General features: G+C 43.3%; 2 protein-coding genes across 4 annotated transcripts; one reads left to right on the top strand and one right to left on the bottom strand.

Annotated features, from left to right (window-relative positions):
• Window positions 1-14838: 14838 nt before the first annotated feature.
• On the top strand, window positions 14839-17264 carry tmem70 (transmembrane protein 70). 3 transcript variants are annotated; one of them, XM_084182680.1, is made up of 4 exons: window positions 14839-15124; window positions 15539-15650; window positions 15772-16200; window positions 16494-17089. In XM_084182680.1, the coding sequence occupies exons 1-4, from the start codon at window positions 14942-14944 to the stop codon at window positions 16496-16498; spliced, it is 729 nt and encodes a 242-aa protein (XP_084038806.1). In that variant the 5' UTR covers window positions 14839-14941; the 3' UTR covers window positions 16499-17089. The 3 variants fall into 3 exon arrangements, 2 of the variants coding, with proteins under 2 accessions (XP_084038806.1, XP_084038805.1); XR_014614657.1 differs by adding an exon at window positions 17176-17264 and having other exon boundaries at window positions 14864-15124; window positions 15772-17042; XM_084182679.1 differs by having other exon boundaries at window positions 14864-15124; window positions 15772-17089.
• A 12045-nt stretch (window positions 17265-29309) lies between these two features.
• LOC311146181 (junctophilin-1-like) lies at window positions 29310-51205 on the bottom strand (the record flags this gene model as incomplete). The annotated part of the gene is made up of 5 exons (XM_084182674.1): window positions 29310-29390; window positions 29577-30271; window positions 40672-40790; window positions 44632-45394; window positions 50827-51205. 5 exons carry the CDS (start codon window positions 51203-51205, stop codon window positions 29310-29312), a joined length of 2037 nt encoding a protein of 678 aa, XP_084038800.1.
• Between the last annotated feature and the right edge of the window lie 6426 nt (window positions 51206-57631).

The following is a 57631-nucleotide window of genomic DNA, read 5'->3' as shown; positions in this document are numbered from 1 at the left end:
TCCAGTATATCCTGGGCCAGCCCTACGCATTGTGTCGCCAGTGCGCGTTCACAGCCCAGTGCGTTCTGTGCCAGCGCCCTGCACGTGCCGTGCGAAAGTGGGCATCCAGCCAGGACGGGTTGTGCCAGCTCTAAGCTCCAGACCTCCAGTGCGGAACGAGCCTGCTCCCCGCACCAAACCAGTGGTGCGTGTCGCCAGCCCGGTAAGCCCCGTACCTGCTCCACGCACCAAACCAGTGGTGCATGTATCCAGTCCAGTAAGGCCTGTACCTCCTCCCCGCACCAAACCAGTGGTGCGTGTCGCCAGCCTGGTAAGCCCTGTACCTGCTCCTCGCACCAAACCAGTGGTGCGTGTATCCAGTCTTGTAAGGCCCGTACCTGCTCCCTGCACCAAACCATTGGTGCGTGTCCACAGTCCGGCCCGTTCCTGCTCCTCGCATCAAACCAGTGGTGCGTGTTTCCAGTCCGGCCCGTTCCTGCTCCTCGCACCAGACCAGTGGTGCGTGTCCCCAGTCCGGCCCGGCCCGTTCCTGCTCCTCGCACCAGACCTGTGGTGCGTGTCCCCAGTCCGGCCCGGCCCGTTCCTGCTCCTCGCACCAGACCTGTGGTGCGTGTTTCCAGTCCGGCCCGGCCCGTTCCTTTTCCTCACACCAGACCTGTAGTGCGTGTCTCCAGTCCGGCCCGGCCCGTTCCTGCTCCTCGCAGCAGTCCGCTCCATCGGGGTCCAGTTCAGCTCCGGTCAGCTTTTCCACTCCGGAGTCAGAGCATTCCGCTCCACCGGGGTCCAGTCCAGCTCCGGTCAGCTGCTCCACGCCGGAGCCAGAGCAGTCCGCTCCACCGGGGTCCAGTCCAGCTCCGGTCAGCTGCTCCACTCCGGAGCCAGAGCATTCCGCTCCACCGGGGTCCAATCCAGCTCCGGTCAGCTGCTCCACTCCGGAGCCAGAGCAGTCCGCCCTACCGGTGCCCAGTCCAGCTCCGGTCAGCGGCTCCATTCCGGAGCCAGAGCAGTCCGCTCCACCGGTGCCTAGTCCAGCTCTGGTCAGCGGTTCCGCTCCGGAGCCAGAGCTGTCCGCTCCACCGGTGCCCAGTCCGGCTCCGCTCCGGAGCCAGAGTAGTCCGCTCCACCGGTGCGAGTCCAGTTCCCTTCCACCGGGGGCCAGTTCAGCTCCGGTCAGCGGCTCCACTTCAGACCCAGAAGTCAGCCCCTCTCCAGGGTTGGGGCCTCCCACACCAGGGTCCAGACAGGGCTCGGTGCATTGCGGGAGGATTGCCGATCCAGGCCCAGACGTCAGCCCCTCTCCAGGTTCGGGGTCTCCCACACCAGGGTCCAGACAGGGCTTTGTGCATCGTGGGAGGAAGGAGAGGGGAAGCATCGCGCCGAGGTCCAGACCAGACCAGGGGTGCAACGGGGCGGCAGAGAGGAAGAGGTCGTCACGCCCGGAGCCGGATCCGCCTCCGAGGCTGAAAGCCCACCCGGACCCTCCCCTGTCATGTCAAGTTTGTGCGGCCGGAGTCCGCACCTTTGGGAGGGGGGGGTACTGTCACGCCCTGACCTATAGAACTCTAGTTTGTTGAGTCAGGGTGTGGAAATCTATGTTAGAAATTCTATGTTGATGTTCTATTTTTCTATTTCTATGTCTGGCCGGGTATGATTCCCAATCCGAGGCAGCTGTCGCTCGTTGTCTCTGATTGGGGATCATACTTAGGTAGCCTATTGCCTACTGTGTATTGTGGGATCTTGTTCCTGTTAGGCTGGTATGTGTATAGCCCTTTGGACTTCACTTCACGTTACGTTGTTTCTTGTTTTGTTTAATGTTTATTTAGTTAATAAACATGTACGCTTTTCACGCTGCACCTTGGTTCGACCCGTCTCTCAACGATCGTGACAGTGCAGCAACGCTCCCCATACAACCTGACAGAACTTGAGAGGATCTGCAGAGAATAATGGGAGAAACTCCCCAAATACAGGTGTGCCAAGCTTGTAGTGTCATACCCAAGAAGAATCAATGCTTTAATCGCTGCCAAAGGTGCTTCAACAAAGTACTGGTCTCAATACTACAATATTTCCAGATTTTTTTATTTCTAAAATTGTGTGTAGATTGATGACGGGAAAAAAACTATTTAATCAATTTTAGAATAAGGCTGTAACGTAACAAAATGTGGAAAAAGTCAAATGGTCTGAATACTTTCCGAAGGCAATGTACAGTGAGGGAAAAAAGTATTTGATCCCCTGCTGATTTTGTACGTTTGCCCACTGACAAATAAATGATCAGTCTATAATTTTAATGGTAGGTTTATTTGAACAGTGAGAGACAGAAATAACAACAAAAAAATCCAGAAAAACGCATGTCAAAAATGTTATAAATTGATTTGCATTTTAATGAGGGAAATAAGTATTTGACCCCCTCTCAATGAGAAAGATTTCTGGCTCCCAGGTGTCTTTTATACAGGCAACGAGCTGAGATTAGGAGCACACTCTTAAAGGGAGTGCTCCTAATCTCAGCTTGTTACCTGTATAAAAGACACCTGTCCACAGAGGCAATCAATCAATCAGATTCCAAACTCTCCACCATGGCCAAGACCAAAGAGCTCTCCAAGGATGTCAGGGACAAGATTGTAGACCTACACAAGGCTGGAATGGGCTACAAGACCATCGCCAAGCAGCTTGGTGAGAAGGTGACAACAGTTGGTGCGATTATTCGCAAATGGAAGAAACACAAAAGAACTGTCAATCTCCCTCGGCCTGGGGCTCCATGCAAGTTCTCACCTCGTGGAGTTGCAATGATCATGAGAATGGTGAGGAATCAGCCCAGAACTACACAGGAGGATCTTGTCAATGATCTCAAGGCAGCTGGGACCATAGTCACCAAGAAAACAATTGGTAACACACTACGCCGTGAAGGACTGAAATCCTGCAGCGCCCGCAAGGTCCCCCTGCTCAAGAAAGCACATATACAGGGCCGTCTGAAGTTTGCCAATGAACATCTGAATGATTCAGAGGAGAACTGGGTGAAAGTGTTGTGGTCAGATGAGACCAAAATCAAGCTCTTTGGCATCAACTCAACTCGCCATGTTTGGAGGAGGAGGAATGCTGCCTATGACCCCAAGAACACCATCCCCACCGTCAAACATGGAGGTGGAAACATTATGCTTTGGGTGTGTTTTTCTGCTAAGGGGCAGGACAACTTCACCGCATCAAAGGGACGATGGACGGGGCCATGTACCGTCAAATCTTGGGTGAGAACCTCCTTCCCTCAGCCAGGGCATTGAAAATGGGTCGTGGATGGGTATTCCAGCATGACAATGACCCAAAACACACGGCCAAGGCAACAAAGGAGTGGCTCAAGAAGAAGCACATTAAGGTCCTGGAGTGGCCTAGCCAGTCTCCAGACCTTAATCCCATAGAAAATCTGTGGAGGGAGCTGAAGGTTCGAGTTGCCAAACGTCAGCCTCGAAACCTTAATGACTTGGAGAAGATCTGCAAAGAGGAGTGGGACAAAATCCCTCCTGAGATGTGTGCAAACCTGGTGGCCAACTACAAGAAACGTCTGACCTCTGTGATTGCCAACAAGGGTTTTGTCACCAAGTACTAAGTCATGTTTTGCAGAGGGGTCAAATACTTATTTTCCTCATTAAAATGCAAATCAATTTATAACATTTTTGACATGTGTTTTTCTGGATTGTTTTGTTGTTATTCTGTCTCTCACTGTTCAAATAAACCTACCATTACAATTATAGACTGATCATGTCTTTGTCAGTGGGCAAACATACAAATCAGCAGGGGATCAAATACTTTTTTCCCTCACTGTATATACATAATTGGTCCAAAATAGCATCCGAGCTATTAGACAGCACTGCTCTGTCTTACTATATGTAGGCCATGTATCTGATGCGGTTGACCCAAGTTAAACAATTTAAAGGCAATGCTACCAAATACTAATTGAGTGTATGTAAACTTCTGACCCACGGAATGTGATGAAAGAAATAAAAGCTGAAATAAATCATTCTCTCTACAATTGTTCTGACATTTTACATTCTTAAAATAAAGTGGTGATCCTAACTGACCTAAAACAGGGAATGTTTACTAGGATTAAATGTCAGGAATTATGAAAAACTGAGTTTAAATGTATTTGGCTAAGGTGTATTTAAACCTCTGACTTCAACTGTACTTACACACCAGTCTCATTACCTTGCGTGAATGATAATCTCTCAACTTTAAACAATGCCAAATTAGAAATTCTCTTCTGTCACTGCATGAAATAGCAAACATAACGTGAATTAAGCGATGACATTTATTTACCTCATCTTTGAACTCATCATGAGGGGCCGCAGTTGCTCGCGGGTCTGCGTACCCACATTCATACCCCCCCCCCCCCCACACACACACCAGAGCAAAACATTTTAGTGGCCCTCCTCTTGACAACAAAGTTTTAGAGTACATTTTGTGTAAATATACACATTTTGCCCTGGGGTGTAGAGAAAATGTTGCAGTTTTAAAGCAAGTTTACTGCAATTCTACACATTTTGCCATAGGATGGAGAGAAATGTTTGCAGTTTTTAATATAATATCTGAGTGAGACTAACTAAGAAAATCAATGGGGCCCCCCGGCCGGTAATTCGACCATGATAACAAGTTTAGATAGCTATAAACGAATTTAGCAATCCATATTTTTTTGCTGACATTGGCTAATTGACTGACTATCAGTGACTGACATAACAACAGAAAACTGCTGATGCACAACCAAATGTCTAAATTGCACCTTGTGTATTCTACTATTATAACTCGCAACAGGGGGGGGTGGGGGTGGGGGGGGGAATTGATCCGAGAACCTTCAAAAGGGGGTGGCGCCAGTTGCCCATCCCTGCGGTAGTAAATGCCAACCTGTTGCCTAGTCTATGGCTTAGCAGTGTGTTGAATAGATTCCACGATCTGTATTTGAGCAAGTGCTAGGCTCGTTCTCGACCTCACTGTGCTAGGCTCGTTCTCAACCTCACTGTGCTAGGCTCGTTCTCGACCTCACTGTGCTAGGCTCGTTCTCGACCTCACTGTGCTAGGCTCGTTCTCCACCTCACTGTGCTAGGCTCGTTCTCGACCTCACTGTGCTAGGCTCGTTCTCGACCTCACTGTGCTAGGCTCGTTCTCAACCTCACTGTGCTAGGCTCGTTCTCAACCTCACTGTGCTAGGCTCGTTCTCGACCTCACTGTGCTAGGCTCGTTCTCAACCTCACTGTGCTAGGCTCGTTCTCGACCTCACTGTGCTAGGCTCGTTCTCAACCTCACTGTGCTAGGCTCGTTCTCGACCTCACTGTGCTAGGCTCGTTCTCGACCTCACTGTGCTAGGCTCGTTCTCGACCTCACTGTGCTAGGCTCGTTCTCGACCTCACTGTGCTAGGCTCGTTCTCGACCTCACTGTGCTAGGCTCGTTCTCGACCTCACTGTGCTAGGCTCGTTCTCGACCTCACTGTGCTAGGCTCGTTCTCGACCTCACTGTGCTAGGCTCGTTCTCGACCTCACTGTGCTAGGCTCGTTCTCGACCTCACTGTGCTAGGCTCGTTCTCGACCTCATTAGATGTGCGCCTAAATCTACGCCCACCGTGATGTATAGAACCGCTCACCGGGGGAAATGGTGTGAAAAGAGTGTGTCAGAGATGGAAAGAGGCCTAATCATTGTATGCGTGCCATTATGGCGTCTGTGACAGCATGGGCAGCGCCATCTTCTTCTTCTTCTATGGTATATTAGCGATCGCACAATTTAATGTGCATCCCGCCACCTACTGTGCGGGATGGAAACAGGATTCCCCCAAAATTTAACAAACTACAAAAAAATACCAAAAAATAAATAAATAAACAGAACTAAATAAAACAACATTTTTGTTAAACAATAAAACAGGACCAGGAGCCTGCAAGCTGACAAAACAAAGGAGATGATCGTGGACTTCAGGAAACAGCAGAGGGTGCACCCCCCTATCCACATCGACGGGACCGCAGTGAAGAAGGTGGAAAGCTTCAAGTTCCTTGGTGTACACATCACCGACAAACTGAAATGGTCCACCCACGCAGACAGTGTGGTGAAGAAGGCGCAACAGAGCCAATTCGGCTTGGCACCTAAAACCCTCACAAACTTTTACAGATGCACAATTGAGAGCATCCTGTCGGGCTGTATCACCACCTGGTATGGAAACTGCACTGCCCGCAATCGCAGGGCTCTCCAGAGGGTGGTGCGGTCTGCCGAACGCATTATCAGGGGCAAACTACCTGCCCTCCAAGACACATACAGCACCCGATGTCATAGGAAGGCCAAAAAGATCATCAAGGACATCAACCACCCAAGCCACTGCCTATTCACCCCGCAATCATCCAGAAGGCGAGGTCAGTACAGGTGCATCAAACCTGGGACCGAGAGAATGAAAAACAGCTTCTATCTCAAGGCCATCAGACTGTTAAATAGCCATCACTAGCACATTAGTGGCTGCTGCTGCCTATTGAAATCACTGGCCACTTTAAGAAATGGAACACTAGTCACTTTAATAATGTTTACATATCTTGCACTACTCATCTCATATATATACTGCATTCTATTCTATAATATTCTATTGTATCTTAGTCCATGCCGCTCTGTCATTGCTTGTCCATATATGTATATTTTCTTAAATTCCATTCCTTACTAGTTTTGTGTGTATTAGGTATATGTTGTGAAATTGTTAGATATTACTTGTTAGATATTACTGCACTGTCGGAGCTAGAAGCACAAGCATTTCGCTACACCTGCTATAACATCTGCTAAACACGTGTACGTGACAAATACAATTTGACTTGATTTGAGTTGGACTGTGTTTCCTCCGACACATTGGTGCGGCTGGCTTCCAGGTTAAGCGAGCGGTGTGTCAAGAAGCAGTGCGGCTTGGCAGGTCATGTTTCGAGGGATGCATGGCTCTCGACCTTCGCCTCTCCCGAGTCCGTTGGGGAGTTGCAGCGATGAGACAAGATTGTAACTACCAATTGGAAATCACAAAATTGCGGAGAAAAAGGGGGTAAAATATATTTTAACAAAATATATATAATAATTCATAATTATAATAATAATAATAATAATAATAATAAAATAAAACAGATCTGATCCCTACACAGGCTCAAGGGGAACCTGGGAGGGCGGGTCTTCCAGCGCCAGTACCCCTTGCAAGTCTTCAGATGTAAAATCCACAATAATGTCCAGTTTCTTAGACTTCTTTGAGACTTGTGCCATACAGTTTATAACTGTGGCAATGAACACCACCAAATCTACCTTTTTAACACACAGGGTATATTTTGACTGGCAGTAAACATTTACTACAGGCTGTGGTGCATCCACTACCATATCTTCAATAGCATCACTTGTTTTATCAATTATTTTAATCGCCTCCGCATACGAGATTCAATTGACCGCTCTAACTTTTGCCATCTCAATCTCCTTCACCCTTACAGGGCACTCCAGGAATTCGGGATCATGATCCCCACTGCAATTGCAACACCGTCGTCCTTCTACACACCGTTCTTCAGTATACTCTGTCCGTCTGCACACACTTGAAACGTGGCCAAATCTTTTACAATTCTTACACTGCAATGGTTTGAGGACAGCGTATCTTACAGCGTATCTTACATAACCAAGCTTCAAATGCATAGGTATTAGCTCATTTTCTTTATTCAACCAGCGGGTCAGATGCCGGGCACCAACCACACCAGATCCACACCAGGAATTCTCTTCAGGTATTCAACCTGAACATCCGTCATCACCCCTGAGATGACTCCTTTGACGGGTGCTCTACTCCGAAGTTCAAAACACAAAACTTCTGTTGTCCGGATTCTTTTGAGGCTCACTGCAATCTTCCTATGTTCTTCAGAAATACAATTAATCAAAATAAGAACACTCCTGGTCACTCTGACAAACACACCGCCCGGGCAACGAAGGAGTGGCTTCGTAAGAAGCATTTCAAGGTCCTGGAGTGGCCTAGCCAGTCTCCAGATCTCAACCCCATAGAAAATCTTTGGAGGGAGTTGAAAGTCCGTGTTGCCCAGCGACAGCCCCAAAACATCACTGCTTACAGAAAGACTTACAGAAAACGTTTGACCTGTGTCATTGCCAACAAAGGGTATATAACAAAGTATTGAGAAACTTTTGTTATTGACCAAATACTTATTTTCCACCATCATTTGCAAATAAATTCATTAAAAATCCTACAATGTGATTTTCTGGATTTTTTTTCTCATTTTGTCTGTCATAGTTGACGTGTACCTATGATGACAATTACAGGCCTCTCTCATCTTTTTAAGTGGGAGAAATTGCACAATTGGTGGCTGACTAAATACTTTTTTCCCCCACTGTACAGGGGGTACCGGTACAGAGTCATTGTGCGGGGGCACAGGTTAGTCGAGGTAATTGAGGTAATATGTACATGTGGGTAGAGTTAAAGTGACTATGCATATTGATCCAAGATGGCGTAGCAGTGCGGTCGTGAATTCTGTTGTGTCCTCGTGTAAATATTCGTGTTTTTTGTCTTTTTTTCGTATATATTTCTCTATCTCACTTTCCATCCTTTAACTAAATATACTTTCCTGCAACCCGCCTCAACCAATGTGGAACGGATTCTATTATTTCTTTATACCTTTTATCAAGAACCTATGGCTGAAACTAGCCAGCTAACTAGCTACTTGCTATTAGCCACCGTTAGCGGTCTTCACCACTGTCCGTGGCCTGCACTACCTACCAGCCAGCTCTAGCCTGGACAATTATCGGCCAGTCTGCACAGCGTGCTATCGACCCAGAGCATATCGGATTTTCTGCTGGAATCACTGAATCACTGGACCTTAACACCTGATCATCGCAACTAGCTAGCTGCAACCGAATGGCTGTTGTTGGCTAATCACCACTGTCCAGACACACCAGTTAGCCTTGAGCTAGCCTCGAGCCATGCCCATCTCCCGGCTATCTACCTCTCTGTCAACCGGACGGGACTCCTAGTGTCGACACGGAGCCCCGCCGATCCATCACGACTGGTCTGCCGACATAATCGTCTGATGTGGTTTCAACAGACTTCCCATTGTGATGACCACGAAGATCCATCTGCTAGCCCCGGCCCGCTAGTACGCGCAATCAACAGCCGTGCCTCCTGCTCGCCTGTGCTGTAGCAGCCTACGAACTGCTCCCGGACTTACCTATTGCTGTTCACTGGACCCTATGATCACTCAGCTACACAGCTGATGCCTGCTGGACTGTTCCTTTACACGGTACCCCATACTGTTTATCTGTTTAGCCTCAGCCCAAACTTTCGGCGCCATTACCAGTTGTTGTCTTAGCCCTCTCGAATAACACCTGTGATTGTGTTATGCCTCTCTCCCATGTCAATATGCCTTGCCTATTGCTGTTTGGGTTAGTTCTTATTGTACTATTTCACTGTAGAGCCCCCAGTCCCGCTCAACCTGCCTCAGATAGCTCCTTTGCCCCACCCCCCATACAAGTGGAGACCGGCTCAATCGGTACCTCCAGTGATGCTATTGCTTTCATCGTTACCCAATGCTTAGGTGTACCTCCACTGTACTCATATCCTTCCATATCCTTGTCTGTACATAATGCCCTGAATCTATTCTACAACGCCCGGAAATCTGCCCCTTTTATTCTCTGTACCCAACGCACTGGAAGACCAGTTCTTAAAGCCTTTAGCCGTATACTTAAACTATTCCTCCTCTTTTCCTCTGGTGATGTAGAGGTTAACCCAGGCCCTGTAGCCCCTAGTATCACTCCTACTCCCCAGGCGCTATCATTTGTTGACTTCTGTAACCGTAAAAGCCTTGGTTTCTTGCATGTTACCATCAGAAGCCTCCTTCCCAAGTTTGAGTTATTCACTGCGTTAACACATTCTGCCAACCCTGATGTTCTAGCAGTGTCTGAATCCTGGCTTAGGAAGGCCACCAAAAATTCAGAAATGTCCATCCCAAACTACAACATTTTCCGTCTAGATAGAACTGCCAAAGGGGGCGGAGTTGCAATCTACTGTAGAGAGAGCCTGCAGACTCTATCATACTATCCAGGTCTGTGCCCAAACAGTTTGAGCTTCTACTTCTGAAAATCCACCTTTCCAGAAATAAGTCTCTCACTGTTGCCGCTTGCTACAGACCCCCCTCAGCCCCCAGTTGTGCCCTGGACACCATATGTGAATTGCTTGCCCCCCATCTATCCTCAGAGTTCGTTCTGCTTGGTGACCTAAACTGGGATATGCTTAACACCCCGGCCGTCCTACAATCTAAACTAGATGCCCTCAATCTCACACAAATTATCAAGGAACCTACCAGGTACAACCCAAAAATGTGTATACATGGGCACCCTCATAGATATCATCCTGACTAATTGACCCTCTAAATACACCTCCACTGTCTCATTGCCTGTGTCCGTAATGGGTCTGCGGTCAAACGACCACCCCTCATCACTGTCAAACGCTCCCTAAAACACTTCAGCGAGCAGGCCTTTCTAATTGACATGGCCCGGGTATCCTGGATGGATATTGACCTCATTCCGTCAGTAGAGGATGCCTGGATGTTCTTCAAAAGTGCTTTCCTCCCCATCTTAAATAAGCATGCCCCATTCAAAAAAATTCAGAACTAAGAACAGATATAGCCCCTGGTTCACCCCAGACTTGACTGCCCTTGACCAGCACAAAAACATCCTGTGGCGTACTGCATTAGCATCGAACAGCCCCGCGATATGCAACTTTTCAGGGAAGTCAGGAACCAATATACACAATCAGTTAGGAAAGCAAAGGGTAGCTTTTTCAAACAGAAATTTGCATCCTGTAGCACTAACTCCAAAAAGTTTTGGGACACTGTAAAGTCCATGGAGAATAAGAGCACCTCCTCCCAGCTACCCACTGCACTGAGGCTAGGAAACACGAGAATCGAGTTTCAATAAGCATTTTGCTACGGCTGGCCATGCTTTCCACCTGGCTACCCCACCCCGGCCACCAGCTCTGCACCCTCCGCTGCAACTTGCCCATGCCCCCCCCCGCTTCTCCTTCACCCAAATTCAGATAGCTGATGTCCTGAAAGAGCTGCAAAATCTGGACCCCTACAAATCAGCTGGGCTAGACAGTATGGACCCTTTCTTTCTAAAATTAGCCACCGAAATTGTCGCAACCCCTATTACTAGCCTGTTCAACCTCTCTTTCGTATCGTCTGAGATCCCCAGAGATTGGAAAGCTGCCGCGGTCATCCCCCTCTTCAAAGGGGGTGACACTCTAGATCCAAACTGTTACAGACCTATATCCATCCTGCCCTGCCTTTCGAAAGTTTTTAAAAGCCAAGTTAACAAACAGATCACCGACCATTTCGAATCCCACCGTACCTTCTCCGCTATGCAATCTGGTTTCCGAACTGGTCATGGGTGCACCTCAGCCACGCTCAAGGTCCTAAACAATATAATAACAGCGATCGATAAAAGACAGTACTGTGCAGCCGTCTTCATCGACCTGGCCAAGGCTTTTTACTCTATCAATCAACGCATTCTTATTGGCAGACTAAATAGCCTGGGTTTCTCAAACGACCGCCTCGCCTGGTTCACCAACTACTTCTCAGATAGAGTTCAATGTGTCAAATCGGAGGGCCTGTTGTCTGGACCTCTGGCAGTCTCTATGGGGGTGCCACAGGGTTCAATTCTCGGGCCGACTCTATTCTCTGTGTATATCAATGATGTCGCTCTTGCTGCTGGTGACTCTCTACGCAGACGACACCATTTTGTATACATCTGGCCCTTCATTGGACACTGTGTTAACAAACCTCCAAACGAGCTTCAATGCCATACAACACTCCTTCCGTGGCCTCCAACTGCTCTTAAACGCTAGTAAAACTAAAGGCATGCTCTTCAATCGAACGCTGCTTGCACCCGCCCGCCCGACTAGAATCACTACTCTCAGCGGGTAGTGGACAACTACAAATACCTAGGTGTCTGGCTAGACCGTAAACTCTCCTTCAGAATCACATTAAGCAGCTCCAATCCGAAGTTAAATCTAGAGTCGGCTTCCTATTTCGCAACAAAGCCTCCTTCACTCATGCTGCTAAACATGCCCTTGTAAAACTGACTATCCTACCGATCCTTGACATCGGCGAAGTCATTTACAAAATAGCTTCCAACACTCTACTCAGCAAATTGTATGTAGTCTTTCACAGTGCCATCCGTTTTGTCACCAAAGCCCCATATACTACCCACCATTGTGACCTGTACGCTCTCGTTGGCTGGCCCTCACTAAATTTTTGTCGCCAAACCCACTGGCTCCAGGTCATCTATAAATCACTTCTAGGCAAATACCTGCCTTATCTTAGCTGATTGGTCACCATAGCAACACCCACCCGTAGTATGCAGGTATTTGCGTTCCAGCAGGTATATCTCACTGGTCATCCCCAAGCCAACACCTCCTTTGGCCGCCATTCCTTCCAGTTCTCTGCTGCAAATGACTGGAACGAACTGCAAAAATCTCTGAAGCTGGAGTCACTTATCTCCCTCACTAACTTTAAGCATCAGTTGTCAGAGCAGCTTACTGATCACTGCACCTGTACATAGCCCATCTGTAATTAGCCCACCCAACTACCTCATCCCCATATTGTTATTTACATTGTTATTTATTTTGCTCATTTGCACCCCAGTATCTCTATTTGCACATCATCTTCTGCACATCTATCACTCCAGTGTTAATACTAAATTGTAATTATTTTGCACTATGGTCTATTTATTGCCTTACCTCCATAACTTACTACACTTGCACACACTGTATATAGATTTTCTACTGTGTTATTGACTGTACGTTCTGTTTATTCCATATGTAACTCTGTGTTGTTGTTGTTTTTATCGCACTGCTTTGCTTTATCTTGGCCAGGTCGCAGTTGTAAATGAGAACTTGTTCTCAACTGGCTTACCTGGTTAAATAAAGTATTAAAAAAAATAAAAAAATTGATAATAAACAGAGAGTAGCAGCAGCGTAAAAGAGGGGGTGGGGTGGGGTGGGGTGGGGGGGGACAATGCAAATAGTCCGGATAGAGCGCAACGAGTGACGGTGGATGGTGGTTGGAAGAGCGCGCTTATTTGAAATGGAAAAGCGTTGCGGTAGATATTGATAAAGAAGAACATCAAGTCGCGCTCTGTGGGATGCACTGTTGAGTGCTACATCCCGAGGGGTTCGTGCTGATTGTACGGAGATTGTGACAGCTAGTTAAATGGTGTCCCTTGAGAAGGCAAGAACAAGATGTATGTCAGGAGAAGTGCAATATTATCATAAGGAGACGTATACTTGGAATACGGTGGAGGAATGGAGGGAAAAAGAGAGGCCTAGGAGGTCTAAGAGAGAGAGGGAGGAAGAGGGTGAGATTGAGTCGGTTAAAAATGGCGGAAAAAAGGGAGATGGTTTGTTAAAGAAGAATGGTAGAAAGTATAAGCAGAGTGAGCTGAAGACAGGAGGAGAAATGGAAGTGAATGAGGGCGAAGTATCGGAGGTGGTAGGTGTGGTGAAGTTCTTGGAGCCAAAGGATTGCACCAAGGGTCAGGATAAAGATGAGTCTGTGACCGTAGGAGTGAAGTTTTTGGAAAAAGTGGAACCTTGTCTTTTGGCTGATCCATTTGTGGTTTCAGGGTGGGTGAAAACAGAGTTGGGTGCTGTGGAATCGGTGAGGGTAACCAGAAGTGGTCTTGTGATAATTGCTTGTGTTTCTGCTCATCAGAGGGAGCAGGCCCTCCGCGTTAAACGAATGGGGGCAAGAGATGTGAATTGTTTTGCGCTCAAGAAAAGGGTACCATTGAAAGGAGTGATTAACTGGGGTAGCAGTAAATGTAAAAGTTGACCAACTGAAGGGGAAGATTCCCGATGTTTGTGATGCTCGTTGTTTGGTGCGACGCAGACAGGGTGGCGCGAGTGGTGAAACAAAAGAGTCATTGTCTGTTCTTTCAAGTTTTGATGTTGAGTCTTTGCCCGACAAAGACGTGTTAGGATGTATAAGTTATCCTGTACGAGCTTTTGTGCCGAATACATTACGTTGTTATATGTTTCAGTAAGATTGGATTTTTAGCATTTATAGCAATGGTTATCAACTGTACTGCAGGGATGGAATATAAGTCTCCGAAAATGTAGGTTGTGGTGGGAGCTGCAGAGAGGTATTTGGGTGTGCGAGACTTGACATCAGAAGAGTTACAGGGTGTGTTAAGTGGTGGTGTCCCATCCTTTCAGGTTGTTGGCCTGAGGTAGGACTAAATAGATTGAAATAGTTGAGTAGGGTGGTGTTGTTATTATTTTTATTTTTTTGTGAGTGTAGTGTTAGATGGTAGGGTATTTGTCCCCCGAGTGGCGCAGTGGTCTAAGGCACTGTATTGCAGTGCTAGCTGTGCCACTAGAGATCCTGGTTTGAATCCAGGCTCTGTCGTAGCTGGCCGTGACCGGGAGACCCATGGGGCGGCGCACAATTGGCCCAGTGTCGTCCAGGATAGGGGAGGGAATGGCCGGCAGGGATGTAGCTCAGTTGGTTGAGCATGGCGTTTGCAACGGCAGGGTTGTGGGTTCAATTCCCACGGGGGGCCAGTAAAAAAAATATGTATAAAAATAATTTAAAAAAATAATGACTCACTAACTGTAAGTCGCTCTGGATAAGAGCGTCTGCTAAATGACTAAAAATGTATTTGTTTATTTATTTATTTTTTCAAGCAAAGTTTAAGGGAGTTGTACTCCAGTCTAGTAGGTGGCGGTAATGCAACATTTATTGAATGCCAACTGCCGTTAAACCTCATCGAAGAAGGTCACTAGCGGCCTCTATGGTCACGTGTCCGTATAGCCTCCCGGACAGAATAAGAAAGTGGGCGGGTTTAGTCGTCTTCTGTTGTGTATGTTAGCTTCAGTTAGCAAAGAAGCTAGCCAAGGTGGCTTAACTTTATGATTTTATAATGGTTCAACTTCACTTTGCACGTGGATTACGTACTGGTATTTCGCAAACGTTTAGTATCCAACTTGCTGCCCTCCGAATTGGGAGGCCTGCTACTTACGCGTCCAGAAGGCTGCCATTGAAGACCCAAGAGCAATTGTATCACACTGTCGAAAGGTCGTTTCTCAACAATGCGTCTAACGAGGTATTTGGCTTTATACTGTCCTCTCACACATTTATCAGCTAGATAACACTACTTCCATTCAAGGAATAGATGTCCTATTAGCGATAATGTCATGTTAGCTAGCTAGCTAGTTATTGGCTCTGCGTTCGATAGTGCTGCAATTTATAAATTATGTCTGATTTCTTGCTCTGCAGATTAGCCTGGTTGTACAGGCAAGTGCGTTAACTTTAAAAAAATGCATTAGGTATTCAATTAATCTCTACAACTCCCATGCATGATTGGATGATGCAATATTATAACCAATTCTTCAAGATCTCATTCTAAAAAGTAATTCATGAATGGAGGTTATTTTAAACGGATACATTATTTGTTATAAATTGTAGCATACATTGAATGGAAATAAATAGTTTCCCATTTGTGTCCGTCTCTGCCCAGGTACAGTTAACCTCTATACAGCGGATGGTCCGCAGCTTCTGTACATCCTCCACCTGCCACTCTGAAGAGGGGAAGCTGATCTATTCAGGGAACCTCGGCAACGCTGTTCGAGGTATTACGTTATTACCCTCATCTCATTATCACCACCATCATCAACATCGTTGATATAATTGCATAACTAAACATAAATTGCACCTTTTAATAATACTGTATTTTCTGTCTGTTTGTTGCAGGGGTGAAGATGTTCTCCTACACCAGTAGCGGGGCCAGCCTGTGCGTGATGCCATACATACTTCTGAAGACGGGCATCAGCGTTCATGGTCTGGTGCTGAAAGGTGCCTTCTGCGGTGTCATCGGTTTCTTTACATTCCTGACTCCCATCCTCCTCCACATCATCACCAAAGGCTACGTGGTCCGCCTGTACCACAACCAGGACACTGACACGTACACAGCTGTCACTTACAATGTCCTCCTGATGGAGAAAAAGACTGTGTTCCGTCAGAGTGAGGTCAAGATACCGGGTGTCAGCAAAATGTTCACCACATTCTATGCCGACAAGAAGTCGATGCTTGTGAACCCGATGCTGTTCCCACTTCCTCATGACTATAACCACCTCATGGGTTACGACCAGCCCTTTTCATTTGATACGGAAGACTTGGATGGTAATCCAAATAAAAGTTAATTGATTTGTACAGATAATGCCAATGGCAGTCAACTGCTGTATGGAATGGTTGTGCGTGTGTGTGTGTGTATATGTACGACTAACTTAAAGTGTAGTCACAATAGCATATTAAAGAGAAGACCATTGAAATGTTGGTGACTAGGAAAAGGTAATGTACAGATGTAGAGGAGTATTATGGAGAAAAAAAGGTTTTGAACAAAGCTTATGGAAAAGTACATTTCACCTCTGACATGACTGTGGTTTGAGTGGTAATGTCCCTTTCTTCTGCTGCAGAGTAACACTGCCAGTATTCTGTTGGAAAAATGACAAGATCCTACTCATTGTTTGAGGAAGTTTGGGCACTGTCGAGCAGTTTGTATATTGCATGAAAACAGGAGACCGGCAGTCAGTCAAACCATTGCTGAGTATCTATCAATTTCAGTTGCAATAAATTTACATTTTACATAATTACCATGATGTTTCAAATCCTGGGTATTGTTTTAAGTGTTTTGGCTGCTTGTGGACAGAGAAGATTACTTTGCTCTTCAGAAAGTATCGAAGCCTGGTATACTTGGCATGGTAGGACAGCCCTTTCTATTTACTTATCTAGTGTGACCAAATAGAGAAGAATGTAAAACTTTTTATACTGAATTTTATCAGAACGTTTTAGATAAAGGTAGTATATTGCTGTTACTAGATAGGAAATACCAGAACTACTAGGTGTCTGGAAATTGTGTTTGCTGTATTTAATCTGACGCTCTTTTACCAGGGGCAATGTATGATTTTTCTATGACAATGTCACCCTGCAGCAATGGAATGTAGTTACCTACTCAGTGATTTCAAGTGAGAATTTAAGTTGATTTAATTTTCAATACACATTGTAAACACTCTCTAGTCTTGTTGCATTCTTGACAGTTCAATCAGCCTTGGACCTTACCCATAGCTAACACACAATATCCTTTATTTTAACTTTCAGTGTTTCAGTTGAGCCACATTGGTTTCAAGGTATGTGTCCGGTATAACAATTGGAAGTACCTAGAATTTTCCAAGACTGATTACTTTTGCCGGGATCTGAAAATATGTAACATTCTCAAAGGAGGTATGTATCAGAAATACTAAGATTTATATTGATCATTTATTCCAGCTTTTAGAAATGGTATACTGTTTAACTTCTGGTGATTGCGTGTGAGTAACAGATACTGTAGATCTATACCTCTTTGCAGAATCCCTACATGGTACCATTCCCTTTTATCTCAGGGCCTATGATGGGTTCCCAAAAGTGAGTACAGTTCTTACTGTGGAAAACCACATTCTGTGTATTGTAAAAATATACAGTCGGGTCCAAAATGATTGGCACCCTTGATAAAAAAAAAGACTGTATAAAATAAATATGACAAATACTGAGCTACAGAGGCTTGCGAAAGTATTCGTCCCCCTTGGCATTTTTCCTATTTTGTTGCCTTACAACCTGTAATTTAAATGGATTTTTATTTGCATTTCATGTAATGGACATACACAAAATAGTCCAAATTGGTGGTGGGATGATAAAAATAACTTGTTTCAAAAAATTCTAAAAAATAAATAACATAAAACTGGTGCGTGCATATGTATTCACCCCCTTTGCTATGAAGCCCCTAAATAAGATCTGGTGCAACCAATTACCTTCAGAAGTCACATAATTAGTTAAATAAAGTCCACCAGTGTGCATTCTAAGTGTCACATGATCTCAGTATACAGGTGCAGCTCAATAAATTTGAATATTGTGGAAAAGTTAAGTAATTTCAATAATTCAGTTGACAAAGTGAAACTCATATCGTGGATTAATTACACAAAAAGTGAAATAGTTCAAGCCTGTATTTGTTTTAATCTTGATGATTATGGCTTACAGCTCATGAAAACCCCAAATTCAGTATCTCAGAAAATTAGAAAAATTTGAATATGACATAAGACCAGTGAAAAAAGGAACTTTAATACAGACATGTCAGCCTTCTGAAAAGTATGTTCTTGTACATGCAGTCAGTACTTGGTTGGGGCACCTTTTGCATGAATCACTGCATCTATGCGGCGTGGCATGGAGTCGATCAGCCTGTGGCACTGCTGAGGTGTTATGGAAGCCCAGGTTGCTTCGATAGCGGCCTTCAGCTCGTCTGCATTGTTGGGTCTCGTGTCTCATCTTCCTCTTGACAATACCCCATAAATTCTCTATGGGGTTCAGATCAGGCGAGTTTGCTGGCCAATCAAGCACAGTAATCCCATGGTCATTGAACCAGGTATTGCTACCTTTGGCAGTGTGGGCAGGTGCCAAGTCCTGCTGGAAAATGAAATCAGCATCTCCATAAAGCTTGTCAGCAGAAGGAAGCATGAAGTGCCCTAACATTTCCTGGTAGACGGCTGAGTTGATTTTGGACTTGATGAAACACAGTGGACCAACACCAGTGATGACATGGCTCCCCAAATCATCACTGACTGTGGAAACTTCACACTGGACTTCAAGCAACTTGGATTATGTGCCTCTCCACTCTTTCTCCAGACTCTGGGACCTTGATTGCCAAATTAAATGCAAAATTTACATTAATCTGAAAAGAGGACTTTGGACAACTGAGCAACAGACCAGTTATTTTTCTCCTTAGCCCAGGTAAGACGCTTCTGACGTTGTCTCTGGTTCAGGAGTGGCTTGACACGAGGAATGCGACAGTTGTAGCCCATTTCCTGGATACGTCTGTGCGTGGTGGCTCTTGATGCACTGACTCCTGCCTCGGTCCACTCCTTGTGAAGCTCCCCCACATTTTTGAATGGCCTTTGCTTGACAATCCTCTCAAGGCTCCGGTTATCCCTGTTGCTTGTGCACCTTTTCCTACCACACTTCTTCCTTCCACTCGACTTACCATGAATATGCTTGGATACAGCACTCTGTGAACAGCCAGCTTCTTTAGCAATGATCTTTTGAGGCTTTCCCTCCTTGTGGAGGGTGTTGATGACTGTCTTCTGCACAACTGTCAAGTCAGCAGTCTTCCCCATGATTGTGAAGCATACTGAACTGGACTGAGAGACCATTTAAAGGCTCAGGAAACCTTTGCAGGTGTTTTGAGTTAGTTAGCTGATTAGAGTGTGACACCTTGAGTCTACAATATTGAACCTTTTCACAATATTCTAATTTTCTGAGATACTAAATTTTGTGTTTTCATGAGCTGTAAGCCGTAATCATCAAGATTAAACAAATACAGGCTTGAACTATTTCACTTTTTGTGTAATTAATCCACGATATATATGAGTTTCATTTTGTCAATTGAATTATTGAAATTACTTAACTTTTCCACAATATTCTAATGTATTGAGCTGCACCTGTATATACACGTGTTCTTAAAGGCCCCAGAGTCTGCAACACCACTTAGCAAGGGGCACCACCAAGAAAAGCGTCACCAGGAAGACCAATGACCTCTCCAAACAGGTCAGGGACAAAGTTGTGGAGAAGTACAGATCAGGGTTGGGTTATAAAAAAATATCTGAAACTTTGAACATCCCACGGAGCATCATTAAATCCATTATTAAAAAATGGAAAGAATATGGCACCACAACAAACCTGCCAAAAGAGGGCCACCCACCAAAACTCACGAACCAGGCAACGGGGTGCATTAATCAGAGAGGCAACAAAGAGACCAAAGATAACCCTGAAGGAGCTGCAAAGCTCCACAGCAGAGATTGGAGTATCTGTCCATAGGACTACTTTAAGCCGTACACTCCACAGAGCAGGGCTTTACGGAAGAGTGGCCAGAAAAAAGCCATTGCTTAAAGAAAAAAATAAGCAAACATGTTTGGTGTTTGCCAAAAGGCATGTGGGAGACTCCCCAAACATATGGAAGAAGGTACTCTGGTCAGATGACACTAAAATGTATATTTTTGGCCATCAAGGAAAACACTATGTCTGGCGCAAACCCAACACCTCTCATCACCCTGAGAACACCATCCCCACAGTGAAGCATGGTGGTGGCAGCATCATGCTGTGGGGATGTTTTTCATCGGCAGGGACTGGGAAACGGGTCAAATTGAAGGAATGATGGATGGCGCTAAATACAGGGAAATTCTTGAGGGAAACCTGTTTCAGTCTTCCAGCGATTTGAGTCAGGGACAGAGGTTCACCTTCCAGCAGGACAATGACCCTAAGCATACTGCTAAAGCAACACTCAAGTGGTTTAACTGTCTTGGAATGGCCTAGTCAAAGCCCAGACCTCAATCCAATTGAGAATCTGTGGTATGACTTAAAGATCCATCACCATATTTTACAGTAGGTATGGGGTTCTTTTCTGAGTATGCATCTTTCTTTCGATGCAAAACCCACCACTGTTGTGTGTGGCCAAAGAGCTCTATTTTCATGTAATCTGATGATAGCACTGGTTCCAATCCAAGTGCCAAGGCCATTTAGCAAACTACAGGTGTTTACATTTGTTGGATGACATGAAAATAGAGCTCTTTGGCCATGCACACCAGTGTTGGGTTTTGCCTCAAAACAAAGATGCATATGCAGAACATAACCCCATAAAATAATAAAAGAATATAATAATTAAATAAAAATGTGCATACAATATAGCTCATTATTTGTATTATTTATTTTATAGTCTTTTTTGCTCATCTTTGTCAAGGGTGCCAATATTTTTTGACCTGACTGTACATATTTTCTCAGACACAAATAGCTTTGCCTCCATGGTTAGTTACCCTCCCACGGTACACCTCCCTGTGAAGGGTTTTGAGACATGTTATTAATAAGAATGTGAGTTATTAATATGTTGTCCCATTATCTTGTCTCATTACAGGTGAATTATGAGGTTTTCTTCGAACTGTGGAATTTAGACGACACCCAAACTGTGAAAAACTTTTGCGTCCAGCAAAGCTTTTAAAATACTACTTCATTACAATGTATGCTATTCCTGATCAGAGACAACTAAGACAAAGTAACTCAAGCTTTCAAAGTTTCTAATTTTGCAAATCCAACCTAACATGCCAACAAACGTCATATACTTGTGTCAGGATATTGAGTCAATAATATTTGTGATGACTAAATCCACTAGGGTGCACTGTAAGTCCAGTGAAAGGAGTGAAAAGAGAAACAAGCCAGTGTGGTATCCCATAGTCATGAAACAAACAACAAAATATCTTATAGGACTATTTAGCTATGGAATTAGTCATTCAGGAAATGTAATCTTGTTTCATTCAAAAATGGCCTTTTACTGTTAGGACAAATCGTGGCCATACAGTGCCTTCAGAAAGTATTCATACCCATTTACTTTTTGTTCTTTTTTTCACCCATCTACACACAATACCCCATAATGACAAAGTGAAAACATGTTTTTAGAAATTTTAGCAAATGTATTGAAAATGAAATACAGAAATATCTAATTTACATAAGTATTCACGACCCTGAGTCAATACATGTTAGAATCACCTTTGGCAGCGATTATAGCTGTGAGTCTTTCTGGGTAAGTCTCTAGGCTTTGCACACCTGGATTGTACAATATTTGCACATGATTCTTTTAAAAATTCTTCAAGCTCTGTCAAGTTGGTTGTTGATCATTGCTGAACAGACATTTTCAAGTCTTGCTATAGATTTTCAAGCCGATTTAAGTCAAAACTGTAACTAAGCCACTCAGGAACATTCAATGTTGTCTTGGTAAGCAACTCCAGTGTATAGTTGGCCTTGTGATTTAGGTTATTGTCATGCTGAAAGGTGAATTCATCTCCCAGTGTCTGGTGGAAAGCAGACTGAACCAGGTTTTCCTCTAGGATTTTGCCTGTGCTTTGCTCCATTCCGTTTCTTTTTTATCCTGAAAGACTCCCCAGTCCTTAAGGATTACAAGCATACCCATAACATAATGCAGCCACCACTATGCTTGAAAATATGGAGAGTGGTGTTCAGTTATGTGTTGTATTAGATTTGCCCCAAACATAACTGTCATGACTTCCGCCGAAGTTGGTGCCTCTCCTTGTGCGGGCGGCTATCGGCAGTCGTCGTCACCGGCTTTCTAGCTGCCACCGATCTGCGTTTCTGTTTTCCATTGGTTTTGTCTTGTTTGTACACACCTGGTTCCCATTGTATGATGATTATTTCCCTATTTAACCCTCTGGTTCCCACATGGTTTTGTGTGTGTTTGTTCGTTGTGTTGTGTCATACGCTTTTGTGAGCTGGTATGTTTTCCCTGGGTAGAAATTAGTGTTTGTTTTTCAGAGTAAAGTACGTTGTGTACTCAGTTCTGTGTCCTGCGCCTGACTCCGTCCTACCGCTGCACATTTTACACCCTGACAATAACACTTTATAAAAGTGAATTGCTTTGCCACATTTTTTGCAGTATTACTTTAGTGCCTTGTTGCAAACAGGATGTTTTGGAATATTTGTATTCTGTCCAGGCGTCCTTCTTTTCACCCTGTCAATTAGGTTAGTATTATGGAGTAACTACAATGTTGTTGATCTATCTTCAGTTTTCTTCTATCCCAGCCATTAAACTCTGTAACTGTTTGAAAGTCACCATTGGCCTCATGTTGAAATCCCTGAGCAGTTTCCTTCCTCTCCGAAAATTGAGTTAGGAAGGACACCTGTATCTTTGTAGTGCTGGGTGTGTTGATACACCATCCAAAGTGTAATTAATAACTTCACCATGCTTAAATGAATATTTTTTTTACCCATCTACCAATAGGTGCCCTTTGTGAGGCATTGGAAAACCTCCTTGGTCTTATTGGTTGAATCTGCTCGACTGAGGGACCTTACAGATAATTGTATGTGTGGGGTATAGAGATGAGGTAGCCATAAAACAATGTTAAACACTATTATTGCACACAGAGTGAGTCAATGCAACTTATTATGTGACTTGTTAAGCACATTTTTACTCCTGAACAAAGGGGTTGAATACTTATTGACTCAAGACATTTCAGCTTTTCATTTGTAATGAATTTGTAAAAAATTCTAATAACACAATTCCACTTGGACATTATGGAGTATTGTCTGTAGGCCAGTGACACAAAATCTACATTTAATCCATTTTAAATTCAGGCTGTTACACAACAAAACATGTAAAAAGTCAAGGGGTGTGAATACTTTCTGAAGGCACTGTATTTTCAGCCTGTGAGGATCAGCCAGAAAGGAAAGCCCAGAGACACTACCTACTCCTTGACTCCCCACCCAAGCCCACCAGCTGACCATTTTGGTCCTCCGCTGTAACTCACGGGGATGCACATTTTCAGCTGCTGAGTATTGTCATTCATTGAGGAACTGACCTGATACAGATCTGATTTCTGTTTGCACTGCTCTAACCAAACATGAAAGGATGGAGCAATACTCAGATATATAAAAAACTCCAGGACACACTACTGTTTTGGACCTTTTTGATATAATTGTAATGATCAGTTAAATTGGCTGTTTATATGTTACTGCAATATTTGGTATGTTGTGTGTGATTGCTAGGGAACCTTGCCACAAATGGATCATTGATTTAATTCAACAATGATTTTGAGATCTGATTTAAGGGCTAACATATCTGTGCTCTTGTGTTATGACATGATTTGAATTAAGCAGTAGCTGCAGCTCCTTCCTCTTGTTAGTAACAATGATAATGATATTCAGTGTTTATTTAATTGCAGGGCTAGAGCCCTGGCCTGGCAGGTGAAACCATATGTAACTGAATGACGTACTTGGTTGGGGCAATCCAACAAGGTGGTCTATATATAAGTGGGCCTTGGCTGTGAGAAACTTGACAGTCTAGCTGGGTTTGAAGTGGCAGCAAGCAGCCCGCAGGCAGTCGTTGGGTGGGTGCAATGTTGCGCTGCTGATGGGGAAGAGCAGCTGCCACCGGGCGGACGGGACGACCTCAGAGCGTTGACCCCCGTGGCCTATCAATTTAGCTCTAATGGGGGGGAATCTGCTGAGCAGCTCCTACATGTATTACAGGTGTAACGGCTGCCCTTTTGACCAGGGCGGAGTAGATGCAACTTTTTCCGAGCATGGAACACCAACTAATGAATACATGTGAAATGTGTGTGTTGATATTCACTTATTTCCTTTTAATATGTATATATTAACTTGAAATATGAGAGTGTGTGTATAGTTGGAGATGTTTGGGATTTGACACTGTCTCACATTCACATGCCAGCAATACGCCTGTAACCAACGCTGTTTAACCTTGGCTATTCCCACTAAAATATATCTGAAATTGCACACAGACTATACGTTTACGACTATACGTTACGAGACCTCAGTCGAGACCAAAGATCTGATGAGAGCAGTACTATAGAGTAGATTCATTAAGATATTGTTGGTTAGGAGTGCATCTGGGAAGAATATAACACCTGCATAGGATTTATTGTCTGAAACAGGTCTCCTTCCAACAAAGTGTAAATGCAATATGCAATTCTGTTTCTGGCATAAGTTAATTGATGCAATGCCAGAATCTGCTAGAATCCTACTTGTTTTTTCCAGTTTCCATGTGTAATTTCACATTCTAACATTTTCCTTATGGTTAGTGTATGGACAAATGTATTTTTAATATTACTCCTGTTGTGATATCAGTATGCTCTACCAGTCCAGGCTTATGCTTGGAGTAATGGCGTAATAACTGTTGAGAAAATTGGAGACATAATGGGGACTTGAATGAAAAAAAGCTTATGGACTCTTGGTAGGCTCTCTCCCCTAGAGGAACATTATGAGTTGCCATGGCTGCAATACATTCATTATTTGGGGCCATTTCCTCTGAACCACTGTCAATTACAGAGGTTGTTTGGAAACACAAAGAGAATGGAACAAAAACAGTTTGTCAGTGACGTTCCTTCCATTCGCTCATACACACTGCGATGTGAGCAGAGTACATACAGAAAGAGATCCACAACCTCTTCTAGTGCTTTCAAATGTGACACTCTACCAGCAGCAGCTGTTGTACACTATTTTAGTCTCAGGATAACTGCCAAAATCCCTCAGACAAGGGCCAATTTTTCACACTCTGGGAGGTTAGACTGCTCCTAATAAAATAGTATGCCTGCTGCTATGGCAGATCAATTTAAGCGAAGGGGATTTCCCCCGTTCCTCTCACCACCAACGTTAATAAGAAGTTTAATCATTTGAAGTATTACATCCGTATGCTTGAGTGAAAACAATAGACAATTCAAAGTGTTATGTCAGGGTGTCGGAGAGAACTATAAAACGTACGTCAACAACTGATTTGAATATCATTGCCGTTTGAGTATTAACACCTGTAGCTCTATGGTCAAATCTGATGTGTCTCTTTTCAGATAGCCTCCTTACCTTCACTGATCCAACTTCTGATAAAGGACAGAAGAAACCTGGCCCCCACTCACACAAGATCACACATCAAATTGGACAGATACAGCTGCCCTAAAATCTATTAAAGTCATTGTGATCAGAAGATCATAAATATCAAAACGAGTTGTCCAATATAGCTTAATGTTGTTTATTTTGTATTCAGTGATATTCTTTGTAAGCCTGGCAGCAGTTCATAAATATTGAATTGATATTAAAATGACTAATTAAAAATATCTATCAAATTGTAAGTTACTTTTTCCAAAAGTTTCCAGGCTAGTTTTCCAAAATACAGTTTAGAACATTTTAGAAAAATACAATCATACATAAAAATACTGTTACTTTGCCTTTAAACAGTAATAACAGCTCATAATTTTGGGCAAAAAATTTATGGAGCATCAGGTAAAATTAGTAGAAAATAGCCTTATACATAGCTGTGTGCAAATACAGTTTAGACAAGAAAAATACATGATTGATCATTCATCATGGTTCTTTCAACTTTGAACTTTGCCTGTGCTCTTTAAAGGGCAACACCACCCACTTCAACCTTATTTTCATTATCTCAAGCACAATACCAGTGTCTACATATGTGAAAACAGCACATTTCTATGTTTTGTAGAAAAAAATATGAAGTTACAAAGTTCTACCTGATGACATCAAAAGTTAAGACATTTTAAAAACAGTGATTTTCAAACACTATGAGATTTGTGTTGATGTTGGGAGCAAGAAAATACCCTCCCTCTGGCTACAAACTCATTACAAGTTCTTACTTTTAATCCTACCCTGTGATGTCACAGAGAAACATTGTTTAGGTACTTCCTTCTCATCTTTTTAACCACGGATCTTAGAAACGTGCTGTTTTCATATGTAGACACTGCCCACTGGGCACACACTAGTTGAATCAACATTTTTCCCACGTCATTTCAATGAAATTACGTTGAACCAACGTGGAATAGATGTTGAATTGGCGTCTGTGGGTGGTATGGTGCTGGAGATAATGAATATGAGGTGGAAAAGTGGTGGAATTGCCCTGTATCTCTGTGCTCTAAATGTTCTTTAATACTTTACATTCAGAAAAGTAGTAATAAACATATCTGGAGCCATTTCCCCTTCTGATGCTTTCTTCTTCCAATCTCACATACTCTCTGTGGCAGTCTGTCTGACCAAACCTCTGTAAAACATTGCAATGTTACTGCCCTCAAATCCAACTGATGCATCCTTCACATCCTCCTCATACTCTCAGCATTGTTGCAATGGAAATGTTACCATAACCAGTGAAAATGCATCTCCTACACCTTTCAACAGTTTACCAAAATGTACAGTTTTATAAATATAATACATTTCATTCTATTTTAACTGAGCAAACAGAACATATTTATTATTCAAAAAATTTAACCAAATATGCATGCTTCACTAACTAGGCACAACAAAAATAAAATATTGATGACATTGAATACAGTAATTAGACTTTCACATATTTAAGACAATGACACTCTCTCCTCTGTCTTATCCAAAGTAAACTGGAACGTCATTCTAATGTTGTGACAAATACTCATCTAAACATTTAGCCAACCATTTACTCTACCTGAATGTATTCAACAGACATAACAAGGTGTTATTGCAGAGTAGGTTTTGAGCATTGGACTGCTTTCACAACCGTGCAAGTTAGTAAGTAAGTATGAGGTCCAGTGTTGGTAGGCTAGCTGTGGTGTTGCTTGGCCAAATGAAAGACGCCAAACTATTAAGAACAAAATTTGACATGCATCAACCAACCAACCCATGCACAAATCATTAAAGAAAAATCTAATAATTCCTCAACAAGAGGCAACTGCATATTTTTTAATTAAAATCAAACCAAACAAATCACTTTATTCTTATGTATTCTCTTCATGTGCCAATCTACTGTCTATGTTATATTCATGTGTCAATAAATCAATGTTGGATGCCATATTTGCTACAAAATAGAACAAAAGAAGAATAAATCAAGTTGGAAAGTCATAGGCCTCCATTTGACAATGTACAATATTGCAAAATTAACCATTATGCCTTTATTTGACAAAACACTTTAGACGAAAACATTTTTGCACATTGATCCTTGATTGCACAAGGAAAAATTGCTAAATCTATCTGCAAGTGCAAACCACTCCCAAAACTACAGTCCTTTGCCTTAAAATCAATCAAATTACAAGCAACCAATTGGGTGCAATATACTGTAGGGTCAGTGTGTGAATGACTAGCCATGTTAACAAACTTTATCACTGGCTGGATAGATAGATTAGATTAGATTAGATTAGATTAGATTAGATTAGATTAGATAGATAGATAGATAGATAGATAGATAGATAGATAGATAGATAGATAGATAGATAGATAGATAGATAGATAGATAGATAGATAGATAGATAGATAGATAGATAGATAGATAGATAGATAGATAGATAGATAGATAGATAGATAGATAGATAGATAGATAGATAGATAGAAATAAAAATGTGTTTTGTTGACTCAGTAGGAAAGTGATTCAATATCACAAATGTAGCTCTAAATTACTTACTTCTTAAAATATACGTCTACTTATTTTTAAATCACAGTGTTGGTTAACTATGTCATCTCATAAGTGTGTGTTACATGTAGCCAGCCTCTAGCCAATAGCTGGTTAGTCAAAAACATCTGTGCCTGTATACTGCTAAGATACTTCAATTACATATAAATGACTCTCAAATTGGACTATTTATAAATATGTCCTCACAATAACTGGAATTAAATGTTGCAATTTCTTTCAACTGCTTTGTGTAACATAGGCTTTATGGAAATTCCTTTGGATTTGAAGGATCTTCAAAAAGTTTGAGAAATGCATGGACTAGACTTAAATAAATAAAATGCTCTCTTAATAATTTGTAATACCTAAGGATAAACAGACAAAGGGGAAAAAAACTAATGAAAACCTAACAGTTACTAACAAATACATAAAGCAAATGCACTTGAAACAGCCCCACGCACAAGCATGTCCTAACATGAGAAGTTAGACAAGGCTTTAGCAGTGGGGAATGGAATAAGACTGGTGAGTGCCACTTCGAAACATGTATGATTTCTTATCTACCAAGTGAATAGTCTAGTGAACACTGAGACACACCGAGACCACTCCCACAGCAGCAAAGTCTGCCCAAACACATTCCTCTGGCAGCCTTGTGCACTGCATCTCCCCACTAAAACGTCAGATGGTAAAATAGTAAGGCAGCTGTTAACGTCTGTCAACTAAAAGTGCATCTCTGATCATATCCCCCCCACACACACACACCCCCGTCCACATCCCCCCTGTCAGGGCAGATGAAGTGGCAATACACTTGACTGGTAACAGCTTGAATCAGCAGATCGTTTTTTTGTTGCTTTCCCAACGACTGCTTGCTTCAACTTTCACAGAACCCAAGCGAGTCACAAATCAACACCAGCGACACTGGGCAGCGTCTGGGCCGAATGGTCCTGGTCTCATCTTTCTCCCATGTTTCACTCTATTTACAGTCCTCCTTTGCCTGTGTCTGTGCTTGACCGGCGCCATTTTTAAAGGCCGTTGATGCAACTGCAGAGAGTTAGGGACCTATGCCACTAGTTTTGATGAGTTCACTGAAGGGTCAAAACAGTTAGAGGGTTAATAGTTATGTTGAATCACATTCAGGCTTATCTGTACCTTAATATTTCATGTAAAACTTGCAATTTACACTTTAAAATTGAACGGGAAAAAACTACTGTATCAATGCTCTACAATTCATAACATCTGAATAGATGTTATTAAGCTGATTCTTACCTCAGTTCAGATTCCGTCAGGTTAAAAAATGGACAAAAATTATTGCTAGACCAATATTCAACAGCATTACAAGGGCAACCAGTATTGAGTTAGGACCCTGTGAAGTAGGAAAGACAAAGCTTCAGGAGAACATTTCAATAACGGCAGTTGAAAGTTAGCTAGACATTATCACAGAAAATATGAGACTACCTTTGATGTTTCATACGTTGTTCTGAAATGACACCTTTCTTTCTCTTTGCTTCAGTTTTCCCATTTTCATCATCATACAGTATGAGTTACTTACTGACTCTTCCTCTACGAAATCCGTGGTGATCTCCAAGCTGGCTTGTTTCCTAATTTCTGCTAGGCTTTTTGGCTTATATGAATCTTGTTTTTTAAGTGTTAGCTCAGGTTTGCTTTCTTTGGCTGCTGACTTTGGCGCTCCAGGTTTTGGGGTGGGTGTCCTGTACTGCGCCATAGGTTTTGCGGGCGGTGGCATTTGGGCGAAGGCAGACGGGGTAACATGCTCCTCCTCTACTCCCTCAGGTTCGTCTGGAGGGATCTTCACATCTGGCTTCACGTAGTAGCCGTGGTACTCAGTGTCAGTGTGCAGCTGTCCATTGCCAGGGCTGGCGGGGACAGACTCCGCCATCTTGAAAGTTTTCGGTTGAGGATGCACTTCTTGTCTTACTTCCTGTTTCAACGATGTCTTAGACACTGCCTTAGTGATGACCGGGGCCTGGCTCTCTGCTGAAGGGGTCTTGTTCTCTTTCCCTGGCTTGGGGACGAGCTTGCTGAAGAAGCTCTTCTTGGGCTCTGGGGCTGGCGCTGGTGGGGGTGTTGGTGGGGGAGAGGGCTGTGGACTCGCGATGGGAGAGTGGTCTGGGGTTGTGCCTTTACGGTAGAAATGAGGGCTACTTGAAGGGGACTTCTCTTTCTTCTCCTCTTGGACAATAGGTTCAATAGGTTCATTGAACCTCTGCTTTATATAATCAGGGCCTAGAAAATGGAAGGACATTATTATCATACAGTCTTTTTAGCTATACTTAGGCCATGTAAACAGTGATCTAATATATCACAATATTTGAATTAATGGCATGTGTTTATATCACAATCAACACACATTTGTTTTTTTCCCCCCTCAACAAGCACTTAGGGCTGAATCCCAATTTCAGATACAGATATAAACATACACCTAAATATTATTTTGTGTTGCTTTTGGTAAATCATAAATTCCCATTTATTCACTTTCAGTTATCTCATGGTTAGGATGCCTTTTCTGCGTCCATGATTTCACGTATGGAGTATTTGTTCCTTAATGGAGTTTCAAAGCTGCCCTAGTTGGTTTATGATTAAAGCTTCGAAGGATTCTCAACATTCTCCTGACCACTGATGAGGCCAACGCTGTCACACAGCTGACACAAGTGGAGCTCGCAAGCCAACAAAGTTGATACCTTTCTGACGCAAGCAGTGTTATCAAATAGAATCATGGTTCATAATATTTATTCTACTATTAATAGCATCAAAGTGCTATGATCCCTTACTAAATCTCTACAACCTCAGCAGTTGTTCATAAAAAGTCAATCAAATCACAAGGATAAATCATTGTTAATAAGACATTTACAGGGCATAAACAAACAGTAATAAGAAATTACTTAAATAAAAGAGAACAGCACACATGAAAAAATACTATAGTAGGAATACTATAGTATTCACTGTAGTGTTTTTGCTGACTTTACTGTAGTAGTCACTGTAGTGTTTACAGTTTACTATAGTATAAATACTGTAGTTAAAAAAATAGTATACAAAAGTTATACTTAAATCCGAACTGGTTCTCTAGCAAATGAGTAACATTGTCTCACCCAATGTTCAAGAATGGCCTTTTTCCCTTTATTCAGATTACAACCTCTCACTTTCAGTTATTTGAAAAATAAATAATCTCCCAAATATCACTATTTCTAAAACAAGCCATAGAAAGTTGGTTGCAATTTCAATTTAATCCTCCAGAAACTACAGAACAAATAATGCAACAAATATTGAGGTTAAACTCAATTTGATAAAAAAGTATAATCTTCGTAAATGATATCATAGGTAGGACTGGTGGAGTTATCTCGCACATGCAGCTAACAAAAACATATGGAAATGTCTGCTCTACCCAAAATTACAACCAAATAATTGCAGCATTACCGCAAAAATGGAAGAGGAAAGTGGAAGGGGGAAAAAGTAAGGAACTTGACTGTCAGCCCTGCATTAAAGAACATAATTGGTTAAAGAAAATTGTGATAAATAAAAAGTATACCAGTTTCATTTAAAGACCAAAGGATTGACAGCCGTCCCATATAGATTCCAAAATAGTTGGGAAGAGATTTTTGACGTACCGATTCCATGGCATAGTGTTTATGAACTGATACGCAAAATGACGCCGGATTCAAAACGTAGAGTTTTTCAATTTAAATTATTATACAAAATTCTTGCTACCAATAGAATGTTATTTATATGGGGGATACAATCTTCCCAGCTCTGCAGATTTTGCTGCGAAGAGACAGAATCATTAGATCATTTGTTTTGGTACTGTCCATTTGTAGCTTGTTTTTGGACACAGGTCCAGGAATGGCTAAAGGATTGCAATATTTACCTAGAGCTAACCCTGCAGATAGCACTACTGGGTGATCTGAAAAGTCATAGTCAATCGATCAATAATATAATAATACTTTTAGCAAAAATGTTTATTTTCAATTTACAATTTGTAGAAACAATGAGAATATAAGGGTTCAGAACTTTTGTAAAGCATCACAGTACAGTTGAAAAATATATGGCAAATAGAAATCCAATATGGATGGTATTAAGAGATAGATGGGTGGTGTTGAATGGATGGGACTAATAATAACTAACAACAACTAATAACAACAAGATAACTAATAATGTAAGCATACTGTGTCCATAATAAGTATATAGGTTATAGGTTGAGAGCTTTTGTGAAAGAGCACAGTTAGAAAGATATGGCATATTGAAGCAAACCGGATGGACATCATGAAAATGATCGGAGAGGTTGAGGGTAGAGGAAGTTCAGGAGTAAAAACAAACAAAATATAATTATTGTAAAATTAACTGTGTCCATAAAATGTATATAGTATGTATAAGCTGGAAGTAGAGGCCTAAGCATTGTTGTTCACTAGTTTACTTCAAATAGGGAAGGGGTGGTGGGGTTGGAAAGTAATAAAGGGAAATATTTTTTTTTAAAGGATATGTATATATATATATGCATTTACAGTGAGTGAAAAAAGTATTTGATCCCCTGCTGATTTTGTACGTTTGCCCACTGAGAAAGAAATGATCAGTCTATAATTTTAATGGTAGGTTTATTTGAACAGTGAGAGACAGAATAACAACAAAAAAATCCAGAAAAACACATGTCAAAAATGTTATAAATTGATTTGCATTTTAATGAGGGAAATAAGTATTTGACTCCCTCTCAATCAGAAAGATATCTGGCTCCCAGGTGTCTTTTATACAGGTAACGAGCTGAGATTAGGAGCACACTCTTAAAGGGAGTGCTCCTAATATCAGTTTGTTACCTGTATAAAAGACACCTGTCCACAGAAGCAATCAATCAATCAGATTCCAAACTCTCCACCATGGCCAAGACCAAAGAGCTCTCCAAGGATGTCAGGGACAAGATTGTAGACCTACACAAAGCTGGAAGGGGCTACAAGACCATCACCAAGCAGCTTGGTGAGAAGGTGACAACAGTTGGTGCGATTATTCGCAAATGGAAGAAACACAAAATAACGGTCAATCTCCCTCGGCCTGGGGCTCCATGCAAGATCTCACCTCGTGGAGTTGCAATGATCATGAGAATGGTGAGGAATCAGCCCAGAACTACATGGGAGGATCTTGTCAATGATCTCAAGGCAGCTGGGACCATAGTCACCAAGAAAACAATTGGTAACACACTACACCGTGAAGGACTGAAATCCTGCAGCGCCCGCAAGGTCCCCCTGCTCAAGAAAGCACATATACAGGGCCGTCTGAAGTTTGCCAATGAACATCTGAATGATTCAGAGGAGAACTGGGTGAAAGTGTTGTGGTCAGATGAGACCAAAATCGAGCTCTTTGGCATCAACTCAACTCGCCGTGTTTGGAGGAGGGGGAATGCTGCCTATGACCCCAAGAACACCATCCCCACCGTCAAACATGGAGGTGGAAACATTATGCTTTGGGGGTGTTTTTCTGCTAAGGGGACAGGACAACTTCACCGTATCAAAGGGACGATGGACGGGGCCATGTACCGTCAAATCTTGGGTGAGCCAGGGCATTGAAAATGGGTCGTGGATGGGTATTCCAGCATGACAATGACCCAAAACACACGACCAAGGCAACAAAGGAGTGGCTCAAGAAGAAGCACATTAAGGTCCTGGAGTGGCCTAGCCAGTCTCCAGACCTTAATCCCATAGAAAATCTGTGGAGGGAGCTGAAGGTTCGAGTTGCTAAACGTCTGGCTCGAAACCTTAATGACTTGGAGAAGATCTGCAAAGAGGAGTGGGACAAAATCCCTCCTGAGATGTGTGCAAACCTGGTGGCCAACTACAAGAAACGTCTGAACTCTGTGATTGCCAACAAGGGTTTTGCCACCAAGTACTAAGTCATGTTTTGCAGAGGGGTCAAATACTTATTTTCCTCATTAAAATGCAAATCAATTGATAACATTTTTGACATGCGTTTTTCTGGATTGTTTTGTTGTTATTCTGTCTCTCACTGTTCAAATAAACCTACCATTAAAATTATAGACTGATCATGTCTTTGTCAGTGGGCAAACGTACAAAATCAGCAGGGGATCAAATACTTTTTTCCCTCACTGTATATGTATGTGTATGTATGTATATGGATACAGTTGAAGTCGGAAGTTTACATACACCTTATGTCACGCTCGTTGATAGACGGCTCGGACCAAGGTGCAGCGTGGTAGGCGAACATTTTAACACAAACGTAAAGTACTGCAGGCTACAAAACCACTACACAAAACCAAGATCCCACAAACTAAGGTGGGAAAAAGGCTGCCTAAGTATGATCCCCAATCAGAGACAACGATAGACAGCTGCCTCTGATTGGGAACCATACCCGGCCAACAAAGAAATATAAAAACTAGAATGCCCACCCAAATCACACCCTGACCTAACCAAATAGAGAATAAAAGGGATCTCTAAGGTCAGGGCGTGACACCTTAGCCAAATACATTTAAACTCAGTTTTTCACAATTCCTGACATTTAATCCTAGAAAAAATTCCCTGTCTTAGGTCAGTTAGGATCACCACTTTATTTTAAGAATGTGAAATGTCAGAATAATAGTAGAGAGAATTATTTATTTCAGCTTTTATTTATTTCATCACATTCCCAGTGGGTCAGAAGTTTACATAAACTCAATTAGTATTTGGTAGCATTGCCTTTAAATTGTGTAACTTGGGTCAAACGTTTCGGTTAGCCTTCCACAAGCTTCCCACAATAAGTTGGGTGAATTTTGGCCCATTCCTCCTGACAGAGCTGGTGTAACTGAGTCAGGTTTGTAGGCCTCCTTGCTCGCACACGCTTTTTCAGTTCTGCCCACAAATTTTCTATAGGATTGATGTCAGGGATTTGTAATGGCCACTCCAATACCTTGACTTTGTTGTCCTTAAGCCATTTTGCCCCAACTTTGGAAGTATGCTTGGGGTCATTGTCCATTTGGAAGACCTATTTGCGACCAAGCTTTAACTTCCTGACTGATGTCTTGAGATGTTGCTTCAATATATCCACATCATTTTCCTTCCTCATGATGCCATCTATTTTGTGAAGTGCACCAGTCCCTCCTGCAGCAAAGCATCCCCACAGCATGATGCCGCCACCCCTGTGCTTCACGGTTGGGATGGTGTTCTTCGGCTTGCAAGATAGCCCCTTTTTCCTCGAAACATAACAATGCTCAATATGGCCAAACAGTTCTATTTTTGTTTCATCAGACCAGAGGACATTTCTCCAAAAAGTATGATCTTTGTCCCCATGTGCAGTTGCAAACCGTAGTCTGTCTTTTTTATTTTTTGGAGCAGTGGCTTCTTCCTTGCTGAGCAGCCTTTCAGGTTATGTCGTTATAGGACTCGTTTTACTGTGGATATAGAGGATTTTGTACCTGTTTCCTCCAGCATCTTCACAAGGTCCTTTGCTGTTGTTCTGGGATTGATTTGCACTTTTGGCACCAAAGTACGTTAATCTCTAGGAGACAGAACGCGTCTCCTTCCTGAGTGGTATGACGGCTGCGTGGTCCCATGGTGTTTATACTTGCGTACTGTTGTTTGTGCAGATGAACGTGGTACCTTCAGGCGATTGGAAATTGCTCCCAAGGATGAACCAGACTTGTGGAGGTCTACAATTGTTTTTCTGGGGTCTTGAATGAATTATTTTGATTTTCCCATGATGTCAAGCGAAGAGGCACTGAGTTTGAAGGTAGGCCTTGAAATACATCCACAGGTACACCTCCAATTGACTCAAATTATGTCAATTAGCCTATCAGAAGCTTCTAAAGCCATTACATCATTTTCTGGAATGTTCCAAGCTGTTTAAAGGCACAGTCAACTCAGTGTATGTAAACTTCTGACCCACTGGAATTGTGATACAGTGAATTATAAGTGAAATAATGTGTCTGTAAACAATTGTTGGAAAAATGACTTGTGTCATGCACAAAGTAGATGTCCTAACCGACTTGCCAAAACTATAGTTTGTTAACAAGAAATTTGTGGAGTGGTTGAAAAACGAGTTCCAACCTAAGTGTATGTAAACTTCCGACTTCAACTGCATATATTTGCGAGAAAGAAAAAACATATGGGGGATTGGAAGTGATGCAGACAATTACATTGATGGAAGTTACAATCTATCTGCAATATTAAAGCTGATCTACCCCCCCCCCCAAAAAATAAATAAAAATAAAAATAAAACAATGAGTAGTATATACTATATAGTCATTTCTGTAGTGTTTTTGCGGACCGTAATATACTGTAGTTTTTACTGTTGTGTTTTTGTGGACTGTAGTATTAAGCAGTATTTACTGTAGTGTTTTTGCGGACTGTAGTATACTGTAGTATTTACTGTACTGTTTTGGGGGACATTCCTGTATTTACTAAAGTGTTTTTGTTTGATTATCTTTGACATAGAAGTGGGGGGCTTTCTCCTTGAGGAAACCTACTGGAGAAATACTAAAGGAGCACATATTCCCTAACATGTAGGTAGGTAGGTAGGTGGCACTAGAGTCTGAACGTTAGACTTTTCTATAATCATAGGGAACACAATATGTGGGCTATACTTGGCATGTAAGTTTCTCACTTACAGGTGGCACAGATTGGGATATGGGGAGGGGAATGGGCAGGGTACATGCAAATGAAAATGAAAACTAAAAAAAATAGTGTTTTTGCGGACTGTATTGTTTTTGCTGATATTACTGTAGTATTTACTATAGTCTTCTACAGTATACTACAAAATGCTATACTAAGTAATACACATGATCGATTGATACTACAGTGTGTAGTATAGTATTCTACAGTATACTACAGTTTACTACAGAATTCTATAGTAAGTACTGTAGTATACTATAGTAAACTGTGAGCTTGCAGGCTGGCTTGCTTGCTATGGAACATGTTGGCTGGTTATGGAACATGGTTATTAATAGTCGGTGATATACACTATCTTGGTGTCAGGTCAAGTGTCAAAGGTTTAAAGAGGCTATATGGTCCAGACCTGAGCAAGACCATGTGGTAAAAAGAGGAATGCCCAACGATGACATAAGACCACAGACCTACATGCATAGAGGAGTTAAACATGCATGAGACCATAACATGAACAATACAATCTCTGATCACACTGAAGAACCACCCTCTTACAAAACTAAGCAGGCTGACAAAAGCTGAAAAAATAATATTAATTTGTACAAGAATATGCTGTACGACGTAGACATACAGCCAGATCCAAAATTATTGGCACCCTTGATAAATATGATAAAGACTGTATAAAATAAATCATACAAATACAGAGCTTTATTTTACCCCAAGGTAAATTATGATAATTATATTCCTCTCTTAACAGATTTTCATTTACATTTTGTCTATTTGCATATACAGTTGAAGTCGGAAGTTTACATACACTTAGGTTGGAGTCATTAAAACTTGTTTTTCAACAACACCACACATTTCTTATTAACAAACTATAGTTTTGGCAAGTCGGTTAGGACATATACTTTGTGCATGACACAAGTAGTTTTTCCAACAATTGTTTACAGACCGATTATTTCACTTATAATTCACTGTATCACAATTCCAGTGGGTCAGAAGTTTACATACACTAAGTTGACTGTGCCTTTAAACAGCTTGGAAAATTCCAGAAAATGATGTCATGGATTTAGAAGCTTCTGATAGGCTAATTGACATCATTTAAGTCAATTGGAGGTGTACCTGTGGATGTATTTCAAGGCCTACCTTCAAAGTCAGTGTCTCTTTGCTTGACATCATGGGAAAATCAAAAGAAATCAGCCAAGACCTCAGAAACAGAATTGTAGGCCTCCACAAGTCTGATTCATCCTTGGGAGCAATTTCCAAATGTCTGAAGGTACCACGTTCATCTGTACAAACAATAGTATGCAAGTATAAACACCATGGGACCACGCAGCCGCCATACCGCTCAGGAAGGAGACACGTTCTGTATCCTAGTGTCACGACCTGGCCTTGAGAGCCTGGTTTTCTTTGGTTGGTTTGGTCAGGGTGTGAATTTCTATGTATAGATTCTATGTTTTCTAGATCTATGTTGGCCGGGTGTGGTTCCCAATCAGAGGCAGCTGTCGATCGTTGTCTCTGATTGGGGATCATACTTAGGTAGACATTTTGCCTACCTATGTTGTGGGATCTTGACTCTTGTTTGGCTTGTTTGTGTGTTGCCATTGTGAGCTTCACGTTACGTTGCTTTTGTTGTTTTGTCGGTGTTTCATTAATAAATAAACATGTATGCATTTCACGCTGCACCTTGGTTGCCAGCCCGGTACGCCCCGTATCTGCTCCCCGCACCAAACCAGTGGTGCGTGTCTCCAGCCCGGTACGCCCCGTACCTGCTCCCCGCACCAAACTAGTGGTGCGTGTATCCAGTCCGGTACGGCCTGTACCTGCTCCCCGCACCAAACCAGTGGTGCGAGTCGCCAGCCCGGTACGCCCCGTACCTGCTCCCCGCACCAAACCAGTGGTGCGTGTCTCCAGTCCGGCACGGCCCGTGCCTGCTCCTCGCACCAGACCAGTGGTGCGTGTCTCCAGTCCGGCACGGCCCGTGCCTGCTCCTCGCACCAGACCAGTGGTGCGTGTTCCCAGTCCGGCACGGCCCGTGCCTGCTCCTCGCACCAGACCAGTGGTACGTGTTCCCAGCCCAGATGCGGCCCGTGCCTGCTCATTGCACCAGACCAGGGGTACGTGTTCCCAGCCCGGTGCGGCCCGTGCCTGTTCCTCGCACCAGACCAGTGGTGCGTGTCCCCAGCCCGGTACGGCTGGTGCCAGAGCAGTCCGCTCCACCGGTGCCCAGTCCAGCTCCGGTCAGCTGCTCCACTCCAGTGCCAGAGCAGTCCGCTCCACCGGTGCCCAGTCTAGCTCCGGTCAGCTGCTCCACTCCAGTGCCAGAGCAGTACGCTCCACCGGTGCCCAGTCCAGCTCCGGTCAGCTGCTCCAGTCCAGAGACAGAGCAGTCCGCTCTACCGGTGCCTAGTCCAGCCCCGGTAAGATGCTCCAGTCCAGAGCCAGAGCAGTCCGCTCCCCCGGGGTCCAGTTCTGCTCCGGTCAGCGGCTCCACTCCAGAACCAGACGTCAACCCCTCTCCAGGGTCGGGGCCTCCCACACCAGGGTCCAGACACTGTCACGCCCTGGCCTTGAGAGCCCGGTTTTCTTTGGTTGGTTTGGTCAGGGTGTGAATTTCTATGTATAGATTCTATGTTTTCTAGATCTATGTTGGCCGGGTGTGGTTCCCAATCAGAGGCAGCTGTCGATTGTTGTCTCTGATTGGGGATCATACTTAGGTAGACATTTTGCCTACCTATGTTGTGGGATCTTGATTCTTGTTTGGCTTGTTTGTGTGTTGCCATTGTGAGCTTCACGTTACGTTGCTTTTGTTGTTTTGTCGGTGTTTAATTAATAAATAAACATGTATGCATTCCACGCTGCACCTTGGTCCAATCCTGTACTCAACGTACGTGACACCTAGAGATGAGTGCAAATCAATCCCAGAACAACAGCAAAGGACCTTGTGAAGATGCTGGAGGAAACAGGTAAAAAAAGTATCTATATCCACAGTAAAACAAGTCCTATATTGACATTACCTGAAAGGCCGCTCAGCAAGGAAGAAGCCACTGCTCCAAAACCGCCATAAAAAAGCCAGACTATGGTTTGCAACTGCACATGGGGACAAATATCATACTTTTGGGAGAAATGTCCTCTGGTCTGATGAAACAAAAATTTGGCCATAATGACCATCGTTATGTTTGGAGGAAAAAGGGGGTGGCTTGCAAACCGAAGAACACCATCCCAACCGTGAAGCACGGGGGTGGCAGCATCATGCTGTGGGGGTGCTTTGCTGCAGGAGGGACTGGTTCACTTCACAAAATAGATGGCATCATAATTATGTGGATATATTGAAGCAACATCTCAAGACATCAGTCAGGAAGTTAAAGCTTGGTCGCAAATAGGTCTTCCAAATGGACAATGACCCCAAGCATACTTCCAAAATTGTGGCGAAATGGCTTAAGGACAACAAAGTCAAGGTATTGGCGTGGCCATCACAAAGCCCTGACATCAATCCTATAGAACATTTGTGGGCAGAACTAAAAAAGCATGTGCGAGCAAGGAGGCCTACAAACCTGACTCAGTTACACCAGCTCTGTCAGGAGGAATGGGCCAAAATTCACCCAACTTATTGTGGGAAGCTTGTGGAAGGCTACCCGAAACGTTTGACCCAAGTTAAACAATTTAAAGGCAATGCTACCAAAAACGAATTGAGTGTATGTAAACTTCTGACCCACTCGGAATGTGATGAAATAAATAAAAGCTGAAATAAATCATTCTCTCTACTATTATTCTGACATTTCACATTCTTAAAATAAAGTGGTGATCCTAACCGACCTAAGACAGGGAATTTTTACTAGGATTAAATGTCAGGAATTGTGAAAAACTGAGTTTAAATGTATTTGGCTACGGTGTATGTAAACTTCCGACTTCAACTGTACATCTGCCCCAGACAGAAAATAAAGAAAAACACACAACCCAGACACGAAAGGCATTGGACAAAGGGGATTATAACAAGGGGCTGTGAGATAAATAGATGCTGGGGTCTGGTTGGGCAAGTTGGGTATGTTGGGTTACCTGGCTGATGGAAGTTGGGAGACAGTTCCCTGGCCACTGCCCTGGCGATGTCTGAGTCCTGACTGGCTGACTGACCGGCCTGGTCAGCAGCGTCACCTTTAGTTCTGGCGTGAGCCGTTCTGGATGAAGGCAAAGCAGAATTAGAGCTGGTTAGACTGGGAAGGGTACATACCGGGGTTCAAATACTATTTGTTTTCTTTTAAATACTTTGAGAATTTGTTTGAGCATGTTGTTTGAGAGTGCAACATTGACAGAGTTTGCACTTTTGGGACTGTTCCATTGGTTTCATTTCTCCAGACAAGCCCAATCAGACACAGCTAAATTATAAAAGATAATTAAAATACTACTTCAAGCCAGGTCTAAGAGGGTGAAGAAGCACTAAATGCCTCTGGGCCTTCCAGATAGACACTGTCTTTAGTGTCTTATAGGGTTGAGACTGGAGAGCTGGTGCTACATGTTCCCAGTAAATACTGTTGGAGCAAAAGCTTTTTCCAACATGAAATCATATTAGAAGTAGAGAATTAAATAATAAAAGAGTATGGTTATCATGCAGTCTCACGCCGTTAGCAGCGTTGCAAACATTAAATGGTTTGACATGCCATATCCACTGTGTGATATTCAATAGAACGCATTGTGTCATTCATCACAACCATTATTTTTGTCATTTCTGATTAAACTTTTTTTCAAGTTAGATATTTGTGTTGCATTTACTTCCTTTCTCTCAAGTAAAATCGTTTTCAAAACAAACCATTTACATGCATTGACATAAGGAATAGCATGATATACTTCTTTATACTTATCATGATGTACAGTATTTCAATGGTTCAATAATACAAGATTAATTCAATAGTGTTTCTTTATAAACAGGTCTGTATGAGTGTCCTTCAGGGCCTCTGACTACAGAGGAGTGCAGGAGGATTCACACGGTGTCTCTTGAACTGAATGTATCCTTTCAACAACTTTGAGAAGGTCTTCACTTTTCAAATGAAGGTGGATAAAAATGCGTGTTTGAAACCGATTAAGTTGACAAGGGTAAAACATGTGGTCCTTATCTGTAATTGAATACAACGTATGCTTTTTCAACCTTAATTGTGGACTCTTTTTTTCAACTACTGACTATGCAGGTGCATTTCAACAAATTTAGGGGGCACATGACTACAGAACCTTACATTGTGCATTGAGGAAAGTCTTTATTATGTGCAATTAGCTTTGCCTCATGTAGACACATGACAGTTTTGCAGTCGGTGAATCACTGTGAATCATGTGAACTCCATATGCATATAGCGCAGTTGTGCTGTTGAATGAATCATGCCATTAACCTGTTATAGAGAGAATTTTACCAATAATTGATTGAGTCATCATGCACTAAGCCGCCCATGGGCTTACATAGCTACTGTACAATGAGGAGTACAACAAGTTGTCCTTATATCATCATCATCATCATCATACGATTTCATGTAGGCTTCCTTAAAGCTTTCAAACCTGGGGCGATAGGCTATACTACATCACATGGCTCGGGGAGAAAAGAGAGGGAGCAAGGGCACATTGAAAAAAGGCGACCTGAACCAAGTTTAAGAAGCTTTACTGGGAGCTTGTTAGCAAGTCTATGAGAGCTGGGCGGGAAGATGAGTAATATACCTACCCAACACCTATTCCCAGCCAAATAGACTGACTGAGTAGTCCACCAGATGATATTGGATGGTGGGACAGAGACGGGCTACTGTATCAGCTCAGCTGCTGCTGCTAGGCTGTATTCCTGTCAGCTGTTGATAAGCCAAGTCCTGCCTTGCCTTATTTAGTCAGAGCTCAGTGCTGACTGACACACTAGATGCTGCTGGCCTCACATGTGAGGAGGGCACAGCTAGCACACACCGTCCGGTCTGGTCTAGGAACTGCTTGCCCTCCTTCGTCTCTCCTTCTCTCTCTCTCTCTCTCTCTCTCTCTCTCTCTCTCTCTCTCTCTCTCTCTCTCTCTCGCTCTCTCTCTCTCTTTGGTCTCTTTCCCTCTTTCTCTCTCTCCCTCTCCCTCCCTCATTCTCTCCCCTGGGCTTCCACCCAGATGATGTAGAAAAGTGACGCAAGCTGAACCAGGTCCGCACGTTCCAAAGCTCTTACCACACTGATCAACTCAGCCACATAACAGTCTTCAAAGGCAGAGACCTTCATTTCAGACATACTGCCGCTGCAGGGACATATTTCTATTTCATGACAGGAGGAGTTGTTGTGGTGGTGAGCCTAGATATGAGAGCCCTCATTAAAATGTATACAGATGCCAGAAAATCAGGATAAAGAACATGCTAATGAGTGGTTCTCATCCAAGAAGATTAGAAAGAAAGGGGGGATTGGTGGGCATGATACGTCAATAAAGTGACTATTTTGATACTGTAAACAGATAGGGAGTGGGTGTTTAACATGGTAGTATATCTGTGCATTGCATTCAAAGGACAATAGTGCAGTTTAATCAATATTATTATTATTGTTTAATGTAGCATTGAAAGAAGTGATAGGCAAGATAGGCTATTAACAATATGGTTGCAATTTCTTCTCTCTGAGTCTTTATTTCTGATTTAATTTAATTTGGAATAATTCCAAGTCCAACCCATGTCATAAGGACTTCATTGACAATGACTTTGTACTTCATATTAGCTATCTCACATGTTCTAAAATGAACCAGAGATATTACTTGGCTGGCTCAAGTTGATGTGGGTGTCTTAGAGAACTACCACTTCAAAAGTTCAACAGCTTTCTCCTTGCTATTCCATGCTCTGGCAAATTACTCATTGTCATCCCATGCTTTTGAAAAAGCAGTAGGCACAGAATGTAGGCCTAAGACGAGGATACAAATATTTTCTATGTAGTTTTCCAGCAAACAGGTCAACTTCCTCCAACAAGCAGCTATGTATGGTTTTGGTGTTCCACCTGATCGCAATCAAATGTATTTCAGACGAGCATAAACACAGCATGGATGCCAGATTTCCATGCTTATAATACACACCTAGTATTCTGGTCTTACAGATCTTTTATAAGACTGAGCTATCTCTGAGATGTATGTCTTGAATATGTTTAAACAAGAGCATGTGTCTCAATCAACTATAAACACTCATTACTAACCTAATGTATTATTGAACTCTTGCAATTGTTGACAGCCTCTCACCTGCCAATATTCACAATTGCATGTGTCACACGGTCACACCCTCACAATGATGTGAACAATATGGTTGTACCATGATTTGTCTTGATTTGATCCTCACTATTTGGATCACTACAGCGTGTATCAAATTGTTCCAGTGTGTCATTGGGCCACTGTCTGAATTTACTATGTACTGAAGTTCATCATCTGAACTTTAAGTATGTAACGTGTTACGTATGCCACATGTATGTGCAAAACATGTTTTAATCTCTGTGTGTGTGTGTCTGTGTGTGTGTGTGTGTGTGTGTGTGTGTGTGTATGTGTGTGTGTGTGTGTGTGTGTGTGTGTCTGTGTGTGTGTGTGTGTGTGTGTGTGTGTGTGTGTGTGTGTGTGTGAGAGAGAGAGACAAAGAAAGTGAAAGATGGAGAACGAGAGGTAGTGAGAGTGAGTTAAAGGGCCAGAGAGAGAGGCAGAGAGTGAGAAAGAGAGAGTCAGTGAGAGCAAGAGAGAGCGTTGGAGAAAGTTGGAGAATGTTGGAGAGAGGTAGGATAAGGTGACACCAATAAAAACCTGACCCATAGTTGAGAATCCCAACCTGTCAGCCATTCAACCTAACCCAATCAGCAGACCTGACCTGGAAGCCCATGCAGCAGTAGGATCCATCACCACCAACACCACCACAACATGAGCTGCGTCCGAAATGGCACCCTATTCCGAATATAGTGCACTACTTTTGACCAGGGCCCATAACGCTCTGGTCAAAAGTTGTCCACTGCATAGGAAATAGGGTGTCATTTCAGACGCAACAATGCACATTGAGAAACTGATTACCTTGAAGTGGCTATTTCTACTTTTGTTCTGGCAATTGCTGCTGCCCGTATGGCTCCTTCCACAGCCCGATCCACTTTCTGTTTTGTTTTGGTGGTTTTGAGTGGAATGAGCTGCTTCTTGATGCCTCGCGCCAACACATTGTTTTTATATTTTCCCTCTTCTTTGGTGCCGTCTGGGAACATTGTGCATCCGTAGCCGTGGCGTTTGTTGTTCATCCACTCTCCCTCATACTTCATCCCGTTGGTGCGCTCGCTGACACCAAAGCCGTTCCGCTTGTCGTTCTTCCACTCCCCCATATAGGACTCTGTGGTGGTGGCGTCTACATTGTCCTCCAGGGGCATGTACTCATCAACTCCATCCCCAAAGCTGATGGTGGAATTGGCATCGCTGGAGCTGATTCGGCTGATGGAGCTGGCGGCATCGCTGCGTGCCGAACTGCGTTTGCTCGATATGGACGACCTGGATTCAGACTTTCGGAGGTTTCTGAGGCTGCCGAACAGGGACCCTCTACGAAACAGGCCCCTTTTCTTCTCACCTTCGCCTTCGCTGTGGAAGTTGAGAACAAAGCCTCCTCTGGTGCCGGCAAGGCTGTCTGACAGGTCGAGGTTGGTATGGAGGACGGTGCCGTTGCTCTGTTCACTGCGGAGCGAGGCCAGCGAGGTTCGAAGAGGCGAACGAATAACCGTAGCCATCCCGTAAGGTACACTTTGCCGCACACCGTATCCGTGTCGCATTCCTCCTGTCCACTGCCCCTGGTACGTACCTGTTAGGACAACAGGAAATGGCAAAAATGAATACAAACGTTAAGAAAATCCTGAACGCACATTTTTGTCATGATCACAAAATAATCATTTGGGGTACAAAATTAGAATATTAGAGTTGATTAGAATCTCTTTACACTAGCCCAATGTCAATTCACGGAATTGAAGTGGAAACATCCCTACAAGTATACAATGTCCTTATTATATTGGGAACTTTTCATTGAATGGATTGAAATCATATACAGTGGGGAAAAAAGTATTTAGTCAGCCACCAATTGTGCAAGTTCTCCCACTTAAAAAGATGAGAGAGGCCTGTAATTTTCATCATAGGTACACGTCAACTATGACAGACAAATTGAGAGAAAAAAATCCAGAAAATCACATTGTAGGATTTTTAATGAATTTATTTGCAAATTATGGTGGAAAATAAGTATTTGGTCAATAACAAAAGTTTCTCAATACTTGGTTATATACCCTTTGTTGGCAATGACACAGGTCAAACGTTTTCTGTAAGTCTTCACAAGGTTTTCACACACTGTTGCTGGTATTTTGGCCCATTCCTCCATGCAGATCTCCTCTAGAGCAGTGATGTTTTGGGGCTGTCGCTGGGCAACACGGAATTTCAACTCCCTCCAAAGATTTTCTATGGGGTTGAGATCTGGAGACTGGCTAGGCCACTCCAGGACCTTGAAATGCTTCTTACGAAGCCACTCCTTTGTTGCCCGGGCGGTGTGTTTGGGATCATTGTCATGCTGAAAGACCCAGCCACGTTTCATCTTCAATGCCCTTGCTGATGGAAGGAGGTTTTCACTCAAAATCTCACGATACATGGCCCCATTCATTCTTTCCTTTACACGGATCAGTCGTCCTGGTCCCTTTGCAGAAAAACAGCCCCAAAGCATGATGTTTCCACCCCCATGCTTCACAGTAGGTATGGTGTTCTTTGGATGCAACTCAGCATTCTTTGTCCTCCAAACACGACGAGTTGAGTTTTTACCAAAAAGTTCTATTTTGGTTTCATCTGACCATATGACATTCTCCCAATCCTCTTCTGGATCATCCAAATGCACTCTAGCAAACTTCAGACAGGCCTGGACATGTACTGGCTTAAGCAGGGGGACATGTCTGGCACTGCAGGATTTGAGTCCCTGGCGGCGTAGTGTGTTACTGATGGTAGGCTTTGTTACTTTGGTCCCAGCTCTCTGCAGGTCATTCACTAGGTCCCCCCGTGTGGTTCTGGGATTTTTGCTCACCGTTCTTGTGATCGTTTTGACCCCACGAGGTGAGATCTTGCGTGGAGCCCTAGGTCGAGGGAGATTATCAGTGGTCTTGTATGTCTTCCATTTCCTAATAATTGCTCCCACAGTTGATTTCTTCAAACAAAGCTGCTATTGCAGATTCAGTCTTCCCAGCCTGGTGCAGGTCTACAATTTTGTTTCTGGTGTCCTTTGACAGCTCTTTGGTCTTGGCCATAGTGGAGTTTGGAGTGTGACTGTTTGAGGTTGTGGACAGGTGTATTTTATACTGATAACAAGTTCAAACAGGTGCCATTAATACAGGTAACGAGTGGAGGACAGAGGAGCCTCTTAAAGAAGAAGTTACAGGTCTGTGAGAGCCAGAAATCTTGCTTGTTTGTAGGTGACCAAATACTTATTTTCCACCATAATTTGCAAATAAATTCATTAAAAATCCTACAATGTGATTTTCTGAAGAAAAAAAATCTCAATTTGTCTGTCATAGTTGACGTGTACCTATGATGAAAATTACAGGCCTCTCTCATCTTTTTAAGTGGGAGAACTTGCACAATTGGTGGCTGACTAAATACTTTTTTCCCCCACTGTACAATGCCTAATTTCACCCAGGTACTGTGATTCTGCTGTCGGTCAGACAGACCTGTATGTATTTCAAACCACATACAAGATACCACGTCCATGACGAGATTCATATTTCAGTATTAGTTTGTATCATGATTTACTATCACTTCATCATTTGCTATTGATATACTCTTGGCGTTATGCCAAACCAGGCAGTCTTCATGGCAGTAGACATACTATAAAAGCATAGTCTACCACTGGTACATAATTAAAGCTAGTGGCCTTCTCTTGTCATAAGGGCATGTGCGCCAATGTTTGTTTAGGTTTTGGAAAGTTGGCAAGGATCAGGGCCGGCCCTAGCCTTTTGGGGGCACTAAGCAAGGTTTGTTTGGAAATTACGTTTTTGCAGTTCTAAAGCTAATTTCCTGCAGTTGTACACATTTGCCATGACTTACAATCAGTTTTCCACGTTGATTCAACGTCATCACATAGATTTTTTGATTGAAATGACATGGAAACAACACTGATTCAACCAGTTTTTGCTCAGTGGGTTATGCCATGTTAATATGATATCTGAGTGAGAATGACTAACAAAATCAAGGGGGACATATTACATTTTTGGGGTCGTGGGCCCCCTAGCGGCTCGGGGGCCCTAACCGACTGGTTATGTCGCTCATGCCTGAAGCAAGGATGAAGACATTACTATGGAGTATCATTATCTATGATTAGATAGGGCCTAGTGAGGTTACAACAAGTGCAGTGGTCCAAATCTGTCAAAGATGAGCTCCCACCCCAGTAACAACCTGTCCTGCAACAGGCCGTGGCATGCAGGAGGGACTGGGAAGTGTAGGCTATGGCCGCTCATCCTGCGGCCCAATTCCAAATTAACCACTAGACCCTATGCCCTAGTGGAGGAGATCTGATACAATTTGATTGGTATAGGCAATATAGTGAAACTTCCACCTAGCCTATCAGAGGGCAAGTTAGAGCTATTACCATATTGCTTATACCTTTCAAATCCTCTCAGATCTCCACAAGTGCATAGGGCATAGGGGTTCATTTGGCTTTCCTTGTGCTTCCTACACACAGGATCCATTGGAAGGACTGCAGTTTGGCAGAAGTCACTAATTTCAAACAGCGAAAAGGTGGAAGTTGATTCTAAAACAAAACAATCCTGTCACACTCTAACAGTAATGTTGAACCCCACAGTAACACTGACTGACCTGACATCATCACAACTTCACTTGACACTCCAACTGTGTTTTTGGCATTCAGATATTTGTTTGAAGGGGGAAGCGCAAAATGCTAAGAAACCACACATCTCAAGCCTTCCCACCATTTCAGCAGCTACATGGGGTCTACATTTCTTAATGCATACTGCATTCTGGTGTGCACTCAAGGCGATATGCCACTCTGTCCATCATTATTGCTTCTAAAAAAAAAGAATGTGCTATTTTAAAGAGGTAAGTAACTTGAGACATTGGGAAGTTTGTCAGTCAAGCCAAACATAACTCCATCTGTCTTACTATGTGAAATAAATCAGTCTAAACATAATTAGGTTACTGAACAAAATCAATCTTAACACATTAGGAGGATAGATTAGGGCTCTTTTGAAAGGCTTCATGTCAGTGACTAGTATTTATATTTTGTTGAGTGACACTGTCCCACTGATTCCTAAACTGACTGATCCTATTATGACTCAGGTAACTTTTGCTTGCCTGGCTGCCCAAACTCCTTGCTCCTGCCAAACGCTACGCTACGCCCACAAATGTTAGCTTTCTCCGCAATGAAGTACAGCATGTAGCGAACGATAGAGCAGCTGAATAACTCAGTTTGAGTCGTCAGGCAAACCTTTTACTGCTTCAGATTGTCCAATTCACAAACTGTGATTTATTTGCTTTACAAATTGAACCAGTGAGTGACACATATGAGAGTACTAGAAGACCCCAAGCACAAAATAAAGCACTCGAAGCCATGCTTGCCCAGGGGGAACCGGCTAATACCGTATGCTCAGGTTTTGTTGGATCTGGCCCTCAGACTGGCCCTCAGACAATGTTCACTTCATCTTCTGCAATTCCAGCCTTCAGACTGCAGTCGATGTCAACATTATCTTCTGCAAATCTAATTATTATGTTGTTATTTGTGTATTATGCCACTGTATCTATTGATTATCACACTGCATGATGTAAGATATTGTGGTGTGTTTAATTATCTATTAACGTCTATCGACTTTCCTACAATCCATTATTGCTTTCACCTGTAATCAATATATAAAACCCTATCAATCGATGCTATGAGTCAGCAAAAAGTAGATTGTTCTCTCTGGAATAGATATAACCTACAAGTTATATGCAACTATGTGTGTATGACTATGTTTGTGTACCCTGGCATAGTCTGGTCTCATAGACTAGACGTAACATAGTACACATAAAACCAGAAACAAATTAGCAGGATATGTTACGTTTGGTATGGTTACATAAGACAGATGGTTACTTAGTTGGGTGATTGGTTGGGGTGGATGGACGGACGGGTCGGTGGCCGTATAATCCGAACGTCTAGCAACCTAAAGGTTGCAAGTTCGAATCTCATCACGGACAACTTTAGCTAATTAGCAACTTCCAACTACTTACTACTTTTGAGCTACTTTGCAACTACTTAGCATGTAGCTAACCCTTCCCCTAACCTTAACCCTTTTAGCTAATCCTACCCTAACCCTAACGCTTTAACCTAAGTCCTAAACTTAACCTTAACCCCTAACCCCTAGCCTAGCTAAAGTTAACCAGCTAGTTAACTTTAGCCACCTAGCTTGAATTCGTAACATATACATTTAGCAAATTCGTAACATTTAATACATTTTGCAAATTTGTAACATTTAATACATTTTGCAAATTTGTAACATATTGTACGTATTGCAAATCAAAACATATAATACGAATTGTAATTCGTAACATATCATACGAAATGGGTGATGGACATGCACAAATTAATACATACCACACGAAACTTAACATATCGTTCTAAATGGTGTGTCTCGGATTTACGTACAGAATAATACGAAATGCTCTGAGACCAGGTTGCCTGGCATTACAACTTCATGACCACCTGTGCCTCAAACACAATCTTTGAAAACAACAACAACAACTCTAAAACTACTTTCTGTAGAAACTACTGTACACTAATTTCCATAGTGCAACAAATGAACAAATATCAATAGTTGTCTATAGATCTGCGCTGGGTAAAAAGCACTTTGATTTTCAAGTGTGGCTGAGTGATGTTTCTATTTTTAGCCATGACCTCTATGGGAGTACGCCTGCTACGTTGGGTTACTATGGAAGTGCTCAGTGCTGACTGACCAGTACAGTCATATATCAATTGAGTTCAGTGGTGTGGCACTGGCACATAGTTCAGGCAGGCTTTTCTACTCTATCACACTGTGATACAAGTGAATTACTCATCGAGAATCTTTCGTAATTAATGGAAATAGTCAACTCTTATACTACAACTGTTCTATAAATATACAACGAAACACTTGTGGAAACATATGCCCCCTTCTACACTGTAACAAGTGAGACTGCATTACATGTAGCCTACTAACCACAAACTGTTACTGGCACGCTTACCTCCATCACCATACGTTTCAACTCCATATCCATCTTGCAGACCGTTACTCCATGTCCCATCGTATCTGGCAGGCGTGTGGAGACTTTGCCGGACCCCGTATCGACCTTTAAATCCATGAGTCCATTCGCCACGATAAATCCATCTTCCCTTCGATTCCACACCGAGTCCGTGTCGTTTCCCCTGTGCCCAGTAGCCCTGATACACGTTTCCACTGGGCCAGGTGTACACCCCCACTACCTCAAAACCATTGTTCCAGGACCCGGAGTATTCGCCTTGGCCCTTGGGCCCGGTACAGACGCCATGCCCATGGGCTTTTCCATCCTCCCAGCCACCGCAATATGTGCCACCATCGTCAAAGTCGAACCGTCCGCCCGTCATTCAGATTATGAGGGGAGAAGAACGAGTCGTGGTAGCTCCCGGATATTGTGCTGTCCCTCGCTAGTCCAGAGCGGATTTTAAACGAAAAGTAGGAGCGCTGAAGTGAGAGTCCGGTGGACAGTGTGCTGAGGTGTTGTGGTTCCAAGAAGATATTAATGATTGTCACTGTGTGCATTTGTGGTTGTCGGCTAAAGCGGTATGTGGGAAGAAGAGAGAGCGCGCCACTACGGCTGCCAAAATCGCTCCTGGTTTATTTTATGATGATCTCCTCTTCTCCCTCTCTCACAGCAGAGAGACGAGAGAGAGCGAGAGAGAGAGAGAGAGAGAGAGAGAGAAAGAGAGAGAGAGAGAGAGAGAGAGAGAGAGAGAGAGAGAGAGAGAGAGAGAGAGAGAGAGAGAGAGAGAGAGAGAGAGAGAGAGAGAGAGAGAGAGAGAGAGTGTGGGGGGATAATGACATGAAAATGGCATGACATTGTCATTCCATTTTTTTTTTTATGTCTGCTCTTATATTGGTTTAAAAGTTACATCGATTATAATTATAACCCTGCTTGATATGTCCTTATTGCTTATAGTATTGGTATCTTTAGGTAGGCTAATCAAAATAACATAAGGTTTTCTGTGTGTAAACTCTATCAGAGTGTTAAACCCATAGAAATAGAATCACTCATTCTAGTTATGTGGTTACTGGTTAGACTCATGATAATTCAGTTTAGGGTGTGGAATCAGTGTTAATAGATGACAATATGATTATATTAATCTCAACAGTCAGATAATGATGTTGAACTGGCCAGTGGTGGTTGTGGCAAACATAAATTAGTAGCTAGGACTTTTATCAGCACAGAGATTAAACTCATGTACTGACTGATTTTAAGACAACAAGGACATCTACTGAGCACTGCTAATATCCTGAATCAGGACATTGATGGGTGTTGGACTAATGTTTCTGGGTCAGAAGAAGACATAGACTGAGTATTTATTTTATTTTATTCTCAAATACACTATGAATAGGTTACAAGACTTGTTATACTTTTTGACCATGTTGGCTTGTAAAGCTTTGGGACAGCCCACCCGGACTGAGTTTGTAGCCTTGGACATGGCAGGTCTTACCACTGGGTGTCAGTGTGCACATTGTTCATCTGCATTGCAAACACAGTAGATTTTCAATAGAATGCCTCATGCCCTCACCCCCAATCGCCTTTTTGGACCATCCATATGCCACTGGGTAGAGATTAAGGGGACTTTTCTTACCAGCATCCCATTGACAGGTTAACCCTAACCTTAACCAAACCCTTACATTTAGCTTTGCATGTCAACCATATCCCCTTTTTTCCCATGCCACTGTCTACAAGAAATAGCATGTGAAATGGCACGAGACCCCAGATTTACAGATCCAATCCGTATTGTACATTACAACAATAATATTTGATATAATATTATTCCGTGTAAAAAATCACGAAGAATACTCTAGTCATATACATACAAATTGATTGAATTATCAAAACATTTACTGTGGTGTCCATTTAGCAAAACAAACCATCTTCACTTTCTTCAGTGAAGGTGTTGGCTTTAGTTACATCACTAAAATGGAATCTAGACTACTTTGTAGGGTCTACAGACCCCTACAGAATATAGTACAGGAGTGCAGCTCTACATCAGGAGGTGAAGACATGCTGCCAAAAATAACACCAGCTGAGCGATTATGAGAAAACGACAAACTATGTGTAATTGATATGAGCTTGTCAAGCAATTCGTTTCAGAACCATGTTATTATTATTATTATCTTTATGGTTGGATTAATGGTCCAAGAACCTATAGAAATTAACTCCTTACGTCAGCATAAAGAGTGTCACCTATAGTATAAATTGTCTGACAATTCAAATCAAAGTTTATTGGTCGCATACACAGTTTATATATTTAATGTTAATTTGGAATTGTACACATTTGCAGTTAAAAGCTGAATTGCAGCGTACATAGGCCTACGTAAGTAAATAAATCAAATAAAAAAATTAAAATCTGAGATGTTGTCACGGTTTACTAAACCAGAACCCAGAAGCAGACCAGGACAAGGTGAGTTGAAACGAAGGTGAGTATTTATTTAACAGATTCAAAAAAACGATGTAGAATAATCCAGGGGACAGAGCGGACGGCGGAGATGAGTTGGTGGAGGTGCAGTGGTAGATCCAAGAATGGCTCGGCAGCCGCCGACAACCAGGCAGGGGTTGGGTGAAGGTTCCGGGAGATTGACTGCAGATAGAAACAAAACGGAGGTAAGTACACCGCAAGCCAACAAGGTGCAAAACAACAAAACTAACGCTAGAAACTCCAAGGCTGATACACTGACAAACATACTGTTCATGGCTAACGATCCGGCAGGGAATGGATGTCAGGTCAGGGCTTAAGAAGGGTGATGATCAGGACCAGGTGTGCAGACCGCTGATGAGATGCAGGTGCGGTTAATCGGGAGATCTCCCGCCTAGCAACGTCGCCCGGCAACCAGGCCGGGAGCGTTCACGAACCCTCAGGAAACTGGAGATTCCGAGCAGAAAAATGGCAACACAGGCAGGAACCGACTCAGGATGCAGGGTTCATGACAGATGTAGTATACAATATTACGGTTAAGCAGCATTAAGTGGTCTCACAAAGTAAGGCACAGGACTGTTGTAGTACCTGTCAGTCAGAGTATGGGGAAGGTTCAGTTTGTGGCTGGATCGAGCAGATCTGCCACTGACATGGCCTCTCGTCTGAGGCAGCCATTTGTTGTAATCCTGGGACTTTGCAAGCTTCTGTGCAAAGGATCTGCAGAGGTGGGTGCGGCGGGACTCCAAGGACTGCAAGCCCAGGTCATTGCATGCAGAGTCGTAGGAGGTGTAGGTGGGGCCCATGATGATTTTGGCTGCACGTCGTTGGATCTTCTCAAGTTGGTTGTGTTGGTGGGCTGTGAGACCTGGGTGCCATACTGGAGCGGAGTAGGCTACTCGAGCACTGGACGGACAAAGCAGGTGACTGTCAGAAAGTTTAGCAGATGTTATAGCGGGTGCAGAGTAATTATTGTGTTACTAGTTCCTAGCAGTGCAGCAAAAATGTCAAACAAGTACCCAAATAATAATCAAAAACAAGAAATTAGAAATGACAAATGTCAGAAAGAATCCAACCCAAATCACACTTTATCACTAATCCAAATCCAATCTATGCTTATATACAACAAAAATATATACTTAGAATGATATGTACAGCAGTAGATATGACACTCATCATGTCAGTTTCAGCTGATACCAGGTCAACATTTCACACTGTTATTATTACTATGTAGGTTTTTGTGTGATTTAATGTAAAATTGGACTGAGCAGGTACTAAATCTCCACTCTGTATCTCTCTAATTATTCCGATTATTATCACACATAACTTCTCCTATACAAGTCTGCCACTGACTTTAAAAGCCTATACATTGATTGTACAAAACATTAGGAACACCTTCCTAATATTCCGTTGCACCCCCTTTTGACCTCAGAACAGCCTCAATTTGTCGGGCATGGACTCTACAAGGCGTCGAAAGTGTTCCATAGAGATGCTGGCCCATGTTGACTCCAACGCTTCCCACAGTTGTGTCAAACTGGCTGGATGTCCTTTGGGGGTGGACCATTCTTGATACAAATGGCAAACTGTTGAGCATGTGTAACCGGTGTGAAATGGCTAGCTAGTTAGCGTTGCGCGCTAGTAGCGTTTCAATCGGTGACGTCACTCCCTCTGAGACATTGAAGTAGTTGTTTCCCTTGCTCTGCAAGGGCCACGGCTTTTGTGGAGCGACGGGTAACGGTGCTTCGAGGGTGACTGTTGTCGATGTGTGCAGAAGGTCCCTTGTTCAAGCCCAGTTAGGGGTGAGGAGAGGGATGGAAAGCAAAATTGTTACACAAGACATATATGTATATATATACACTTAGTATACAAAACATTAAGAAATCCTCCTCTTTCCATGACATAGACTGACCAGGTGAAAGCTAGGATCCCTTATTGATGTCACTTGTTAAATCTTCTTCAATCAGTGTAGATGAAAGGGAGGAGACAGGCTAAAGAAGGATTTTTAAGCCTTGAGACAACTGAGACATGGATCGTGTATGTGTGCCATTCAGAGGGTGAATGGGCAAGACAAAATATTTAAGCACCTTTGAACAGGGTACGGTTGTAGGTGCCAGGCTCACCGGTTTGAGTGTGTCAAGAACTGCAACGCTGCTGGTATAAGCCTTTATCGGAGTGATTAAGAATATGTTCATAACAATCCCCAAGCAGTTGAGACTACAAATGTGTCATTATGCTTGAATGTTTTAATTTCATGCCTATGTCATTGCCCGAGATCTTGATATTGGAAGAACATGTGTAGTGCTGTATGTACAGAGGAGGCAACTGAACTAAATGACTATCGCCCCATAGCACTCACTTCTGTAATCATTTAACACATGATTTTTGTTGGATTTTTCAATGGTTCAGTTACAAAAAGTCTGCGGATAGTATTTCCTGTAACTGGATATTATTCAATCCATGACGTCATTCACAAAATGCAAAATGCCCTGTATGAAGTGGATAGATACAGCTGGAATAGGTGATTTGCTCTTACTGATGCATTTACACAACTCACATGTATCATTTTCAATCAGCTAATAGAGCTAAGGCTAAGCTACTGCTGGCTCTCTTTGAGGGAAATTGAGTTTTTGTAACCATAAGTGTTGGCATTCTTTTCATGCTGTCAAGGGGTGCTGAAGGTGGGTGTGGTGCATGAATCAAGCGCAGGACGCAGAAGCTCAGTCCAAAAGACTTTAGTGCAATATTCACGTAGAAAATAAGCACAATAAGCCCGAAGGCGAAATAACGGCGCACACAGGCGTCAAACAAACGGCGCACTAACATGTGCGAAAAACCTCTCCAAAACACTGGAGGGAAGTACGTAGCTCCAACACAAAACAGAAGAGCAATCACACACAAAGACAAACACACACAACAAGAACTAAATAGGACACTAACGAGGACTAACAAGACACAGGTGTACAACATCAAGACAAAACCAAACGAACATGAAACATAGATCGGTGGCAGCTAGTACTCCGGGGACGACGACCGCCGAAGCCTGCCCGAACCAGGAGGAGGAGCAGCCTCGGCCAAAACCGTGACAGTACCCCCCCCCCCCCCGGCCTCGGGGACGACCAGGAGGACGCGGAGCAGGGCGCGCGGGATGGTCCCGGTGGAACTCCGATAGGAGAGATGGGTCTAGGATGACCCTCCGCGGCACCCAGCACCGCTCCTCCGGGCCGTACCCCTCCCACTCCACGAGATACTGGAGACCCCCCATCCGGCGTCTTGAGTCCAAGATGGACCGAACGGTGTACGCCGGAGCCCCCTCGATGTCCAGTGGGGGCGGAGGAGTCTCCCCTATCTCATTGTCCTGGAGTGGACCAGCTACCACCAGCCTGAGAAGAGACACATGGAACGAGGGGTTAATATTCTTATACTCAACAGGTAGATGTAACCTATAACACACCTCGTTCAATCTTCTCAGGACTTTAAAGGGCCCCACAAACCGCCGACCCAGCTTCCGGCAGGGCAGGCGGAGGGGTAGGTTTCTTTTAGAGAGCCAGACTCGCTCTCCGGGTGCGTACACCGGCCCCTCACTGCGGTGGAGATCGGCGCTCGCCTTGTGACGAAGGACGGCCTGCTGCAGGTGGACGTGGGCAGCGTTCCACGTCTCTTCCGAGCGCCTCATCCAATCATCCACCACAGGGGCCTCGATCTGGCTCTGCTGCCAAGGTGCCAGAACCGGCTGGTAACCTAATACACATTGGAAGGGGGTTAGGTTGGTAGAGGAGTGGCGGAGAGAGTTCTGGGCCATCTCGGCCCAGGGAATGTACCGTGCCCACTCCTCCGGCCGGCCCTGGCAATACGACCTCAGAAACCTACCCACATCCTGGTTGACCCGTTCTACCTGCCCGTTACTCTCCGGGTGGTACCCTGAGGTAAGGCTAACCGAGACCCCCAACCGCTCCATGAACGCTCTCCAAACACGGGAGGTAAACTGGGGGCCTCGATCAGACACTATATCCTCGGGTACCCCGTAATGCCGGAAGACGTGGGTAAATAGGGCCTCAGCGGTCTGTAGGGCAGTAGGAAGACCCGACATAGGGAGAAGACGACAGGCCTTAGAGAACCGGTCCACAACGACCAGGATGGTGGTATTCCCCTGAGAGAGGGGAAGGTCTGTCACAAAATCCACCGAGAGGTAGGACCATGGTCGTTGTGGAACGGGCAGGGGTTGTAACTTACCCCTTGGCAGATGTCGGGGCGCCTTACACTGGGCGCACACCGAGCAGGAGGAGACATAAACCCTCACATCCCTAGCCAAAGTGGGCCACCAGTATTTCGTGCTAAGGCAATGCACTGTCC

This window comes from Coregonus lavaretus, assembly GCF_964263955.1.
Source record: "Coregonus lavaretus genome assembly, chromosome: 19".
NCBI lineage: Eukaryota > Metazoa > Chordata > Actinopteri > Salmoniformes > Salmonidae > Coregonus > Coregonus lavaretus.
The sequence above is the reverse complement of the archived record's forward strand: the minus strand, read 5'-3'. Positions and strand labels throughout refer to the sequence as shown.

What these genes read in the sequence shown, in the direction of transcription:
- tmem70 (XM_084182679.1), top strand. Translation starts at nt 14,942, where the DNA reads ATGGTTCAACTTCACTTTGCACGTGGATTACGTACTGGTATTTCGCAA. An exon ending in TCAACAATGCGTCTAACGAG is followed by an intron (nt 15,125 to 15,538) that starts GTATTTGGCTTT and finishes GTCTCTGCCCAG; the next exon opens with GTACAGTTAACCTCTATACA. An exon ending in CCTCGGCAACGCTGTTCGAG is followed by an intron (nt 15,651 to 15,771) that starts GTATTACGTTAT and finishes TGTTTGTTGCAG; the next exon opens with GGGTGAAGATGTTCTCCTAC.